Source organism: Atractosteus spatula, chromosome 3 (genome assembly GCF_055471065.1).
Source record: "Atractosteus spatula isolate fAtrSpa1 chromosome 3, fAtrSpa1.hap1, whole genome shotgun sequence".
Classification (NCBI taxonomy): Eukaryota; Metazoa; Chordata; class Actinopteri; order Semionotiformes; family Lepisosteidae; genus Atractosteus; species Atractosteus spatula.
Window position 1 is genome coordinate 66,333,829 of NC_142708.1, and position 72,089 is coordinate 66,405,917.

Consider the following 72,089-nt stretch of genomic DNA (forward strand, 5'->3'; position numbering starts at 1 on the left):
AAGGTCCTCTAAAGAGCACTGTACTGACTAATGGTGGAAATTACTGCATGGAAATCTGGAGACAAAAAAGGAGGCGATGCTACCTTGCAATCAATCCACCGCAGTGATTTTAATGATGAATGATTATAACATGGGAAAGTTCACAAATGAAAAGGGCTTTTGGCTTATCGTACTTGTTTGATTGCTAGTATCTTATCAGTCCGAGGATCTCATGCGACCGTTTCTTAAAGGACTATAAGGAATCATCTGGGACAATGTGTAGCTGGTTCTACACACCCACCACAATTTATGTGAAGAAGGTTCGGTTCTTTTATGCTATGACAATCTAGCATGATATCCTGTAGTTTCCTAGGATATTACTGCAGGTGCGGGAATGGCCAATAGAATTATCATAGTGAACTGGAACATGAGAGTGTCATCTCTGTGCTTCTATACCATGATTTCTTGGCTTCCCTATGTTATCTGCATTGTTCTCTTGATTGTGGCCCACAGGTGTTTTCCACTCTGTTGGATTGATCACAGTGTTGTCAGCTTGGCACTATACAGTAGATTTTGCTTCAGTATGTAGCTGTGAACTTGTGTCCTAACCCTTCCCCCAGAGCTACTTGTGTGACTGGTCCACAATGGCTTGAAAGCGTTATAGAATACACACACAGTTAGATATGGTCTAGTAATGCCAAGACCATTCTCATCTGTTCTCATTGGGACTTTCAAACAGCAGGTCATCCAGTCTGGTCAAATACAGTCTGGGTAACAGTGAAAGCTGCATCGCAGCCATCAAACTTCCTTCCAGACATGGGTTAGTCTCGATAAAAATGAAAAGCAAGCAAGCAAGGTGACTTGATCGAAAGCCTGCTAGAGGGTCTCCACCAGTAAAGGCGCTTGTTTGAAGAGCAGATCAAGCCCAATTAATCCATCAATCCATCCAATCCATTATTTGCTATAGTGCCCCTTGCCACACTTTCCAGTTCTCCGTACACTATAGCAGACAAAAATAAAAAAAGAATATTAATGCTGCCATGAAGGAGAGGAAGACAATAACTCCCAGTGGGAGAAGAGAAACCTTTAGTGGTCTCAGCCCAATACCTGTCCTTCCATTAGGTAATAGGTTTGTGGTGCACTAATTATGATGGATTGTGTGTGTCTTCTGCAAAGATCTGGACTGATATCTATGGTCCTAATCATTCCCATCCTGTTCAAAGGCCTAAATAATCTGACTAACAACTGGGAATTCCATATTGAGAAGTACTGTATAGAAAGAAATAATAAATGGTGATTCTGAACATTAAAGGGGTGATAAAAGATTAAAAGTGGGAGGTTGGACCTCCTTCAGCTCACAGCTTCTCATACTGTATATATAATGTATAAGAATGGTTTTCTGTGTCATGCCTGTATTCACTCTAGAAGAGACTGGACAATTAATATGCATGCTAAAGCTACAAAAGCTGAGATAATGGAAATAACATAAAAGTGTTGCCGTCACCCTAATTTCCTCTTTTCTCCAGCTAAAATTAAATAAATCAGACGTGCTTGTGTGCAGATTTGTTGCAGAAAGGCGATTGCTCCAGTTTCTAAATATGCACGTGGGGTGTGAAGTGCAGAGAGAGCTGAAAATTGAATGACGAAAGAGATCCTTATCCTGTACAACATGAACAGCTGCTAATTCCCCCAGCTTGTCACCTCTGAATGGCAGCGTGCTCTCCCCCAGGGCTGCAGACATGCTGTTCAAGTTGCTTTGTTGCTATATTTGTGTTGCTCGAAAGGCAGCATTCGTGTAATTGTAACCTCAGGAATCTCCTTTTGTGTGGTTCAGGGATTCCATTAGCTGTGAAAGCAGCTAATTCCCTCCCAGTCAAATGTTCCATTCTTCATGGCCAGCTGAACCTTGTTCACCTGCCACAGTCATAGACTGGTAAATCTTATTCAGATAAGTAAGGGAAAACGTCCCTTATTAGGGCGGCTAGCAAACTTCCATCCATCCATTTTCAAACCACTTCATCCAATACAGAGTTGTGGGAGAGCCAGAGCCTATCCCAGCAAGCAATGGGCACAAGGCAGGGTACACTCTGGAGGGGGTGCCAGTCCATCATAGGGTACACATTCATGCCAAGGCTAATTTTCCCAGAAGTCAATTAAACTACCAGCATGTCTAATGCACTTTTGAATCTGAGTCCAGAACCCTAACCAGTATACCATCACACAGATAAACTATAACAAGGTCAGTGGCTACAGTACAACAGAAAAGAGCAGTGAAGCACTCTTGTTCATTAAACTGTGGTGAAATAGAATGTGTGGCTATTTCCGGGCATTTAGTTATCACAGGACTCTCTTGATGATCATTTTTTTTCATGTAAGTCGTGAAATTCCTATGCGCTCAAGTCAGATTGAAGATCCTTATTCTTCCCTATGGCTTCCTTCATCACTCTGGTCTTTGTAATGTAGTGAGCGGTGGTTTTGTGAGGAAGCCACCATTTAGCCTCAAAGCACAGGAATCTGGTGTGGCATTGAGCCGATATGGCTGCCTATAATTGGGGAAAAACCTCCGGAACAGGGCACAGCTGGTCTGAATGAATCTTTGGCACGCAGAAGGAGTGAAAGGAAAGGAGCTTTCAGGATAGAATCTGTGTGGAGTTAGCCATTTCTCTGGGCTAATTAAGAGATTCATTAGGTCCTTTGGGATGAAATGGTTTCTAGTTTGTGTCCTGCGTGGAAGAAAAGAGAGAGTTAGAGCACCAGCGAGGGAGTTTTCATTAGTGATGGATTGAGCTAGTTTTCAGCGCTGCAGGATAGCTTTAGGAAGATACAGGTGAGGCTGTACTGAGGGGCATCACATGTTCTGGATGCAAGAGCAGCATGGTGGTTCATTTGCCAGGCCCGATGGAGATGAAGCCCATTGCTGAGCCCACTGGTGGCCCACTAAACCAGCTCTTACTGGAGGTGTTAGCACCTGGAGGACTGGGGCATCGTTGAGCAAGGTAGCAACTTACTGTGTGTTCTATTACTGAGAAGGAGAGGAGTCTAAATAAAGCACAGCAAATACTCAGGACTCAACCTGTGCTAGCAACAGCAGATTAACAGGCAAACTCAGAGCAGGAAAAAAATAAAGAGTGAGAAAATAAGGTAACAGCAAACCCGGCTGCTACTGTATTATGATCACAAGCGTTTGTTACAGGATAAGGAAGGGGAGTGTGCACACTGTCTGTCTCAGGAATATTGAGTTCATTTTGAAGGTATTGAGTATTAATGCTAATTATAATCATGAGAATTTCCCAGTGTTGAGATCAGGTGACCTTGTGTGACCTTGTGGGACAGTTTATCCAGTTTTCTATTTCCTTTTCAGGACGCCTGTAATAAGGAACTACAATCAGTAGTTGGTTTCTGCTTCTGCAGGTCCGCTATGCTGCCACAAGAGTTGTGGCGGTGAGCTGGCGTGGTTGAACAAAGTGGATTTGAAAATTGACGAGGCATAAAATAAAAAGAGGCGGTCACGCCACATTAAAAACAAGAGGCAAACCCAGTGAATGAAGAGCAAATAAAATGATTCTGCAGCAGACTGTACAGTACATCATTACACTCTCCAGTTGATGTTTTCAACCGCAGGAAAGAGTCTTGAAAAGTGCACTCGCTGATGTGTTGCTTGGCTCCGACCTGCCTGTATGATCTGCATGTATTCACCAGGAGAAGAATGGGAGACGCCTCCACTCTCTGCGTGACACAGGAAATACGAGGGGGGGGTGTGATCATTTCGCTTGTGTGGGGCTGTTGCTTTGTTACAGCCCAGGCCTCTGCACGGGTCCCAAAAAAATGGAAAACACTTGCCATAGATTCTCAGGATAGAAATTACAATGACTAATCACTGTGAGTGGCGACAGCATGAAACTAGAACTTACAGAGGGGTAAAAAAATAGATGTAAGAAAGCCACAAATATGAGTAAGACCTCACAATAAAATAAAGGGGTTGAAATGAAGAGAAAATAGATCAAATGTCTCATTCTCCTGCAATCAAACAAAGAAGAGGCAGTGATACCTCTCGCTCTGAATGAGCTGCCAAAAATGAGAATTGACTAGGCATTCTGTCATATTCTACTCTTCCATTTGAGTATATGCAAAATATTTGTAAGAAGTCACACTGAATTGTCAGTATGAAAACACTGTTTAAACCAATAGTATTTAACTGACATAAAACAATTAGACAAGGGAGTTGCATCAGTTTGTGAGCTACAAAAGAATGGGAAACATTGGACATAAACAGGAAGAGAAAAAACGTGTGTTGTGAAACATTGTTTTTGCTCTTATGTCTTTTTACTTTTCAGCTCGCAATTAATCTCTGCTTGTTCAGTATCAAACAATTACAGCTTCGCTCTAGATGCAAACCATCTGTTGACCCTAAAGATTAATTTCACTGAAGCTGTTCTTGCGTAAATTGTTTGAACAATTATCATTCATTTTTGCTTGGTTGGCAGTAAAGGCACCATGCTCGATACAGATTGCTCTTTTTCTGCACCTATTAAGGGGACGATTCTGTTGTTTATGAGATGGCAGCAGTGACGTCGCCCTCTGGATCATGAAAGTGCATACAGTACCTGGAGGGTCACCTGCCTGGTCATTTGGCTCAGCAGACTAGTTTGCTTGCCTGTGAGTAAGCAGTTTTTTTTAGAAGGCTGGTTGTCTGAATGCTGGCTGGGGAGTAACTGCACTCCTCCAACAAGCCCTCCATCTTAGCCATTTACCATTTGGCACATTGTGTAAAAGGGGCCAAGACTCAAAGACAGAAAAAGACATTCCTGGGCTCTGCTGAAAAACAACATTGGAACTGACACGATGGTGCCAGAAAAGAATATTGCAATAGAGGCAAAAACAATGCAGAGCGCTTTGTAGCACTCCGGCAGTAATCAAACTGTACAAAGAGGAAACAAAAAGGTTCACAGTACATGGATAGAAACTGGCTACAGACAGAAAACAAGGTGTCATCTTAAGAAGAACAACCTCTAGTTGGGCAGATGTAAGGACTTGTGTACTGTAGGGATCTGGGACCTCAAAATTGGTAAATTGGAGTAATTGATAGGTTTCTATCTTTAAATCAAGGGCTGTTTTATCGAGTATGTCGAATTCTCTCTTCCTTCTGATTTTACTCTTAATATCTCTATTAAGCCATCCATCCATTTTCTAACCACTTTATACAGGTTTGCAGAGGAGCTGGAGCCTATCCTGGTAAGCAATAGGCATTGCAGAAACAAACATACACAACAATGTTCCCATAGGAAACTCACACAAATGAGGGAAGAACATACAAACTCCGCACAGACAGCACCCCATGTCCAGAATTGAACCGAGGGTCCCAGCACTATGAAGCAGCAATTTTAACCACTATGCCACCCTGCTATTAAACCCTCTAGGCACCCTTTTCCCTAGACCTAGTCTTATTTTCAGGATGATTACTTTACATATTAATTATTTTCCTTCAGTATTGCCTTTAGTATTATGTTTTTCAATTACAAGCATCCTTCTTCTCATACCTCTGTATCAGCTCACTGCTTGTAAGTTCTGCTTCAGTGCTTCATAGTTTATTTTTCTGAAATGATCAACCCCGTGCTTAGACTAAGATACTTAAACTTTGCATCAAATGATACTGTTACTGTAACAAATCACACTGACAAGTTAGCAACTCGTCTGATGTCTGTTTCGGAAGTCCCAAGATGTGCTTCCCAGTCCCTTCTGATGAGAAGCAGAGCTGTAATACAACATCGCCCCCACCATGCTTGACAGTAGGGAAGGTGCTGACTGAGTGATGCTCTATTTTGAGGTTGTGTGAAAGATAACACTTTGCATTTAGACCGAATCATTAAAAATGTGTCTTGTGTGACCACAAGTCACTTGACTGACTTCGTAAGACCACACCTTTGCCATATGTTTTCCATATCACTTAAGTGCTTTGTTGCAAACCCCATACATGATTTGAGAAGTTTTTCTTTAATTCCCTGCAAGTTCCTTGCATTAGAAAGTGACCACAATTATTGACTTATGCACATTCTCTCCCATCTCAGGCACTGAACTCTGTAGCTCTTTTAAAGTAGTCACTTTCCCCCTTGTCAGCTGCTCAGCTGGAGTTTGACATTGTGATCTGGGCAGTGTCTGGATGTTTTTCACTTCTTAATGATAGACTTAAAAAGATAATAAGGGTCTCGAAATGCTTTTATACCCTTCTGCTGATCCTTTCCTTTATACAACTTTATCCCTGAGTCAATCTGAAAGCTCCTTGATTGAATGTTTGCTTTGAAATTCCCTACCTGACTGAAGGGCCTTGCAGGAATAGGTGTATTTATGCTGAAAACATGTGATCCACTATTATTGCACATGGAGACAGAGGCCACTCAGCTAATTGTGTGGCTCATTAAGGTAATTATGTACATCTAAATTGATTTAGATTTGTCACTGCAAAGGTTTTTAATACTTATGCAATCATGACCTTTTCATTTTCCTTCATATTAATTATCTTTTTGTTTTTTTTTCCTTTTTTCTTCGAAAAGGTGGAACAGGCTGTGTATATAACAAATATTAATTGCTATTTTATAGTGTCACGACTGCAAGATTTAAAGCAACAAAATGTGAAAAATGTCCAAGGGTCTGAAGAATGAGGTAAGTCACACTACCTTCCCAAATTTTACACAGGAAGTTACGGTACAGTACTTCCTGTGCCCTTACTTGTCAGCCTAAGCCGGTCTATAGCATACAGATAGCCTTAAAACATTAGAGTTTCTCATTTCCAGTTCGGCCCATAGATATGAAGAAGATTCTAAGAGACCTGTACCCTCTTTCTCTAACTTGTAGATTGTTTTTGATATATAGTCCCACACCACCATTTCTTCTATCCTCTCTGTCTTGCTGAAAAAAAAAATTGTAAGTGTAACTATTAATTTCATATTCATCCCCATCATCCTTCCTCAGCTGTGCTTCGGGTATGTCATAATTCCTTGTTAATGTAGTAGTCTGTTCTTGTTCTTGCACTTTATTCCTTCTGCTTCGAGCACTGGGTATAAGCTTTAACAAATGGATGTGTTTAATAGTTGTACATTTGTTCTTAGTGTTGCCCTGAGCTCTCCTGATCTCACCGGAATTGGCCTGCCTCCCAGCCCCTAGTTTAAATACTCCTCAATTTTTCTTTAAATGTGCTTCCTCAATACTTGGGCTCAGATTAAATCTATCCTGCCTGAAAGGTGCCATTGTAGATGAGTTTTTCTTTGGGTTGCCCAGGGCTGTTCCTGTTCCACCAGAACTGGCCTGTTGTGAATGTCCTGGGTTCATTCCTGACATTTTGGAAATAAATATTAGCCACTGCTCCCCCAACTTGTAGGACAATGTTTGCACTTTTTGTGTTTTTACTCTCCAATAGACTTTTTTCAGAACTCTTACAATCACTTCCACTTCCTTTGTTCTATTTAATTTCCTCTCTCCTCTTTATTTATTTTCCTTTCATAAGATGTCCAGTGTTAAAAGTATTCCAAAATTATTGGTTAAATTAACCTTAAAAAAATGTAAATACAGCGGTAAAATAGATCTTGTCAATGGCAGGATAGGAGATGAAGGAAAAATATGTGAGGAAGAAAAAAACATCTCCTACATTATAATTGACATCTGGTGCTATTCACATTTTCTTCTAATGGGCCTCATACATGCTTATATCTATTAATTTTTCCCTGAAGACTATATGATATCTTTTCAGATTTGATCTGTGATGCAGTCCTGTTAATCCATTCTTTGTGAGAGGGTCCTGTACTATAAAAAGACAAGAAAAAATAAATAGCCGTTATGCCATGTGTGGAAATATTTTGTATTGTTCTAATACATCCAATACATACAGTATGCAGTGGTGACACACCTGTTCATGGTCATAAAAGAGAGTGACCATAGCTGTACTCAGACTCTAAAACCTCCTGCAGAACTGCTTGGATTCAGAGCACTTCTGGGGAGACATGTTGTGTGTATCTTCTTGGGCGTTCTCTGTAAAATGAGCTTTTGCGTAACGAACGAAAACTCATTTCAACCCTTCACTGAACCGCACTGTGACTTTTGGCAGCCTCTACAATCTCGGCTGCTCTGCACATACTGAACGCTTTTCCTGAATACTGTTTTGGTCCAAGAGTAAGCCATCCTCCACCCCTGTCCTCCACAAAGCAAACCCTTCTCTCCCATCTTTAAGTCACGTGCCGGATTCCTTTCCTCTTGATTTCCTGGCCGTGCATATACTGTAGCACCAGCAGAGTTCCTGAAAGGACCACCAAAGAAGTTCTGATCCACAGTGGAAAAGCTAAAGCCTTAATTTCGTTTGCAAATTGCAAAGAGCAGGTCAGCCTGCATGTTTCCTTGTCATGTCCCATGATCCACCCCAACTTTGGCCAAGAGCCTTCACATTTACTTAGTAAGGTAATAATAATCAACTTGATTTTATATAGCGCCTTTAAAGGTGGCTTCTCAAAGCGCTTTACAGAATGACAAAAGAATGGATTAAAGGTGACCTGGGAACTAGTCGGCACACTGTACTAGACTGCCTATTGTTTTCCTAATAACTGAGTGCCCAACAATCTTTCCCTCCCTTAGAATGGTCTCGTTGGTGCTCTGTGGTCCTTTCGCCCTCCCAGTGTCCTCCGGGCTATCAGTGCCTGAATCTGTCTCCAGTAAGGTCTGTAAGTGGCTGGGCATGACCACATGGGGATTGTATTGTCACTGTATTATCACTGTGCACTCACTACCCTGAGGCTCTCTCTGGTCTGCCCATAGTGTGCACACAACCTCCCTCCAGGTAGTGTTGATTAAGTCTTGCAACCATGCTGTGTGGCAGTGGATGTCAGCAAGCCGGTTCTCAAGCCTACACATCTGGGATCCAAGGTGTTCAACCAGCTGACAGCACTGAAAGATGAACTCTCTCTGCACGTCTGCATTCAGACAGCCAATCATCTCACAGATCCCACACGGCAACTTCGCACTGCTCTTTCTTCTTGCCTGTTTGTGAAATCCGATCATTGAACACCTTTGCTAACCAACCCAAAGGCAAAAGTAGATGACATCATAGGTGACACTGAATTTTAAACCTGGAGATCATCAGAAAACTGTGTCTTTGAAGAACGCAGAAAGAACACCGGAAGAACCAAACGGGAGAGAAAGACAAATGAGGAAAAAATGCTCAAAATGAAAAAACATACTTTATTTAAATAATACTTTGAAAAGAATTCAGTAGCCTAAGTACTGTATAAGGTATGTTTTACTGTTCATATACAGTACATGTCAGGTGACTGGGAGAGATAAAGGGGATGCATTCACTTTTAAAACTGTGTCAAGGATTATTGAAAACATCTGTCCCACATGGATCATCTTTGACATGTAAGACTAAAATCAATAAACTTTTAAAAGTTAACTTTTTGTTTCTTCCTGAAGTTATTTCAGTGCAGGTAAAGTAATACTGGAGCAGCCGAAAGATCCCAGAGATCGTCTTCTCCCAATTTGAATCAAAACATTCATTTTTTTGGAGTACAGTAGTTGCCTAATATTTTTAAGTTAATTTTTTATCATAAGAAGAGAAAAAAAAAACTTTTGTTTATATAACACCCTACAAAAGCAGTGCATCACATAAAAATTGTTGCTCCTGAGGAGGCACACACAAAAACAGGAAGAAAAATATTCATTATGTTAAACACTCATAAAACGCGTCATTACGTTCATTTTTACTATTATGATGGTTATGATGGGGAAGCAAGGTGGCACACTGAAAGGCAGTGCTTCACATTGCTGGAGCCCAAGTTAAATCTCTGCTGTCTGTGTGAAGTTTTGCACATTCTATCTGTGTTCTTGCGTATTTATTCTGGGTATTCGACTTTCTGCCCATTGCTTGCTGGGATAGTCTCCAGCTCCCCCCCTGCGACCCTGAATGGGATAAAGTGGTTAGAATATGGCTGGATGGATGATTATGACAATGATGATGACTGGGTGTTTGACACGAGCCCATTCAGTTTCAGTGCCTCTTGGAATCCAGTCAGATAAAATCCAGGTGACATCTGGGCAACATATGCACTCTTAAGGCTTTTTTATTTCTTGTAATATTAATAGACTGAAACTGTATTTTCACTAGCTGAAGTGTCTTTAATTGGACTGGCTGCGAGCTGCAGGGATAGGGTCACCGTTAATGAAGATGCCCCTCCACACATCAACCTGTCCAAGAACCCAGACTGAAATCGGCAGTTAAGCAACCCGACAGGAACTGGAATTGCAAATACGTTCTTATTGCAATCGGTTAATGCAACAGCAGAGTGTGCGTACAGTAGTATACTGTATATACTGTAGTAGTGCTTATATTGGGGATGTTTTTTCCTACTTTAGGATGCATACTGGAGAAAAAAGGACTCCTCTGGCAGAGAGCTGAAGCAGATCTCAGAACTCAAAGCTTTGCTTTGGCAAAATCTGGCAAGAGACCCGCATGTGTCACGTCATTTTGCAGATGATCCCATGCAGAGTACGATAGCAAAGACGGTTTTTGATCCTTTGACGTTGACTCTTCCTCTCATCGCAAAACAGAGTCCACCAATCATTGACTGTTCACCCACTAATAGGAAGCATGAGCCGGCTTTAGACCATCACGAGGCAGGATAGCTTCGCCCTACGGATGATGTGCTGTTGCACTAGTGATCCTGCTTGGTACGAGAGGAACCGCAGGTGTCTGTGCTTGGCTGAGGAGCCAGTAGTGTGAAGCTGCCATCGGTGGGAATAACACCGAACACCTCTAAATCACAATCCCTCATAAAAGGTGGCCACTGCTCCATCTCTGTGGCCCAGGCTACCTTGATTGCACTTTCAACACCACTTCTGTAATGAACAGTTCTTTCTGGACCCTATGCGGACGACATAATCCGAAGAAGTGGGGAAACACTAGGAAAAAGTCATGCAAGAATACGGGGCTGAAAACAGGGGGGGCGTGTCCAAAGTGCGCTGGTGCATGGGGGAGGTGTGGCCGAGGCAAACAATCCAAAAGTAATCCATAGAGGGAATCTAAAAAAACGCAAGAAAGTCCATAGCCAGGTGATCCATCCAAACAAGGAATTAAAAACACGAACCGGGTTGGAACCGGCGGACAAGGAACAGGAACAGGAACAGGAACAGGAACAGGAACAGAGGTTAAAACCTTAACGGGACCAGGCGCTTCCAGGTCCTGGACTCGCACGGTGCGGAAACCGGATGCAGAGCCCGGATCAACGTCAGCGCCTGGCTTTTAAGGTGGGCTGGGAAAAGGGGTCAGGTGCACAGAATTAAGTCTGAAGTGAAAGGGGCGGAGCACCCTTAAGGAGGAGGGACTATACTCGTGACAACTTCACTTTTCCTAAGAAACTCAGAGCAGGAGGTCAGGAGCAGGTCTTTGACAATAAAGGCCTTTACACAGCCGCCGCCCACAGACAGCCCACATGCAATTGCAAGCTGGTCATTTTTGCCACCACGCCTACACTACTCAACTGAAAGGGCATCAGCTCGATCAAAATGGTGGGCTCTGTTTAAATTATCCAGAGAAATTATCCAGATCGTATGTTGTTATTGGATTAGGATCTTAATTATTGGATTATTGGATAGGTTCACATACTGTATGGCTGGATAGACCTTCAGCATCTTCAGAAAGTAAAATGCTGAGACCATCACCCAGAATAAATCAAACCTTTGATTGCCCTGTATTAAACATTACACACTCAGAGCTCAGTGCTAGAGTATTAGCACACATACAGTAGGTTTATTACTTGGTATCAGCTTACATGTGTAACCCTAGAAGAGGTCAGTAAATGAGCTGCCTAGGAGTTAGGGGTAACCTGATTTGTATTCTAAAGGATGCCTCCTTCTTCTTCTCAGTGTAGAATCTGGACAGTTTAGCAGCTCTGCAGTCATTGTCCTTTTCATTTGTTCATTTTACTTTCAGTTCTCCACCTTGTATTGTAGAAGGAAATCAACATGTTTGCAGTGAAGATACACAGAGAGGAGAACAGGAATGTATCAACCAAACACGACGAGGAAAGCTGGTTTAATAATTAATAATAATTATTCTTATTTCTTTTTATTGTACTTTTCATCACCAAAGCATTTTACATACAGGAGGAGACCCACTTCAGCCATATGCAGCACCAGCCAGATCACACACTACAACCAATCTATTCCAGCAGAGTCTACACAGCGGACCTGGTGCTGATGTGGGAATTTATTTTTATTAAAGGGATAACTTTATAATGTTATCCCTTTAATAAATGGAGCATACAGTACTTGTAGCCGATTGAAGCTCAGAGTGGAATTTAGCTAGGATACCAGGGTTAACACCCGTATTATTATGGTAAATGCCCAGTATTTTTTATTGCCAAGAAGCCAGGAACTCCATTTAATGTCTTACTTAAAGGATGGCCCAGCACAGTGTTCCCAACAACTCTGCTGGGATATACAGTAGATTTTGGAAATTCTAGCTCAGAGAGAACATGGCCACCTACTAGTCCACCAACACACTCTTACTTGTTGGTTCTCCATCTTAGTACTGACCAGACCCACCCTGGCTTGATTCTAAGATCTGTGAAGACCAGGCTGTAGGTGATAATACTGTTGCCTAGCTGAATGAGTCCAGCAGGAGCAGGCATGTTTGCATTGTGGAAATATAACAGGCCCTGTTTCTCTATAACATAACTCTTAGAAGCTGTGTCTGAAAGCTAGAAGAACTTAGTAGAATGTAGAATCCGTGTACTGTGGCGATGTCACCAAACTTTGACAGGGGATTCACTCAATCTGTCCATATTTGTACTATGAAATTTCTTTTATATAATTAATCACCTGCACATTAATCCTGTTCTAATTCTTTACACATTGCACTCTTTAGGCATTAATCATATAATGAATCCAAAAATTAAGAAAATATTAAAGGAAGAGGTCAAAATGAGACAATATCAGACCACTATTATTTAATTTCTCTGCAAATTTTAATTCCTTTTTCCTATTATCTCCTTTAATACTGTACATATTCAACAAATGCTGCAATTAATAAGGCAGTTGTACATGTGTTTATGAAGAACATAACAGAAGTTACATAAGAGTCAAAGCAATTCAGCCCTATCTCATTCATTTAGTTGCCAGTATCCAAAAACCACATTAAGCCTTTTCTTTAATGAACAACACTGTGCAGAGGAAGAACACTCTCTACGTTCTTCCTTATTCACAGGGCATGTACTGTAGCATATCATGGCTTAGATTAAAGACAAGCAACCACATTTTACAAACTTTTACATATTCATACGTTAACTGCATAAGAATGTACAATACTGACAGGTTAAAAGAATCTCTTCAGTCTTGGTCAGAATAGGCCATCAGGCACTTAATTATTTGGCAGTGCTGGTGGTAATTTGTAAGAAATGAATGGCCTTATTCATGAAAATTAATGAAACACAGACTGTTGACAAATTAAAAAGCAGTGAATTTAAAATGAAGAAAATGAGACATGTCTTTATGTAAAAAGCAATAGTGTCTGTATTACTCAAGATGTGCAGCTGTGTTCCTGAAGCTGATGACCGACTGTGACTGTTTAAAAAATGCCTGACATTAGATCAGTGGGTCAATCAACTACTACTGACCGAATAAGTATGGTGATCTGGTGGGTTGCCAAATAGCATAATTTCAGGTTAACTACTGTATATCCTGATGTGATGGCTAAACTACTGTAGTTGGCATAATTACATTATTTATTATATTTATAATTTATAACATTTTAGTTCCTTTTGAAAACAGTATTAAATAAAGCAAATACAAAAAATACATACAGATGTATACGAGCGTTAATCAGACACATTTGAAGACAAAAGAGATTATTCACCATGCTGTCGTCACGGGATGTGCACAATGGAATATAGAAGATCTTGTTAAATCCATCCATTTTTAACTGCGTCTTCTAATTCAGGATGGCACGGGACCTGGAGTCTATCCCATCAAGCAATGGGCGTAGGACGATGTTCACCTTGGACTGAACGCCAGTCCATCGCTGGGCACACACCAACACAGGCACACTTACTGTATACCAGGGCTAATTTTCCCATAAACCAATTGATGTACTATACCAGCGTGCGGGAGGTACTGTAACTATAGCACCTGGAGGAAACCCACATGAACACAGGGAGAAAATACAAACTCCACACAGACAGCACCCCAGGTCTGGAATTGAACTCAGGGCCCCAGCCTCATGAAACAGATTTTTTTCTACAGAAAGAACCACAAACAAAAGATATTGTTCTTTGAGGCTGATAGAAATATAGGAAGGAGTCATCACTGGGAGCTACTGAGGGCTCAGTGGAACCACACCAATAATATACTGTACAATATGGGTTAAAATCAAATGGGTTTAATATATAATGAACAACACCATTAAAGCAGTTTATAACAGATTGGGAGACAGGTTGGATCCTGATCTCACACACTTGCGCTGGCCTGTGTACAGTACAGTATATGTAGTAAATCTCTCACCCGGGACTTCCCTTTGTGTGTCAGAATAGAGAGGGGGGGTTGGGGAGCCTCGTCTTCACAGCGAGACTGTCATTCCCGCAGCTAGGCAAGTTACGCCAACTGCTCTCTACATATTCTGCCCCTCTGTCACATTCGTTAGAATCCTACTGAACTACTAAAACTCAACAAGTCATTAAAAAAAACAAAGTTATCTCTTAATGATGTGTTTATATTTCTCTAATCAATCCATCTACATTATTATTTGTACATGATACAAGATTTTGGAAGAACAGCATCTGTATGTGGTCCGACTGGCGTTCTGTCCGGGGTGTACCCTGCCTTGTGCCCGTTGCTTGCTTTGATGGGCGACCCTGAGACTCTGAATTGAACAGTTCTATCAGCTCCCATGGCTATCATTTCCACAGTATTTATTACCCATCTTTCACAAACTAATTCCGAAGCTTGTTTGGCTGCTAGCAGCTACAATAAGTGACGTCAACCAGCCAATTCAGGAGAGAAGCCAAGGTATCTTGTTCCATACATGGTAGCTTGTCATACACTCTCACAACCCTCCATGTCAACATTTTTTTCCTTACATATTTTCTCAGTTTAAAATGCATTTTCCAGAGTTTTCCATTCTGTCCACTTGTTCGTTTTTCACGGTTGATCCTGGCGCCCACTGGCCTGACAATGCCATTGTCTTTGAGCTTGTTCAATACTTGAGCCAGATCCCCTCATAATCTTCTCTGCTCAAGGCTAAAAATATTCAGTTCTGTTAGCCTGTCACAATAAGACAATCCTTTTAAGCCCTGGAATGGTTCCAGAGCAAAAATCAATACATTTTTTGTCATGTGGTGACCACAATTGTATACAATATTCCAAATGAAGTATAATTGGTGCATTGCACATTTCTAACAATGATGTCCCATTATTTAAATTCTACACTTTTAAATAGTAATGCTAAAATTCTGTTTTCCTTTTATTTCTTCCCCACATCCATCCATCGATTTTCTAACTGCTTCTTCCAATTCAGGGTCACGGGGGAGCCGGAGCCTATCCCAGCAAGCAACAGGCACAGGGCAGGATAAGCCCTGGCCAGGATACCAGTCCATTACAGAGCAGACAGACGCAAACACACACACACTCACTCACTCGTTAGGGCTAATGTATGCAGAAGCCAGCATGTTTTTGAACTGTAGGAGGAAACCAGAACATTCTGAAGAAACCCATGTGAACACAGGAAGAACATACAAACTCCACACAGACAGCACCCCAGGGCCAGAACTGAACCCAGACCACCAGGCCTTCCTACTGTATATGGATTGTACAGTTCAATACATAAACAAATCTAGGCAGCAATGCTCACTATTCTCATTTCAATTTCATACAGTAGGTTGTATTAAACTATAACGCTGTGTAAAAGCAAGAATTTTGTATTTAACTCTTGATAGGTGCATGCGTGCACAATACTGAAAACTCCCACCCCCTCTTTTTCCTGCTAATAGACTGTACAGTTGTTACTGTTGTAAACATTGTGTAACATTTGTGACGCTTTCCTTCTAGAGCTGTGCCCAAACGATTTATTTGACAATACTTTTTCTTCTCCTATTATACGGTTTGTACTGTAAGTTCTTAACTGGAGGTTCGGGAGGAATAACAAGTCAAAATCTCGCCCAGCTGTTCCCAATCACAATCACTACGGAAATGTGCTCTATATATCGAACACAACCCCTCCCATCGCATTAATCTCAAGATACTCTCTTGCGCCCCATCTCTACCTCGCACACTCCTCACTCCTCACTGGGTTCAAGCCTGCTGGTCCTGTGGATAGCTGCCCATTTACCAGGCGGGTTAAGCCAAAACCTACAACAGTGTCCCACCACCAAATAATTCAAAAATTCACAGAGCGTTTAATTCCCCGGGTGTTGCTGCTGCTGCTGCTGCTGCTGCTGCTGCTGCTGCTGTGGTTCCTGTTGTTGTCCCCAGTGAAACAGTATTTTAAAGGGAAGCCGAATTCAGCCACCCTCTGACAAAGCTCCTCTGTAACACGTTAGCAGGTGTAGCGTAAAAGGACTCGCACGTGCGCCGGCACCGTGAGAACGGGCTTGTGTACAGCTTTAAGATTCTCTGACGTCACCCCGCTGCAGGTTTCTGCGATGAAGTGCTCATGAAAAAGGACTGAATTCTTGTCTGTCTGAGCGGAGGAGATGGGTCTGGTCTGCGTGTGAGGAGAGAAAAAAAACAGGGGAGCAGTATCGGGCACCCAGGCGGAGGAGAATGTGACGGCAGATAATATAGGCAGGGGAGCGCGCTCGGGACCGAGGAACCACGGCAGCACAGACTGCGATGCGGAGATTCCTGAGAGATCGAGCGGACAGGCACGGCATCCAGTGAGCAGAGCAGAGCAGAGCAGACCGGCGAGCATCATGATTCATTTCGGTGCTGATGTGCACATCCAGGGAGCAAACAAGCCGGCGAACGGCCAGCGAAGCGAGCGGTCGAAGGATCTATAAAAGCAGAACAGCAGCCAGAGATCACAGCGCTACATCACGGTAGCAGACTCCTGTTGAGACTCGCACTCGGCGTCTTTTTTTTTTATTCCGATTTTTTTTTTAAAATATCAGGGAGGCGGACGATCGCAAGAGGAATATGTATGAGATCTGAAAACGAAAACAAAACAAGGGAGCTCTATATCCACGTAGCTCCCTTTTTCTGTGTGTTCACGTCGAATTTTCCCCGGTAGGTTTTAAGGCAATTGCTGATTAAAAAGGGAGACGAGGGGTGTCGTCGGGAAACGGCCAAGGAAGAAGAAGAAGGGTTGCTTTTTGGGGGGAAGAGAATGAATTGATGCGCTAATGGAGACGCGTTGGTGAAGAATATTCTAACAGGGGATGGTGGTATTCTGAAACCGAGGTGGAAGCGAATGCCTTTTTATCGAAAACACTGGATCCCTGCAGCCCCTAGCGGAGTCCCGGGATTTACAGGGTAAGCAGATTTTGTATGAATATTTCGGAAATTGAAAACATTTGGATGCTTATTTGACTTTTTTTTCCTTTTTTTTGCTCGAGTGTTAGTGCGATTGCTCCAGCCGTGAGCAGCATTCGGGCTTTCCGCTGAAAGGAAGCCGTGTGCTTTATCAGAAACTGTGATTTGTACGTCCGAACTATCCGTCCTAAAACCGGGTGCTTGATGGCTCTGTCGATTGGAAGCGTCACTGTACAGTGATACGGTGACAGGTGAACCCAATTTGGAAGATGTCGTAAGCTTTCGTGGACGCGTATCTTATCAGTTTAGTGGAACGTCGAGTTGGGCTCGGAGTGGGTTTCAAGATCGCTTCCAAACTGCGGAGACATGTTTGTCTTTCCTGTTTTCCAATTTTGATCCCGTTTTTGTTATTTTCAAACACCCCGTCTCGTCACCTCATCGGGCTGTTCTCTCGCGCAGTTTTAAAAATTTAATTTGTCCCCTTCCCATCCGGAGCGTTCTTGTTTTCAATATTTAATTGGATTTTAATTGCGGTGGGTGTGGGTGGAAGTGTGCGCTACGGATGGAACTCCCCCTGCCATCGCGGGTGCTGTAATCTCCTGTAATCCACCGGATACCTGGAGACGAGAGGAGAGAAGTACAGCGGCTCCGATTGTGCATGCATCTTCAAATATCAACACTTATGCGCAAGCAGTGTTGTACACGACCGTCCTCGGGTGGGTAGCTCAAATGAAAACAGTACGCACAATCGGTAGCCTGGAAAACACGAGCATTGTATCGCTCTAAACGCACTTTGCAGACTTTTAAAACAGACGTATAACTGAATGAAGAACGGTCAAAGATAAAAACCTAGGTTTGCAGTGTGATTCAGGAAGCACCGCGTCTAGATTGTCTTTGCCGGACTAAAATACAACTGTGAAGCCAGTAGACAGGGGTACCTATTAGAGTTCTTATGTTATGATGTTAGCGCTCTGACACGCCTCCCGCGACGTAATTGGTGTCTTCACTGTAGTGGACAGCTCCCGTCTCGAACTGTGCTGCGTGCATTTGATAGATCTTTGCGTAGGGTGAAGAGAAACGTTGGGCTGTTTTTTTTTTGTCTGAATTACAGGTGTTGGGTCGAGACATGGAATAATTTTCTTGGCATTGGGGATTTCCAAATTCGGGAATTATTTTATACTGTTCATAAAAAAGCACATTTCCGTGTGTGCATCGACGCTTCTTACATTTGATGATCTTTGTAATAAATAGAAGGACATACTATATATCTGCAAAAAATATACACAGCATGCCCAGCTAAGGAATATTTTATATCGCTCTATACAGTATATTTGTGTCTGGACTGCTCTGCCCGTCTCGCACCGCAATTCGGTTGTGGTGCCCCCAACTTTTACGCTTAACAAAACACATTTTACAGATCAAAGATGAAGCGTAATGGGAAAATACTATTCTATATTTTTAATTGACTTCTCTGTACTGTTTTTAAGACACAAAAGGGATCACTCAGTTCTATTCCCGGTAGTGCAATTTATTTAATAGGCTACATTTTTTTTACTGAATAGTTCTCTTCATGACAAACGAAAGACTTGCTCCGACAAATGCTTGCTCATTACTCATGAATGTCATTTAGTGCCTTGACGAACCCTAACAGCTGCGCCTAGTATAGATACCATGGGAATCAGGCGGCATTTTAGTTCTACTGTACGTGCTTTGTACGTACAAGACTTGGGGATTCCATTAAATCGTATTAGGAGACTATTTCTGGTACTCTTACGAAAACTTCCCGCGGTAAATTTGAACGCAGAACCAATTCTCTCTCCCCCCCCGACTTTAACGCGCTGTCAGTTTGCACTGCCAGGATTTCGATGGGCTGTACAATCTAACAAGCTCTCGCCGACCACAGTCACCTTTTATAGGGTGCTCAGACGACCCAGCATGTCAGTTGCCTGAGGAGATGTTAGCTCCGTATTTACTCCTGCTCGCTGAACTACCGGCTCTCATCATAGTAAATGAATCTCACCTGTTGGCCGTTAACCGTGAGGAGATGTTTACGGGCAAACAGGTGAACCGGTGTCGCGAGAATCATTTACGAAACCCGCATCAAGAGTGATCCCGAGAAGTATCCTAACCTGAAAGCCTACTCCTGTGTCTGGACGTCTATAACGGAGCTTCTCACAAACTGCGGCCTCTTCCCGCCTACTGTCTGGACTTCCTGACAATAGATTCTAGGAGATCAAGGAATTGTGTTCTCCCGAAGCTTGTCTTTTTAAAAAAAATCCAATTTTTCTGACTGCGCAAAAGAATAAAATGCCTTAAGTAGATGGTGTTGGTTCAACAGTCAAATGTCATTCTCTTCATGCATCTCATTGAAATCTGCCTATTTTCTACTGTATACTGTCTAATCTATCCGGGGGCAATCTGAAATACGTCCTTGTTTGAATATGAGACTAAAAGGATGACATGGTTAGAATCAATTGAATGTTTACCCCATGACAGCAAAAGGTGTGAAGGTTGGGTTTGATGCTTTTCCTCAAACCCCATTACATAATTTACTTGGTTAGCAGTTTCGGACTGATTGGACATCCACTCAGTTGACTCGCACTGTTAGAGCCCCCCCTGCTGGACGGAGTGAGCCAAGGCGCCGCTGCAATGGTGAAGATCTGGGGGAGGGAGGAATGTGAAATCGTGAATATTGCAATTGCCGTATAGGAATGTGTCTGGAGAGGCGTGGCTTTTCTTTTGGTTACATATCCTTCTCTTCTAAGCTTCCCCCTGCCCCAGAGGGTGTCATGGATCTGACAGGCTATTTGACAGGACATCGGGAATCAATTAAGCAGGATCGGCTGTGCCTCCTGCTCCAGACATTATAAGTAGAACGCCACTGGTGTGTCTGTGTCTGCCCTGCGGTGGACCGGTGCCCTGCCTTGCGCCTGTTGCTTGCTGGGATAGGCATCAGCTCCCACTTCACCCCTGCAACCCTAAATTGAATGAAGTGGCTTGAAAATGGTTGGTTTGATTGAATAACTTTAGCATTTTTAACAGCACTGCAAATCTCTCAATGTGTGTGTTTCCAATCAGAGGTGGGACACAACTGTTTACCCTTGAGTGGGGTACTTCGCTAATGTCCAGGGGTGGATAAAATTAGGTGGATAAAAGTGTCTGCCAAATACAGTACATTCATAATAACAACAATAAAAGATACTTCACATGGAATGTTTGCATTAATTATACAGGAGGCTATTCATCCCATCTTTTTTAGTTTGATGGATAGTGGCTAATTGATCCCAAAATCCAATTGCCCTTACTTTGAAGGTTCCCAGAATACTCCAGATGAGTATTCCCAACAGGAAGAAATGATACCAGGCGATCTCCATTCAGGAGCCTGCGGGGACGCTGCATGTTGGAGGCATTGATTTTAGTGGTGTTTATTTCAAGTGGAAGGCGATCTAGTTAAGCATCCATACCCCAGTGAGCTGGTATTTAAATTATCCGTGTCAAAATTAAAACAAACACAGAGCTCCAATTGAGTGAAATAACTGCCTCACACCCTCAGCACAAAGAACAGAGGTCAGGATGTTGTGTTACACTTGAAGTATTGAAAACAACATTAGACTCAGCAGAGGAGCCTATGAATTAAAAAAAAACCCGGAAACCTCACCATATCTGAACAGTGACTTCCCAGGAGAATGAGGGAAGAAAGAACCCTATGCACTAATCAGCACTGAACATCTGAGTTTAAGGACCCATGTATCTTATAATGATAATCGATGAAGAGATGGGCCAATCTGTTATATTTAAAAGATGTAGTATTAAGGTGCTTTTCTTTTTTTAACTACTTCTTCCAATTCAGGGTCATGGGGGTGATGGAGCTGGAGATCTCAAAAAGCAACAGGTGCAAGGTGTAACCACTGTGCCACCAGCCACCACTGGCACCATCACCCTTGTAACTGATGACTTAAAGATTTTGGGGGGGAATTATTTTGTTGATTTTAAAGAAGTAGTCCCTATCACAAGTAATCTGTAACTAGAATGGATTACATTTCAAAGTAACTCCCTAGCAGCAGTTAATAGAGAAAGTATTTTGTATTTTTTTAGGTATAGGTAATAAATGTATTTTGTATAGTGGTAGGAGAGTTATAAAGCGATTATCTTTAAATGATGTGTCCAAACATTCGGACCTTGATGGTTGGAATAAGCTGTAGGGGTATTGTGCCATACTTGCATACATTAAGGTTTTGAATTTATCTACAGTATAATAAATAAGGGCAGCATGGCCACTTTGGGATCTAAGAAGATCAGAATACAGACAATAAGCAAGGTCATGCTTGGACAGTCCTGGAATAGAAGATCTCCAAGGAAACCCAGTAAACAGGATTCTGCTGTAAATGGAATGACCAGTAGGTGGCACTCTTCCATCTGGACCATAATTTCCAAACTAAAGCCACAGCATGGTGACAGAGGACACTGATGTTCTAAAATAAATTTCAGCAGCATATCCACCCTGTAACCCGATCTTAATGGACCTTAGCAATTAAGCAAGGCTCCACCTGGTCACTATTGGGACAGAATGGAAGACCACTAAGAAAAGGTAGCTTGTGACAGGGGGCATTGTGCTGTAAGTAGGTGCCACCCTTTGGATGAGACTTTAAACAGAGCTACTAGCATCTTAGAGTAGGTGTTAATCCCATGTCCTGGCAAAAATCCACACTGGACTTTTCATACTGTAGTTTACATAAATTTCCTCCTTAATTGAATTGGTAAAATCATTTCTCACTTCTCTATGCAGTCTGCTAGTCTGCTGTATAGCTGGGCTGCTGGTGCATAATAAGTGCCACACATCACCCAGGGGGCTGCACTTCAGGGCTGGATGAAGTGGTTTCTCTCTTATATGTGCAGCACTATGGGATACTTCAGGAGGAAACGTGCTTTATAAACGCAAGCTTTAGTTACTTAGTGTTATTGTTTAATTCCTCTTGTTGTATTGTGCCGAAAGGCCAGAATAGAACGGCATAAAATACAGTACTGTGGAGCTGACGAAGTCATGAAATGCGACGAAAAACATCTCCCTGTTCTCGGAGATGGAGGCTGAGATGGAGAACTGCTGTAGATTGTCGGCCTCTAAATAGGCCTTTCAAAAGCCTGTACATACCGTACCAGTTCACAATGCCAGTTTGAAAAAAATCTGATGCCTGTTCATTTTGCTTCCTGGTGTCGAAGTGGCCGTTTCAAGTGGTCATTTCATTTAATAGTCGAGCCAGTTTTCAAGGTGAAAGGCTAAATCTTTGCTACTTATCACAAAATCTTAACTGTTTCTAACCCCAAGTAAAGTTTATCATGGTAAATAAGCCTTGTATTTGCACTGTTCTGCCAGTTCTACAAAGCGCTTTATTCAGTTTTTTATTGTTGATATCCAGCTTGCTTTCTGGGATGGGCTCCGGCTCCCCTGCGACCCTGAAATGGAAGCTGTGCTTATAATCTGGATGGATGCATATTAGGCTTTGCCATTCTGTGCCTTTCTGTGCTTTGCAGTCCTTTTGGGATGACGCCATTGGTTTGTTTTCTATTGTAAGGTTCTTTACAGTAAAGGCCGTGTTCAGCAAGAAAGAGGTGATTCCTCTGCCATCTCTTAATGTGATTCAAGACACCAGTATGATTTGAAAAACTTTACCCTTCAGAATTTCATGTTGTACAGCCCCGTTCTAGCTTGGTCATTAATTAATCATCCAGCTGTTAAAGAACCACAGCTTTTTTGTTTGTTGTGTTTTAAAAGCAGGGAGTCAGATTCTCAGAGGGGTAAACAAGCTCTTGATCCAGGCCAGGGATGTGGAGAGACTTGATTGAAATGATCAATAGTGTTTGTTTTGACATGTTGAAAGATATTCTCATATAATCAAAAGTGTTGTCGGTTACCCTCTGTCTTTGAGACGCACATTCTATACCCATACTGAATATAGCTGCCGTTAAGATAAAGGTAAATCAATAAGTTCAAACCGAAAGTTTGAATAACTTGGAGAGTACACACAGTCTCACAAAATGTTTTTCTCTATACAGTACATTTTCTTCTACTCTAGAGAATCTTAATTTTCCATTTCATGCTGCCCCTGTAAAATAGTTTTAAATTACTGATTTCTTTTAGTAATGTTTTCCAGGTCAGGATCAGAACTGTAGTCTACTTGACACTGTAACAACCTGATTTTGTGCTAAATTTATCTAACACAGAGGGATAAAATGCAAAAACACTAATCAAGCAGATTTGCTGCAGTTACATTTGCAGGGTATATATTGGTATAAAAATGTCTTACTTTTTTCATGAATAAAGAAATGCCAGATATCCCAAAATAACCTGTATTTATAGCCAAGGAGATACATTATGGAAACCGTACTGAAATTCTGGCAAGGAAGAATAAATACTATACTGTACATGGTCATTGAATGGGAGCCGTGGCTAAATTAGAAAGGAAGCAGATTATTCAATATAAAATACAATGATTCTGCCCTTTTAATCACACTTCTTAACGACTGACATTGCATAAAGAAAATCCTCATGCACAGTTGATGTCCAGTGTTAAGCAGCAGATTGCAAAGTATGGGAAAGAGATAAAAGGGTAACGGCACACTTTGCTATCCTCAATTCTAGCCAAACTATACATACTGTACAGTAAGCTCCTCAGTCCCAGTAACAGACTGTCAATCTATGAAGTCAAGCTTGATTCAGGCAGTTTTTTCATTTTCACATCAGAGTTCGTTATGAGACTTCAGAGGGAGTGAGAGGACTTTAACCAGTATAAATGACGAGATGGGTCATGACTGTTAAATGGAATCCGAACCTTGACCCTCACCTTAACCTTAACTGCTCAGACATAGATGTGCTGGTAAAGTCGAATGACCCCAAAGAGGAGGAGTATGTTCAGCTGGTTGAAATGTGTTAGATAATTTCAGGAGAAATGTTTGCAGCAAAACACCAATAACATGTTCTCTGTCACCCTTTTCAGAAAATTATCTTACCAATTGCTTTTATTTTAGAGGTGATACAAGGGTACACTTGTGCATGATGTTACTAGTGATAGTCTGCTTTACTATGAGGAGATAACGTGCTGTATATACCACTTCCTCTATTTATTACAGTTTCTGATGCCACAGTTTTCTGTAAACAAAATAAATGATATATGCTATTAAATGCCAAATACCATAAATATCATTAAATGCAACTTTGCTAACATCAAGTACATGTCAGACCTCTAAGCTATCAGTGAAAATCTAAGGAAAAAATGAACTCCTAAAGAATAACAGCATTTCTGTATTTTGCCGTTATATGTGCTGTGTGTTTGTTTTTTTCCCACTATTAGTATGAGAGATGTGCCTTTGATATTACAGTTTCACCCATTGTAGCTATGACTCAGGGGCATTTACCTTGCTTCATGAACTCAAGTCATGATCAGCAACTGCAATTACAGTGTCTACATCCCATTAGTGTGTCTGTCCTGAGGGGCTGTTTTCTTCTCAGATTTGAGGGTCATTGTTGAAACTGAAAAGTGCATTGATTCAGCACTTATTCAGGTTGTATGCGACTGGTATTTTTCTCAATGTAATGAGTAACATTCCTTTGGGTAAATACATGCGCTCAGTATATTTTCAGTATCTGACATGCATGCGTTCCCTTCACTGCTGGCGAACCCTGTACCCTTGAAATTGTGGGGGATGTGTCTTTGGATACTGATTTTCAGCACATTTCAGAGATGGCTTTTGGTCAACATCAAGCTTATTGCAGGAAAAGGAAACAATCTTTGACCCATTTTTCAAAAACTTTCCTTGTCTTACTTTTAGTCTGTGTGACTTTTCTTTTGCCGATATGTGTTGAGAACATGTACGGGGTTCTGAGAAGACGCTAATCAAAACTTTAACGTCATCTGTGTATTACAAATGAATTAGTTAGTTTTCAGTTAGTTTTCCTGGTCTAAATGAGAATTAAAGAAAGTTTGAAAAGCTGAAGAGGTCTTTCAGAGCATTTACAGTAACTCATTTTAATGACAGTAGGTTGGTTTTTAACTAGACAGCCATTAAATGATCTTAGGGAGTCTGCTTTAACAATATGGTCAGTTTGCTTTATAAAACAACTCTTGAACGGTGACCTGTGACCTACAGTACTCTGGAGGAGAGATATACACAAGATTGTTGATAGGCATGTCTAGGTAAAACAGACATACTGTACCAAACAGCCACAAAGTCAAGAGAAAATGATTTAATATAGAGTTTGAGAAGAAGTTAACCAGAACCATAACATAAAAGCCTAGGCTGTTCTGCAAGCTACTAACTAGACTTTGTCAAAAGTCTTTCACTATCAGTAGCTGGGCAGCTTCCTTCTTAGACTTTTTCTAACAGTTGAAGGCTTTAAGTCTCAATAGCCTCATTTACCTCAGTATTTTCCATTTCGTACTCATTTAATACATAAATAGACATAAATATATAGTTTATGATTTTTAAAACTGCATGTTAAAACTTTAGAAATGTTATTTTCTGCTTCTACCGTGTTTGCTAATCTTTCTTATTTGGTATCTTCTGCAAACGGCACTAATTTACTAACTATACTTACAGTATACAATTTAAGTAGAAGTGGTCCTAGTACAGATCCCTGTGGTACTCCATTAATTATATCACCCTCATACAGGATTGAATACTCAAATTGGGATGTAGTACAGCGCACTAGTAAGACCGCATTTAGAATATTGCATACAATTTGGTCACCATCATATAGAAAGTATTTAGTGCAAACTATTCTTATGTTCTTATCTTTTAGGTGTTTAGTCCAGTTCAAACTAGTTTTGTCAGTCAGTATTCAGCTACAGTACCTTTGAAATGATGTGGTTTACAATTTTAAACTTTTAAGAGCTGAGAAATAAAACAATTTAATTAAGTCAATACCAGAATGATTAAAGGTGAATTATTTGGAGACACTGAGGTCTCCAGGACAGGGGATTGTGAAGCCCTGGTTTGATCAAATTAAGAAATAGTTCAGATTTGAGAAGAGGCCAGAATTTCTACATTACGTTCTGACGTTTTGACCAACGAAGAGAAACAGTGAGCATGGCTCCCGTTGGCATGGGCATGAGGGTTGAAGACTGTTTTGCAAGATAATATACAGAGTTCTACTGCTTCTTCCTGCTTCCTTTTTGGCACACTGCAGTAAGCTGAATGACTAGTCTCCTCCGTCTCCTAGCAACAGCAGCAAATGGTTCTGCAAGAGGTCAGAATGTGCTGACAGAATGTCATAAACTACACTAGAATATTAAACTTGAAGTCATCAGGAAAAAAAGCCATTTCTTAAAATAATTTTGTCATTAACAACCTCCAGCTTAATCTTCTTAAATCCCTCTGTATTGCTGTATTTTAACCATGAATTAGAATTAGAAATGCCAGTTTATTCAAAGCATGCAGTGCTACACAGCAAGGAATATTTTAATGTGATTGGCACACCTGGGAATGAGAGGTGTGTATCTCTTCTTATTTCATGAGACATCTTTCCTCCATGTGCACCTTCCATAATTCTGCATTTGTCACACAGCTCCTGAAGTGAAAAATGCCTCGATTTCCTCTCCCTCTCAGGTTATTAGAGGAAAAATGCCTGGGGAGGAAATTGTGCTGCTGCAAGGACATCTCACCTGAGGGTTTGGACACAAAATCACAGGCCAGCTGCAAGCACGATACCAGAAACGACACTGTCCCAGCCAGTGTTTAATTTGTAAATTACGAGGTGCCAGAGCTCAGTGTGACACTTCTGTTGCATTTTTTCAAAATTAATTCAGTATCTGAAGAAGCAGACACCAGGACTGCTGAATCATGACAGCCACAAGCACAGCCTGCACTGCATGTGTTTAACAGGAGCAGGACATTTTTTAATGGGGAATTATGGTTCTTTTCCACTATTCAGTGCCAGTCAGTACATCCCTTTGGTGTGGGAAATTTAAGATTCAAATGCAATTCCTCCTAGTTTTGCCCTTTGGCAGCATGGGCGTGCAGTGGAGAGCACTGTAGCCTCTCATGTCTGGGGCCCTGGGTTCAATTCTGGACCTGGAGTACTTTCTCCGTGGAGATTGCATGTTCTCGTCACTTTCCTCCGGGTGCTCCAGCTTCCTCCCACAGTCCAAAGGCATGCTGGTAGGTTAATTGGCTTCTGGGAAAATTGGCCCTGGTGTGAGGGTTTGTGTCTGTGGGTGCCTTGCAATGGTCTGGCATTCTGTCCAGGGTGTACCCCGCCTTATGCCCGTTGCTTGCTGGGATAGACTCTGGCTCCCCCACAACCCTGAATTGGAAGAAACAGTTAGGAAATGGATGGATGGGATTTACCACTCAAGCTAAAGTTTTTTTTTTTCCACTTTAATAAGGTCTCCAACATTCCTGCAGTCCTGATGGGGCTATCCAGGTTGTTAATTTGGCAAGCCTTCATCCTTCACTTATAGGATCTACTGTAGGTTCACTGATATGACAAAGAACTTCTTTAGAGTCACCCATTCATTGAAGTACCCCTTACAGTTTAAGTGTGTTGTTCTTTTGTTGGATATTATGAGATTTATGTCCAGGAAGAGTTTCCGAATGCACATGTTGTGATGCTTTATTAGCAAAAAAAAAAAACTTATTGCGACACCGTTATTTAGCTCAACAATGACTCAAACACAACACACGCATAGTTTCCCTATCTTGACTGTTAATCACAGTCTTGTGTGCAGTGTTTTATTTGTAAGTCATGACGTACTAGAGCTCAATGTGAATGAGAGGGAAACAAAGGAATTTTAAAGTTGAACATTTACCGTTTAAGCCACCACTGTCGATAGCATGCTAACAGGGTAGCTTAACCATTTTTTCAACAGTAATTTTAAATACCATGATAATAAGCTACTAGGCCTTCTCTATTTTTAGAACATTTCCACTATGATGGTCCTGTTTTTTTTAAACGGTAGGTTAAGAATCTTTTTGGGTCCTATCTTTTAAATATAAACCTGGTTCAAAAGGTGGTTCTTAGCCATGGAGCTGCAATCTGAAAATGCAAGGTGTGGTGCTGTAAATTGTATAAACTGGGAATTAGACACTTTGGAAGAATTGCCTCTGTTGGTTTGTCACACTGATAAAGAACGCTGTTGATGGGTGAGACTCTACAAATTATAGAAATAACAGTTAAATGTGTGCTTAATAGTCGTATCTTTGAATTTTTTCCAATACGTGTATCTAGTGTAGAAAGGAAGAGAAGCTTTCATAAAATCTGCTCACCATCACATTAGCAGCCATATAAGATCTTTGACCTGTCCTTCTGATCAATGAACAATTAACTTATACTGTAGCTCCACAATGGCTGCAGTTATGGTCATAATTACTATTTGTTATTGTATATCTGACCTAAAGGTTTCATCAGAATCACATTTTAGCTGTTTATTGAGGGCAGAGGGTCATGATTATAATGGAGCTTATGTGGAAACCCATTTGTGTTCTCAAAAATGTCCTAATTTGTGACCTTTTACCTCTCTTTTAAGGTCCTGCAGAAACCTGTTTCTTTTTGTAACTAATTCTTAACCAATCGTCATCGCTGTAGTTTAGTCCTCCAGCAAACAGAGGTCTAAAGTCAATTTTTAACCTTTTATCCTTTTGCAGTGTCATAACTAATAGCAATTAAATCTTAATTTTAATCTCTTAACTACATTAACATGCATGCAACTATAATAATAAGAAAAGTTAATAATATAGACTGAGAGAAGTGAGAAAGTACAAGGCAAGCCACTTAGGAAATGCAGGTTCATTTTGTTAACACAACATACATTTACAGTATAAAGATCACCGCTGATCATAACTTAACCATGTGTGGATAAAAGTACATACTGTACAGCTACTGTATTAACACTTAATTACATGTCCATTTTATTCAGTGAGTATCAGAGCAGCAATAAATAAACTGTACTGGATGCTGGTGTTTGCAATATTTTGGTGTGTAATTGATAACTTAATACTAATGAGCTGACCAAGAAAGGTGGTTTCAAAATCTGATTTCTTATTGATTTGATTGATTGAATTGTGTCATGTTGTTTACCAAACCGCTTCATACCATACGGATTGATTTCATTATTTATTCATTTTATGCTCCCATTGAATTCCTCTCACCCGCTCCCCTGTTTCAGCTGCTGTATATTCGCATCCAAGCTGCACTCTTCTCTGGGGCTGAAAATCCTGCCGTGAGAAAGGCTTTCTTTGTAATTGATCTGTGTTGAAGGTGGCAGCCAGACTCCCCAGGAAGGCCCAGCTTTTTTTTTTTACGAGTGAAAGTGTTTTTGATGGACAGAGAGAAGTACAATGAAATGATTTTATTTGTCCTCATAAGCCCATAAATGCATCACTGGTTTCATTTTTTTCTATAAAAACGACAACGCGGTGTCACCTAGCCCAGCAGGAAGAACAGAGGAATTAAAAGGGTAGTGGCGAGAAAAGCTAAAGGAAGCGAAGCACACTGTGCCTCTGCTGCGACGGTGCTGCACTGCACATTTACTGTTGAGTTTTATTGTGGGAGTCATGGGCTCTGAATCGACTGCAGTAAATCAGCCAGAATCTTGCCCTGTATTGGAATCAAAGAGAGATGGATTTCCAAACCCTGATCATTCCATTCGGCAACGAGTTCAGCTCCTTTAAACTGCTGTGTTTGGTGGGATGTCCGTGTCTATTTTCGTAAAGCTTGGGTGAAAACGAATGGAATTGAAACTCTGTTCTACAGCCAAATACCAGTGGCACCCATCATGCTATACAGTCAATGACTCAGGAGGCATAGAGTACAGCCTTTCTGTTCTCTCTCGCTTCCCTCAGCTGTTCTTTAAATGGTACTTTCCAAATATTTGTATACATTTTCAGGCCATGTTTTTTCAACTTTTGCAACAAACGTGACTGGTTTTGGTTCATTGTAATCCATCTGTTTTTTAACCACTTCATCCAATTTAGAGCTGTGGGGGAGCTGGAACCTATCCCAGCAAGCAATGGGTGCAAGGCAGGGTACACCCTGGACAGGACGCCAGTGTCCATCGCAGGACACGCATGGACAGAATCTCTGACACCAGGGCCAGTTTTCCTAGAAGCCGTTTAACCTACCAGTATGTGTTTGGACTGTTGGACTCCATACAGGCAACACCCAAGGTCCAGAATTGAACCCAGGTACCCAGTGCTGTGAAGCAGCAATGCTCACCACTGCACCAACATGCCACTCAAGTTAATTTTTAAATTATATTAATGTAACCATATTATTAACTAACTTGTCACTTTACAAAGTGACTTACTGTACTGTACTCTTGTATTCATGTGAATATCCAGCTTTGTGTCTAAATAAAATCATATGGTTCATCTGTTTGGTTACTGCTTGTACAGTTAGTACAGATCTGTTCTGTATAAGCTATAAATAATTGTATATGGCATTTTATGAAAAAATGTAACACTTTGGAGTCTACTGGCAAGATGAAGAAACCTCAATTAAGTTCTGGCACACTTAGACACAGGAGCTTGTTATAGAGAATGGAACAATGTTTATATCTAAGCAGTAGGTGCTAGTTATATTGCATATGTTTAACTGCTTAGGTAATACTATAATTTGCAGTTCCATAATATTTGTAAACTTTGAAGGCTCCTGGATGCCGTAAGACAATGCAGAAAAAATCACAGGGAAAATGGTCATTTACCTCCTTTTAGTGAACAGGTTTTTTAGGTTGTTGAACTTGCTTACACAGTACATTAAGAATAATGTTGAATTACCCTGGCCCCTTTGATGAATGGTTTTGCCAGTTTCCTTTTCTGACATGTTGGCAAGTTGCTGACAGCACATAATAAGCGCTGAGTACTAGTGGCAAACAGGCCAGAGTTATAGAAGCACTGATTGAAAAAAAAATCTCAGTGACTGATGCCATTTGTTTGGAACAGTAATGAGAATGAGTTGCAGTGTGAAGTGACACTGTTTTAGCACCTGCTTTCTGTCAGTGATTAAGTTGAAAAGGTACATTCCTTGATGTACAGAAGTTGATGTATAGCCTGCTGCTCAGACATGTAACATTACAACACTCAAGCCGTGTGGAATCTAATTTACTGTGAAGAAGTATGGTGCAATGTGCACAACACACAGCTGATGGACTCCATATCGACTTCTGTGTAGTTCATACCACTTAAAAAGCATCTTCCTATGACTGCAAGCAAACGTCCGCAGGGCTGGAATAGTGTTGCAAGTAAAACAGAGTGGTACAGTGATGTAGCCGTCATGCATGTTGCTGCGAAAATGAATGTCTTGACTCTCTGTTACACAAGGCATCGGCAGGGAGGAACTACGGTAGAACAGGGAGTGTGGCACCAGGAATGTACAGTTTCTGTTGAAAGTGTAGGAAGCATCGCTTTGCTCCTGATGTGGAGTTGAAAAGAGCAACAGCTCGGTGGAGATACATTCACACAGGAATGGCACGCTCTTCCGTTTTTACTCTTTAGATCTTGCAGGCACATACAGTACAGCAGAAGTGTGAAACTAAAATAATCAAACCGTGTTGGAAGGATGTCACAACAAGTTTCCAGCACAGTCGAAGCTTTTCAGTCTGTCTCTTCTTCTGCCACAACCTCTTAGTCCTTTATATCTTCTATGTTGCTTTTTTTTTCCTGCTCAGCTTTCCAGATCTCTCTTCCTGCTCTGCTTGTGGCCTGTGACATCATTCCAGCTCATACCAGCCTGTCCCAGACATGTCAGGGAGCTGGTGACAAGCAGAGGGGGCATTATTAAAGGTGGCAGTAGAAACTGAGGAAGAGGGGGCATTATTAAAGGGGGCAGTAGAAACTGAGGAAGAGGGGGCTTTTATAAAGGGGCTGTAGAAAGTAGGGCAGAAGGGGTATTATTAAAGGGGAAGTAGAAACTGGACAAGCTCTACAGTAGGAAGCACTGTCAAAATGGGTTGTTATGAAGAGCATGACATGAAGTAGTGGGTCAGTAAAATTTAAAGTGATGATACCCTGACTGACTTAAGTCCGTCAAGCCTTGATGGCACTTTACTTGTGTATGTCATTTCTTAGGGAATCCCAAACGTCATCTGTCAGGATTCAGCGTCATCAAAACTGGAAACTAGAACAAAACATTAAAAGATGGTGACAAAAGAATGGAGTATTTTAACTCAAAACTGACTGTTTGCAGGCACAACATTTTGAGAAAGCCTTACTCAGTTGCTGCTTAAAAAAAAAAAGATTAGTTTATAGCAAATATCATTATCCATGCCTGTCCCCGAGAGAAATAATCTCCTGCTGTTTTGACAGAAGGCTACGAACTGAATACCTGCATGGGCGTGGAGCTGCTATAGGCGTCATCTGTCTAGCTGGTTTTGTCTAATTTATTGGCAAAGACCGCATTATCTGACAGTGCTTCAATAACCTTGAGAAAAAGACCAATAGCAAGGATTTTTTTTAATTTAACCCTACTGCTCATCACTAGTGTGTTGAATTACCTTTTGGTATTTTTAGTGGCCTGTTTCCCCTAACCTCTGTGGGCTGGATCTCCTCTGGGATCATAGCTTTCTCATTGCTCCCCTTCCAGGAAAGACTGAATGCACTCTTTCCTTCTCTATATCTTGCCTTCTCTATATAGCCCTTGCTCTGTCTTCTTGAAGTGGAGTCTCACAGGCTTGTTAGCTACTCTAGATCAATCCGTCACTAGCCTGAATCCCCACTCTGTCTCCTTCCTGGCTGGAGTCCAAACACAGACTGAATCTCTGCCTTCCTGGTTGGGCTTATATGTCGCCTAATAACACTAAAAAAAATGCTGGCAGAGACCAGAATACACAAAGAGCCTCTGCTGTCAGCAATTTTCCCTCCTGTTGAATTATAGTTACCCCAGGTGCTCAAACTCACTCAGACCCCATAAGTCTAATTGTGCTGCTCTTTTCAATTACCAAGTAGCCATCTTGGCTCAAGGCCACCCCACTGGGTCTGGAGTTTGAGCCGAGATGGTGACTTCCCGAAGTCACCTCTCACTACATCACTAATGGCCATGGCAGTAGCTGTGTTGGAGCTCTTCTGATTGTTACAGGAACTCAGGATTTCCCTCTGCTCAGTATGCAAATTTTGTAGAAGACAATTTGCCCTAGAGGCCAAACACAGAATCAGTAGCCGCAGAGCTATTGGATGGCCAGGATGCCTTAATATGAGAATCGAGGCAGAAATAACGAGTTTCAGTCTGACATTGCCTGATTTTATTCTTGTATTGCAGAGCAAATGCTTGCCGGGAAAGGAGACATTCTTGGAGATGAATTAATCCATGAAGTCAATTAGAGAGGAGTTGTTCACTGTTAATTTTCTAGGCAGTGCGAGGTCACATTTCCTGGGGCAGTGGACAACTACTGTATATAGTCTATTTTTAGCGATCTGCATCTCCAGACTCAAGTAAGTACTTAAAATCTGTTCTTGTGAAAAGCCTATACAAAGAATGAGTCTGTGCAAACAACAAACGATTGCAGTGTGTTCTGTTTTAGAAGTACAGATTTTATTTTTCTAATAATTAGATCTGCTTTTTTTAAGTAACAGTGATTGGCCCTTGTTGACTTTATAATGCATGACAGAGAGTGTCAGACAGTTCATGGCCTGTAATGATGAGGGAAATTTTCAAATTTAGCATTTTCGGTATTGAATGTCCTGGTGAAATTACTGTACTTTGCAGACAGAAGATGGAAATTGAAATTGCTTTGCTTTCCTTTGCAGTCATTTGACATGATGGGGCTATATTTTCTGGGAAACGTCTGTCTTACAGAACGGGATTGTCTCACATCTGAGTGAGCAACTTGCCCTATCTAATTTTCTGGAAGAGTTACTCTAAGAGGGTGAAAAAGGGTAGACATTACCACCATGGTGTCACAAGAGAGACAACAAAAATAACTTATTCATGGCTGTTTTCCACTGCTTCACCTAAGATCATAAGAGGTTACAAATGACAGGAGGCCTTTCAGCCCATATAGCCTGGTGGTTAGACGCTCATGTAAATGACTCCAGTTGCAACAAGACAGCACAGTAACAAGGGAATTAACCATCCATAAACAATTATTACATTAATCTGTGTTAACAGCTTATTGACTGCTGATTAATAAGTACACGGCGTTAGATATGTACAACCATTTAACCCTGAAATCCCTGTCGCTATATACTGAGCATCAGAAGAAATTTATCACTTTACAGTATTTATGCACGTACGGTATGGTTTTAGAACAATAATGCACGCCGATAGATGGCACAGTGGTGCAGTGGTTAGCATTGCTCCCTCACAGGGCTGGGGCCCTGGGTTCAATTCCTGGGGTGCTGTCTGTGTGGAGTTTGTATGTTCTCCCCAGGTGCCCTGGTTTCCTGCCACAGTCCAAAAACACTCAAGTCCACATATGTTAGTGTGTGTATCTGGAGTGGCATCCCATCCAGCAAACACTGTACCCCTGATTGCTTGACTTGAGGCCCTGGCTCCCCCACAACTCTGTATTGGAAGGAGAGGTTAGGAAATGGGTGTATAGATGTACACTGCTTCTGGATAGTGAGTAAATGTGTTTGGTGTCACTTTGATTAACATTCATGACAGACCGTAAGGCATTCAAGAGACTTGGGTGTTGGATAAGCACTAAATCTCGTCATTGGTGGGACAGTTGAGTAGGAACAAGTGTGAGTCAGGAAAGAAAAAAAGAAAGGTGCCAGTGTACTTCACTTCTAAAGAGAACGGTGTCCTTGTGAAAACAGTGTGTTGAAGCAATGCTTCAGCCGTGGAGACAAGCCCTCTCAAGCAATGACTCAACCTCTTCCTGTTGACCACCGTGATAAAGTGGAACAAATGTGGTGCAGAAATGCCGTATAATACGTATATTGTTATCAGCTATTGTACAGATACGGACAGAACTATGTAACCAGACAACACATTTAAGAGCGGTGCAACATATTAAACCTCTTAAGGAAATTCTATTTGGATTCCATTACTGTAATGGAGTGTAATTTATTAAACATTAATACACTGTGCACTGACAGCACTTTCTACATTTCATTGAAGACTGTTATTTTTTTTTGTGATATCATTGTATAAAGGGCTGTCGGGTTCAGAAAGCTTTTGTGCTGTACCTGGGACAGGCGTGGGTGCCATGCTAACCTTCCTCCCACCACTCACTGCCCCAGACTCCAACATCATCCAGGCCTTCATCTCAAAGCCGCTCTCCAGACGCAAAAAGTGAACTGACAAAGACCACTCATGGCAAGAGCTGCTCTGTTATGGGGCGACTCCATTATACTTTTACAGAGCCCAGCATGAGTTTCCACCTCATTGTTTCCTTGCAGGAAGCACGGTGGCGCAGTGGTTATCATTGCAGCCTTGCAGCACAGGGGTCCGGGGTTCAATTCCGGACCGGGCAGCTACTGTATCTGCTGGGAGTTAGTATGTTCTCCCTGTTTTCTTCACACTGGTTTACTCCCACAGTCCAAAGATATACTGGTAGGTTAACTGGCTCTGGTGTGAGTGTGAGTGTGTGTTTGTGTCTGTCCTGCAGTGTACCAGCCTCTCATCCAGGGTGTACCCTGCCTTGTGCCCGTTGCTTGCTGGGATAGGCTCCAGCTTCCCTGTGCCCCTGAATTGGATACAGTGGTTAGATGATGGATGGAGGTTCCTGTGAGTCATGTGATGGTTAATTGAGTGAAATCTGTCCACATTATTAAACAATATTGACAAAGTGAGACAAGCAGAGGTGAGGAAATCATCATGAAAACATGATCATAGTGTGAATTGCTTTGAAGAGTATTTTGAAATTGTACAGGCTGATTGCAAAGCAAAAGTTTATTATTCATGAAAAGCAGACTATAAAGGAATAAGACACAGTAAAGAGCAGTGAAATAGGAGAGGGTAGATATGAAATCAGTGAAAATGGATGACTATAGTTTAGCTTGAAGCACAGGACAAATTTGTCCCCATGTGAGTAAACCAAAAGCAAAAAAAAAACAGGATTCACAAATTATCCACAAAACATTAGGAAAATATAAAGCACTACAGTATGTTTTCCTTTATAAAATAATTAAAAAAACAGAATCATCCAGTTATAGAAATGGAGTGCATTGAATTGCTAACAGAGGAGAAAAGGAAGATGGGCCAAGAGAGAAATAGGATAAAAAGAATGTGGCAATTGAGTCTAAAATAAATAACAGAAAGTACTTTCAGTACCACTACAGGAAAAGAACCATCAAGGATAAAGTAAAAAATGTATCCAGGACAAAAAAGGGAAGCAGCATACAGTACTATACCCCTAGCAACAGAAGACCAGTGCATTGTATTTCTGTGTTTTGGGTACTAAAAGTACTCAAGATCAATAAATCCCCAGGGCATGGTGGTATCTTACCAATTGTACTTACAGTAACAAATGTTATTATTTAGAAGCTCTTGACACAGTCACTCAAGATGGTTAGTACTCTGGAAAATTGTTAATGTAATTCCAATCCATGAAAAGAGTGAGAACACTGAATCAAATAATTATAGACCGGTACAACAATAATACACTCAAAAACAATAATATAATATTAGAACTAAACTAGAAGATCACCTATATGGAAATAATATAGGAAATAGTTAACATGGATTTGAAAAAGGAAGGTCTTAAGAGTGCCTTGAACAAGCAACATCAGTAAAGGATATACATTTACACAGGGCATAAGTTATTTAGGTTTTCAGAAGGTTTTTTTGATAAAATTCCTTATGAAAAGAATTCTCAGAATTGCACGTGATAGACATTCACGGGAAAGTGTTTGGATTCAGAATTAGTTATTAAATAGAAAACTGATTGTACAAATAAGGTGTGAAGACTCATTTTGGAGTGGTTTATTTAGTGGAGTACCACAGGGATCTGTACTAGAACCACTGCTCTTAATTTATAGCAATCATCTAGATTCTACCATAGCTGGTAATCTAGTTAAATGTGCAGATGATACCAAATGAAGAGGATTACCAATTATTGCAGAAGTGAAATTCAAAATAATTTCAATGAAAGTCAAGACTAGATAAACATCTGGCAGATGACATTTCATGTGGACAAGTAGAGGATTTTGCATGCAGGTTGAAAAAGCATAAACCATTAATACAAAATGGGAAACCGAGTTTGAAGACATAACTTTTGAAAAAGACTTAAGTATGAACCAAAGACAGGAAACTCTTCCTTAAAGAGTAGTGGGACAGTGGAGTAAAATGCCCAGCTTAATGAAGCCAGTACCCTGCAGGATTAGATCCTTGAATTGCTAACTACCAAACAAGACAGCTGGTCAGAATGGCATCCTCTCATTAATAACTTTAATATGGTTACATGTTTTTATCTCAGAAGCTGAGAAATTCTGGTCCTGGGTTGAGAGATCATGGAAATCTAAGATGCTGCTGTAAGTGATGTTGGTTGACCAGTAAGTGGTGATATTCCCTCTGGGCCAGAAAGAGGTCATCTGCTGTTAGAACACCTGAAGAAGGCTCCACGGCCAAAACGTTGTGTTTTCTTTCTTCTCTTTTCAGCATGGAATAAACCTATAACTTGTTACTATACATATGGGTCTCCTATAGAGAATGTAAAGTACTTGTGATTTAAGTATAACTGAAGAAATCGTATAGCAGTAACTGTACCCTGAGGGATCAGGTCCTGTTTTCAAACAGGTGTTGGGACTAGGAATGCATTCAGTCCTAACTTATATAGATTGTCCATCCATCCATTTTCTAACTGCTTTATCCAATACAGGGCAGTGGGGAAGCCTATCCCAGCAAGCAGTGGGCACGAGGCAGTGTACACCCTGGATGGGATGCCAGTCCATAACAGGGTGCACACAGACACAGACACACTCTCACCAATTTTCCCCCAAAAGCCAGTTAACCTACCAGCTTATGTTTGGTCTGTAGGATGAATCGTGAGCACTCGGAAGAAACCCCAGTGAACACAGGAAGAACATACAAACTCCACACAGATAGCACCCCAGATCCAGAATTGAACCCGCACCACCAGGCCTTCCTATATGGATCATACAGTTCAATATATAAATAAATCTAACATATTAAATGTGAGTATTTTATTCTGCTTTATTTTCTGTTTCTTAATGAAAGTTTACAGTATATCACACTGGTGAAACTGTTTTCTGATATGAAATATTGACCTTTTAACTTTGGGTTCATCAGCTGTATACTGTAAATGGCCATTAAGTGTCTTATTAGCTGTAGCAGATGTGTTCGTTGCTTAATTCATCTTTATAATTGTTTCACTGGAGTAAATAGACTTGAATTACAAAATAATAAACATACTGTACATGCATTTTTAAGAAATGTGTTTACTGTATACAAATCTGTCCAGGTTAAATTGTGTATTTTGATAGTTAAAATAAATGGACTTGTTTATTTTATTGGTGAAGGATATAATCTTCAACTGATACAGTGTCCATGCTGTCTGTGGGCTGGGTGTTTCTTCAGTGAAAGATTCAGACAGACCCGGGTGAACTCGATGATAGAACTTAGTTTTTAAGAGCCAGGAATTCAAGAGAGTGACAATTACTTAGGTATGCTTATGTCCTACATTAATGCTGAATAAACTATAGCATGGTTAAAATTTTGGCACAGCTGGAATTTGGAGACTTGTGACTCTCTAGATGAAGCAATATTTGTGTTCTTTCTGTGCTAGAACACCACCAGAGCTACGTCAGGTTTAATTGTCAAAGGATTTACAGGTGAGTGGTACAGAGGTGCAGTGGTTACCATTGCTGACTCGCAGCGCTGGGGCCCCGGGTTCAATTCCAGACCGGGGTGCTGTCTGTGTGGAGTTTGTATGTTCTCCCCGTGTTCACATGGGTTTCCTCTGGGTTCTCTGGTTTCTTCCCAAAGTTCAGAGACACACTGGTAGCTTAACTGGCTTCTGGAAAACTGGCCCTGGTGTGAGTGTGCCTTGCTGCTTGCTGGGATAGGCTCTGGCTCCCATGAACGATTAGAAAATGGCTGGATGGACTTACAGCCATACTGTACCTAGCCAAGGTTCCTCAGGCTCCTCATCCTAAATGAGAGCTCTCATCCTTCTGCTGAAATCGAGCGTTGCCAGGAAAACCTCATACACAGTGGCAACTAAGTGACACTCGAAGTGCAGTGCAGCTCATACAGTATGTGATTATCTTAGGGTTCACAGTTTAATAGTAACTACATTGAGATCTGTTGGTTTGCAAGGATGTACTGCAAGACTAACCCTTGTCTGCATTTGGATGGTGCCTAATGGCGAGAGAATTCTGCATTTGTTCAGCAGCTCTTGTGCAGAGATTGCAGGAGTGACAGCGCTTCGCTCTTGGCAACACAAAGTCCCTGGAGCATACCCTCATACCTGTAACTGACTTATTACTGTTAGTCTTACAATACTCCCGGACTTGAGATAAACGATCTTGTCTGTTAATCAGCGGGGTGTAGCTTTTAGGGTGGTGTGTGCTGTTTATGTTCTGTTTGAATGTGCTCCCCCTCTGCGGGCACCGTCAGGTGGGAGAGGAAAAAAACGGGAGAGGAAAAAAAAAGTTGTCTGTAGCAGTTCTTCCAAATTTTACTAATGCGCAGGGGCATTAATAGGAATACTACTGCAACAGATTCAGAGATAGTCTAAGAGGTAAAACTTATGAAAGGTCTGCAAGTCACATATTTAAATCAGAATATCCATGAAGATAATGGAAGGAGTCTGTGGAATAATGAGACTGTGCTTAATATTTTCGTCTATGTTCTTGTCAGCACAAGCCATTGCTGTTTAACCAATGTTACACAAAATTAGTTTCCAATCTCCTGTTGTTGTTTTTTTTTTACTATTATGTCCCCCTATGTTTTAAAAGTAATTGATCATTATGTTTGTTTTTATACTTCCCAGTTTAGATTGAATCTTTACTAAGCACGAATCGGGCGTCGCCATGGTGACTCTACCAGTGTGGGGTCAATGAAGAACAGCATGAGCGCTCCCACCACTATCTGGCTGGGATCTCTTTCGGTAACACGGTGCTGCAATGGGACTACACGCAATCGTAATACTTCACCGGCGCGCCGCGATATAATATAATAACACACATAATCCTTTACAGCCATTTACTGTACAACCAAATGGCATTAAAGGCCCGCGATTATTTGTTACGGTTCATAACGCGACGTGCTTTCAGCTCAGAGGATAATAGCTTTCGACAGAATATACTCCTTTCAAACGTTACGCATCCTTCTCTGGGACCGCGTGACTAGAAGGCCCCGTTTACTTTAAAACCCGTAATTTTTCTGGACTACCCTAACTCTATAATATATACAGTAACTACAGGTGCCACTGATTTCTCTGCCCTCCCCGTGCGAAAGGTTCGTTCATTCATTAAAACTCCTGCGGTCTCTGGAGTGGCGACGCACCGCCTCCGGTGGTCTGACCCGATCTCATCACTCTAGCCACCTCTGCTCCGTCACGCAAGTGAAGCGTAACCTCTTTTTATCCGATCTGAAAAAAAAAACCAACAAAGATAACTCGGCCAAGGTCTGTGTGCTTTAAGTGGATAAATTAAAGGCAAGGTCAAATCTTCCCAATAGCCTAAGCAAAAGCAAGAAATTGAATGAGACATGGAATATAGTTTTACAAGCATTGCACACAATAGAAATCCTATGGGCTGCAATGACAAATCGCCTCCTACTTCTTAGAGGGGGCAAAGAGCAGAACTTAGAATGCTTTTCATAATGTATGGGTTTGAAGCTATGAGTCTTTAGTTTCCTAATTTGTGAAGTTTCATTACAGTTGAGGGTTTTTTAAATACCCTTTAAACTGAAATGAATGTGTCGTGGACTGTAAGTGCTACAGTACCATGTAGCCAAATTGAATATTATTAATTACTAATGCAATAAAAATAATAGTGAGCCAAACTGAGTATGAATTTTCCATTGTAAGTGTAATACGTTTTGGCTTCGCCCATTCAGTAAAGGGACAGTCGTCTGTTATAATAATAATAATAATAATGAATGATTGCTTACCCTTATATAGTGTTTTGTTCTGGACACTCCACTCCAAGCACTTTACAGGTAATGGGGACTCCCCTCCACCACCACCAGTGTGCAGCCCCACCTGGATGATGCAACAGCAGCCATAGTGCACCAGTATACTAAACACACATCAGCTCTCAGTGGGGAGGAGAACAGAGTGATGAAGCCAGTTCATAGATGGGGATTATTAGGAGGCCATGATTGGTAAGGGCCAATGGGAGATTAGGCCAAGATGCCGGGGTTACACCACTACTCTTTTCAGGAAATGCCCTGGGATTTTTGAAGGCCACAGAGAGTCAGGACCTTGGTTTTATGTCTCATCTGAACAACGGCGCCCTTTTACAGTATAGTGTCCCCATCACTATAGTGGGGCATTAGGACTCACACAGACCGCAGGGTGAGCGCCCCCTGCTGGCCCCACTTACACATCTTCCAGCAGCAACCTTAAGTTTTTCCCAGGAGGTCTCCCATCCAGGTACTGACCAGGCTCATACCTGCTGAGCTTCAGTGGGGCTGCTAGCTGTGAGTTCTAGGGTAATAATAGCTACCAGCTGGCTGCTATATAGTCTGTTCCAATTCAGAGAGAGGAGTGACCGAGGGGCAGCTGCACAGGTAGAGATGGGGACATGAGATAAGACTTTGCATGAGATCTATATAAATATTGTGAAAGTCAGTGCAAAATGAAATTCAGCTGCTTACATTCCTCTGAAGAAAATGACGACACACCCTGCATTTTGTAGTCTTTTCTCGGACCAGAGCATGTGACATGCAAGTCTTTTATTTTTTGGTTAGTTTTATCCGTCCATCCTGTTACCGAACCACTTCATCCAGGCTTGCAGGCGGGGAGGGGGAGCCGGAGCTTATCCCAGCAAGCGGTGGGCATCAGGCGGGATTCACACTGGACAGGTTGGCAGACACACAGAAATGCCAAAGATGGAAAGTCTGGCGAAAGGAGGAGGAGGGTCCTGCATGTAGGAGTAGTCCAAGTCCAAGTGCTCACTGCAGGTAGATCAGCAAGCTGTAGCAGGAAATGTTTGGCTAAATTAGTGAAGAAGAATATCTAGGGCCAGAAAATGAAATGGCTTTTATGCCTGACCAGGGTCAGATGGTAATTTTAAGGAAGATTTAGATCCTTTAACCGAGATGAGAAATGCTTGTGCCAACAGCGATACTTTAGAAGATTTAGATATATCCACTGGTTTAGAGGCAACAGCGCTGCAGGAACAAAAAACATTGGAGAGAGAAAATTAATTCTAGTATTTTAGAAGACAAAAGCAAAGGAGAGTCTTAAACACCACATTTTCTATACTGATCAGGGAAGATTTTACAACATTGAATACTTACAATGTGTCCACATTTTTTACTGTAAGATGGATTAAATTCAGTTTTGTTTTCTTTGTTTTGCTGTATTCCTCCTTCTATGGCTCTCTGTGTCATTGTAATCCAATTCACAGCTTTCAAGGTGTCGGGGGCTGATCCAACCACAAATTAACCTCAGCAACGCTTTTTCAACCGACCAAATTCTGCCTTCATTGTGCTAACAAGCTCCTGGCCCTTTTATTAAAATAATTCATTCAGAAAAGATGACAATCAATTATGATCGGAGTGGGGATGTGAAAGTGGTTCTGTCCTGCTGCGTCTTGTCCTCTGGCTCTCCATGGGTTTGCTTTACCTGCTGTGAACACTGGGACATGCCATCCCTCTTCTCGGTGCAGGAAAAATACATATGTATCAGTTCTGTTCTGTTCTGTACAGTACGTGTAGCTGCGACTTCGTTTTCATTTGCAAAGCTTGCAAAATAGCTGTCGACTCTCTTTGAGTCTTAATGGCACAGTTTCTAATGATGGTAACATAAACAAAATGGGTAGAAAAAGAGACATGGGATTACAGGGAAAAAAAAAAAGATCCAACCACATCCAGACTTTCACTTCATAATTATTCACAGCAGCCTGTGGGTTTTACATGTGTTAGAAGATGACAGCTGGAGGCCTTTGACTGAGAATCTCGGTTTTTAAATTTCAGTCTGCTGGAGGTGCCTGTGTTTTGTTGGATCTGGAGAAAAAAGTAACAGTAAGGGGCCGACAGAAAATTTGTTGGTAAGATATTCAGAGTAAACCCCTTAGGATTTTGCATATAAGCCCCTCAGTCTTTTTTAGTACAGCAACATCATGCAGATGCAAATGCCCATTATACAGGAAATATTAATTAATACGGTTTTTGGGGGGTGACCCAGTTGCGTAACGGTTAGCATCGCTGGCTCACAGCACTGGGGCCCCGGGTTCAATTCCAGTCCTGGGGTGCTACCTGTGTGGAGTTTGTATGTTCGCATGGGTTTGCTCTGGGTGCTCTGCTTTTCTCCCACAGTCCAGAGGCATCCTGAAGATTGGCCCAGGTGGGAGTGTGTGTCTGTGACTGTTTTGGCCACAATGGACGTATCTCACTATGAAAAGGCCTACATCTTGGCCTCAATGTGTTTTAATTAGAATGAATTACACTACACTATTATATAGCACTTTTCTGGACACTCCACTCGAAGAGCTTTACAGGTAATGGGGACTCCCCTCCACCACCACCAATGTGTAGCCCCCACTGGAATGAGGCGCCAGTACACTCACCACACATGAGCTATCAGTGAGGAGTATAACAGAGTGATGGAGCCAGTTCATAAGTGGGGATTTTCCATGACTATAATCTGTTAAACCACTGTCTTCAGTACTTTTAGATTTCACCTGGGTTTTCCTGGGAAGACTTTACTCCAAAAGACCGGCATCTGGTTTGTCTCCCAGATTCTCTTTTTTTACTGGAAATGTTGCAGATTGCATAAACATGTCCAATAAGCTTATGTTATTTAACTCGAAGATCCTGTTGCTAAATTTATCACAATGCCTGAGTTCAACAGCCTTAATCCTTTGATGCATCCCTATGGTTTATTATTATTATTATTATTATTATTATTATTATTATTATTTGAACACTGGTCTGCATTCCAGCTCTAACATGTGTCCGTGGACACACTCAAACAGCAGATTTGGTTTCTGAACAAAGCTGGTCTCATACATCTCTCTGTGGCAATAATGATGCTTCAATTTGCTTTTTTTCTGTGGTCCTCCATCCTTAATTATTTACTATATAGCTACTTAAATATTTGACTTAGTATGTATCATAATGACTAAATACATCATTGGTAGCTAATTTAGACAGAACATTGTACGGTATTGTTTTGCTGCAGAAATACACCAGATGTCTTCTTCTCACATGACAGAGCACAAACAGCATTTGTAACTATTTTCCGAATATTTGGTTTTATTTTTACAAAGCACACCACAAGCAGCAAAGTGGGCAGTTTAGTTACTGAATCAAACATTTTAAAGACAATTTTGGTAAATGCAGACCCTGAGAGATCGGCACAAAATAATGAAAAGCTATTAAAAAGAGAGAGAGAGCTGCTCAGTTGTACAATGGATAGCATCGCTGCCTCAAAGCGCTGGGGCCCTGGGTTCAGTTCCTGACCTGGGGTACTGTCTGTATAGAATTTATATGTTCTCCTTATGTATGTGTGGGTTTCCTCTGGGTGCTCCGAATTCCTCCCACAGTCCAAAGGAATACTGGTAGGTTTATTGGCCCCGGTGTGAGTGTGTGTGTGTCAGTGTGTTCTGTGATGGAGTGTCGTTCTGTCCAAGGTGTATCCTGCCTTGAGCCCACAGTTAGAAAATGGATGGATATGTATAAACGTATCTCAGGGAGTATGTAAGTAACAGCGCATTTCTGCAGGCTGCGTGTCTTCACCCTGCCAGAGGGCAATGAATGAAATACACAATGCTGTATGATCTTAAAAAACAGCGTTAGGTTCCATACATGGTCCTTAATGAAAAATAATTTTCCAGTTTCCTGTGTGGATACGAGTAAGTTATCCACTGGAAGAAGTTTTAGTGCAAAAAAGGTTCTTAAAATAAAACTGGATAGATCATCATTATTCTTGAGGGAAGGAACTTTGACAGAAATACTGTGATTTTGGACATTCTGAAGGATAGTGATGGGGCCAGGCTTTCAGTAGTCTCCTGGCAGTGATGGAGTGCAGTCACTCTCGCATTCTGTATGATGTATAACCTGTCTTTCATACTTGGACTGCAGTGTGATAGCAGCGCTTTGTGTTTTTGATGCATTTCAAAACACGTGTGTAATGTACTGTACCAGAGAAGGTCACTTCATCTACTTTTTTACAAAAATGTTTTTTTTTTATTTTATGTTTACATCCTTTAAAGGGGGCAAGGCAGCATGGTGGCGAAGTGGTTAGTAATTCTGCCTTGTGCCCCTGGGGTTCTGTGTGCAAGGTTTCTATCTGTGTGGAGTTTGCATGTTCTCCCCCTTGTTCATGTAGGTTTCCTCTGGGTGCTCTGCTTTCCTCTCACAGTCCAAAGACATGCTGGTTGGTTAGTTAGGTTTTGGGAAAATTAGTCCTGGTGTGAGTGTGTGTTTGTGCTGTGTGTGCCCTGCAATGGACTGGCGTCCTGTCCAGGGCGTATCCTGCTTTGTGCTCTTTGCTTGTCAGGATAGACTCCACTCCTCCGCGACCCTGAATGGGATGAAGCAGTTAGAAAATGGATGGATGGATTAATGGGGACAGTTGGACAGTGTACCATAGTGAGTAGATCTCTGCTTTCACAACCGGTGGGTTGTGGTTTTAGTCCCCACTGTTTTTCCTTGAGTGAGGTACTTTACCGCAGTTGGTCCAGTCGACCCAGTTGTTTAAATGGGAACCAGAATTACTGAGGGTAGGCCCTATAGTGGACTGGGGCCGAGTCACATGCTTTCTAGCCCAGTTAGTACCATGGAAACCAGAATGAGGCACTGTGTGGCTTAGATGTGGAAATAACCTAGAGGATTCATCAGCAGAGGGCTGTGGGTGTGAGTTCAACTGCAGGCACTGACATTTTATGCTTGAGCAGGGTGCTTTTCCACCCACCTGTTTGAAAATAAATATCAGCGTTACTTTGCCTCTTGCCCTCTTGTCTGCAGTGGTATCTTGTACTCTAGTCCAATTAGAGCCACGGTAACTGTAATAAGCTCTGGCTCAACCACTTCAGCTTCGGGAAGAGCTTTGACTAATATTTTTGGGGGACGGCAAATGTCGAGAAATGAGTAAAACACAGCTTATAACCTGTTTTATATCATAGCGTGGCAATACAACAAGGGAGCATTGTATCGTGGTTCGTTGTTACTTAAGTACATCAAGGCATTAGTGCAGTTTCCTTCTATCTGTCACGTATGTCTGCTCTTCTCTTGTGAGCAGTAAAAAATGCTTGAGTTTGCTCTACACAGCTCCAACAGGAAAGGCATATGCTGTGGCCTCTATCTGGAAAGACAAAACCTGCTTTGTTTAGAGCAGAGAAGTAGCTTCTTTGAAAGAGGAGCTTTTGGAGATTAATTTATTAATGGACCTTTTGTTTGTTGTTTTTTTTTTTTTACAGCAGCTAAATGTTGCGGTGCAAATTTAGCTGATGATTACAGAGTGATTCAAAAGGACAGAAAATAATACCATCCCATCTCGCCACAAACACTAATGGGTGAGAACCAAGTACATGTTTTTGCAGGGTGATTGCTTAATTAAACAGCACATTTCTGCAGGCTGCGTGTCTTCACCCTGCCAGAGGGCAATGAATGAAATACACATGCTGTATGATCTTAAAAAACAGCGTTGGGTTCCATACATGGTCCTTAATGAAAAATAATTTTCCAGTTTCCTGTGTGGATATGAGTAAGTTCAAAAGGACAAAAAAAATACCATCCCATCTTGCCACAAATACTAATGGGTGAGAACCAAGTACATGTTTTTGCAGGGTGATTGCTTAATTAATGCTAATAACAGATTGCACTTGTACAGTGACTTTCATCCCAGAGGCTCCCAAAGTGCTTTGTACATAAGAAGAGATCCTCTTCATCCACTGAAGTACAGCAGCCTAGATCACCAGCTTCACTGCACAGCAGGTCAGGTAGAGAAATGAGACATTAGCGATCCAATTAAAGTGAGGGTTTACCAATATGATCAATTTAAGTGAGATGGACACGTTGGCAAAGTTGTTAGCATTGTTACCTCGCAGTACTGGGGCCCTGGGTTCAATTCCAGACCTGGGGTGCTGTCTGTCTGGAATTTTTATGTTCTATCTGTGTTCAAGCTGATTTACTCTGGGTGCTCTGGTTTCCTAAATACATGCTGGTAGGTTAATTGGCTTCTGGGAGAACTGGCTCTGCTGTACGCGTGTGTGTCTGTGTGTGCTCTACGGTGCATCGGGCGTCTCACCCAGGGTGTACCCTGCCTCTCCCCTTTGCTTGCTGGGATAGGCTCCAGCTCCCACCACTACCCTGAATTGGAAGAAGCGGTTCGAAAATGGATGGACGTTATGAGAACACACATGGTATGTTTCCCTGAACATGGAAAAGTTTAATTTTATTGACACTCAATTTTAAATGTATTTGTTTGTTTGAAATAAAATCTCAGAAACTTAAAATTCCAGCAAATTTCCTTTGTTTTTTCCTGAGAAAAGCATCGGTGTATATTCGCTGAAACAAAAATGATGCTTCAGGGTTCCGGGTTTTAAGTTTGTAAGGGCTCTTATTCTGGCTGAGCCTTGTACTCCAGCCTGTGTCAGCCTGTTTGAGCCAGAGCTGAATTTCACACTCCGAGCAGCTAAGCACAGCTGGCAGAGCACTAGCAGGGCAGGGTGTGCCAGAGTCAACCTGGGTACAGCCATGGCTTGTAATTCGGGGAAATTGTGAGGGCACCTGTGAATCTGCTGTGTTATCAGTGAGAGGACAGTCACTCTTCCAGCCGATTTTTACCTCCATTGAAGGATAATTTGGAAGCTGCAGGGTGTAAGCTGGTGAATGGCTCTGATTAGTGCATAATGTAATGGAAAGTAAGTAAAACCATTATCCCCCCTTCTTTGTATGGGGGTCTAAGCAGTGAGCTGACACAATCAACAACTGGCCACTCCAAATATGTAAAATAGACTGTGATTCTGATTCTTCTTGAATAAAATATACATCAAGTACATCTGATTATCATTGCTGGATTTTTGCATGAAAACATGTTTTTGTGACCTGATGCATGATCTTGTCAATAATCTTTAATCATTAATATTAGAAATCATTGTCCCTTTAACCATCTGCTAATTGGTTATCAATCAATTCACATTCTCTGCAGTGACTAACTTTTTCACAAGTTGCCAAGGAGCAAAGCTATTATTTTACTTGAGTCTGGTCTGGCTACATCTCAATTTCGATAATTACTACGGTGGTTGTGAAATATGGCTTGGTCTTAATATCCTTTAGCTTTTCCTAGTGATGTAGATTCATTTCAATTCTTCCTTACACCTCATGATCATTCCTTGCCTCTTTTTCGGTTCACGAGATTATAAAATCAAAAATATTTGCTATGGTTTGCTTAATTCTTTGTATACACTTTGATTGATAATGACTTACGGTTTAGTCAGAATGCCGAACCAACACCAAAGTGACAGCAGCAACAGGGAGCTGACACCAAGATTAAAGTGCTCAGCTAAAGAACTCAAATCTTTTCTGACCCAAGAATGCCCAGAGCTTTCAGGTCAGCAGGGAAATGCAGAAGCTTCATTTAGCTCATTTCATCCCAGCTCCCCTGGGCTTCTTTCTACTTTCTTAATGAATTCATTGATCAGTCTTCCAATAAATGAGATCTCTCGAGAGGAAGCAGCTGACGTTGCCTGTGGTTGTTTTCCAAGACTCTTTCTTAGGGATCCTCTAAGATCTAAGATAAGGGATCTAAGGAAACATCTGAAGGCCTAGTGTGTTTTGAGGGCAGATTTGGATTAAGGCCTAGGCTTTCGATACTGTTTCAAAACGAAGAGGAATGTAGGATTCTCTCCCAGCATGTAGGGTTTTTGTAATTTAGGGATACGCAGAAGATGAACACCATCATGACTTCACATGATCTCCCTCTTGCCATACTTTGGGAAGGATGATCAAATGGGGAATTTGTAGTGTCATTGAGACACCAGTCAGCAGAAACCTGGGCTCTGAAGTAAAGTCTTGGCCATGTTGCATGTTGACCTCCACAGTGGCTGGCCATGCTGTCCTAGTAGCTGCCTGTGATCAGGGATCTCAAGCTTGTAGCACTGTCATTGAGAGCTGCCTTGTCCTGCTGTTAATGGTATCCTGCTCTCTGTACCGAGGAGCTCAGGGCTGTGGGGGGAGAGGGTGGAGCCTAACCCTGCACGTAATGGGTATCATACACCCTGCACAGGACACCAGTCCATCACAGGGCAAACAAACACACTCACACCAGAGCCAGTTTTCCCAGAAGCCAGTTAACCTACCAGTATGTTTTTGGACTATAGGAGGAAACTGGAGCCCCTGGATGAAACCTTGCGACCGAGGGGGAACATACAAACTCCACGCAGATAGCACCCCAGGTCCAGAATTGCATAATTGAACCCTGGGCCCCAGAGCTTTCAGGCAGCACTGATAACCACTGCACCACCATGCCATCTGCAATGTGGAATATCTACTGTATATAATGTCTATCATGCTATCACACTCCACTGCACACTTCTATAATTCACACTTACGATTCTCTGATTCTCTGCTAGCCGCAACATGCTAAATTCCATTTCCAGCTGCTATCATAAGTTACGAAGCCACTACCTGCAGTGAGTGACATTCCACCAATTGCCTTTATTTAGGGCTGAAAGCCCAGAGAATTGAAGAGAACAAAAAGAGAAAAAAAAACACTGTGGTGTGAACTGTCAAAAGTACTGAAAATTGCCTTTGGAAAAAAAAAGAAAAAAATACTGTATGAACTGTATGATTTCGAGCAACCAAGTTCAGAAAATTTAAATTGAAACCTAAGCTGATTTCGTGCCAGTCCAAGAACTTGCCAAACAGATCAGGACCAACTCGATTTCAGCACCGCAGGTTTTAATGTCTCTGGTGGCAGAGGGTTTAAAATCAGCAATGATGACAGGAAAGATGGTGAAGCCGAGCAGCACCAGCTGTGCATTACTGCCCTGGAGTGGAATCTCAAGCTCCTTCCTCCGTACTGGTAGCGGTTTGCTGTGCAAGGTCTAGTTTTGGTGTGCAGCTTCATCTGCTTGATGTGGAGTCAAAGAGGAACCAGCAAGGCGATGAAAATGGACTTGAGTATAAATCTAAAACTGTGAATTTTACTAAGCGTGTTTTTTTTTTTTAGGAAAAAAACAACATTATTGTCTTATTGTTCAGTCTAATTGGATTACAGTATTCTTGTCAGTTTATTAAAATAAAGAAAGCATACAAGTACCTCGGCTCACATCTAGAATTTATATATTTTATGGTTGAAATTACCTGAGTCTTGAAAAATGTATCTTGTGATCCCAAGGTTGTAGAATATAATTTTCTTAATTGCTTACGTGCCCTTTTAAGAAAGTCAATGCTGTTTTTAAGACAATCAGAAATGGAATCAATATTGAAATCTTACTATTAGGTGGATTTAATTTAAGCATCACGGCCCAGAAAAGGATTTTTGCCAGATGCTACTGACTGGACACTCCACAAAGGGGGAAAGCAGAAGAACTCATGCTCTCGAGACTCATGAAGCAGAGAAGTGGACTGGTACGGTAATGTGACATTTCCAGTACAGGATAACATAATGTACCTGTACTGTGAACAGTCACAGGTCCACAGCCATCAATATCTGAGCTTTGTGGTTATACAATTCAAATGGCAGAGAGAATCCATCTGTATATACAGTACAGTATGTGTGTATTTCTGCTTGGCCTGTTACTCTTTCCACTGACCAAACCAAGAACTGCCGTAGTTCTCATTTCAGTTCCTGCGGATGTCTCCCGCATGCTGTGTAAGTTAATGGGCCACCAGATTGATACAGGGAATGGGAAGGAGAAGACCCCTGCTGGGGACTATTAGAGAGGGGGGAAGTGTCAGAACCCAACCCCTCCTCCATTAGATGGAACAAGTCGTGTTGCTACGGTGATGGTGGTGATGGAGAGGAGGGAGGGATGCGATGTGATGTGATGAGCAGGAGATGTGGAGATGTGTGTGTTACTTGTTTTTCAGCTGTGGCGTCAGGTCAAGTAAGGTTGAAGGGTTTGTCCTGTCTGTTGAACTTTCCTTTACAGAGCTTCTTTGAGGCTTAAGTAAAAGCAATACCACAGGATCAGGTACAAATCAGTTATCTTAATACCAGCTACTAGAGCTTTTGAACTGCAGCCATCCAGACACTAAAGCCGGCATCTGAATTGTCTGAAAAACCCACAGTGTTTGCAACCTTAGAATATCAAAACCAAGGATAGACGTTATACCAGATTTAGAATGCACTCATCAAACTTAGGCACCTCTTCATAAAACCGATATGTGATCTGTGGGACATGAGGGCAGTCAGGAGATTGAAAGAGCTTTTAATGTTAATTTAAACCCTTCAATAACTTGGTGGAGTTGCAGCATTTATTTCACATGGACTTAATTGCAAACTCTCTAAGAGATGATTCAGTAATCCCATTTGCTGTCTTTAATCTATATTGATGGCCTGGGTTATGGTATGCTTAGTGAGCTTGTTACATGGACAGGTAATAAAAAAGGAGCAGAGTGAGAGGATGCCACAGGAGAAGCAAAGGGATTTCAACATGATGTAGGCTGCTGTAGGGCTGGGCAGATCCTTTGCAGAAAATAAACATGCTGTATGAGTAATAGGATCTGTTTGAGTAACAAGCATGTCTATTTGTGTGTTCCTGGTACTGCCCTTGAAGAGACAGCTTCTGAAAATGATGTAGCTGTGTATGTTGGCTTGTCAATGTCATGTTCCGAGTGGGGCAGCAAAGTGATAAGGGAAAGCACAGAGCTCTTTGCTGCAGAGTGTGAAATTCTGAATTAAAAAAAGGAAATAATGTGGAATTTATATACCGTGTCTCATGTGTCTGCCTGCATTTGACTCCAGTCATTTATTTTCATTGTACTCCAGGAAGGATAACCCAAAGGTTGCACGTTCACGTGTTCAATGTCTCAAAAGTTGACCCAGTTGACTTCTTTATATCAGGGTCTCAGGGCAAAAGCCATTCATTCAGAACATGGCAGTTACTAAAGACAGAGGCAGGGAATTGGACATGAGAAACATGTACATCATGATGCTGTACTCTGTTATGGGGAAGCGGTTTGAGGCTGGAGACTGGATTCAAGCGCAGATGTAGCAGGCGCGCAGGCAGGCAGAAACGCCGTCCGGTGTCATAGCCGGGAATGGGCTGAGGTCAAATCATGGACGACTTGGAGAAAAGTTCTACAGGGAAATTCCGAATCAAGTCGAAACAGCAAGACAGGGTCAGAGTCAGAAAGCAACACTGCAAGGAGCAGTAAAACGCGGTTGAGTCACGGAAGGTAAGAAACTAGAGAACGTCAAGACAAGTAACCAGGGACTAAGATTATGTGCTGGAGAATGTGAGTCTTAAATAATTGAGGAAGTTACAATCGATCAGGTGGTACTATTTGTCTTCCATAGTGCGTTGTCACGATAACGAATTGATTGACTGAATTAACTGTGTTGATGGTGATCCTGGCGTAATTGCTGATTCTCTGATGAGCAACGGATATGAGAAGATGATTTGGGAATATGACCAAGTGAAATATTTCGCTTGGGTATTGATCTGATACTGTATATTCTATCTTATATGCTGCTGATCTTGAAAAGCAAATCTTTGCTATTTAATGTCTGATTTTGGACCTGCTTGTGGATAGCGGTGCAAACACCAGCAAGCACGAAATCTGAGAAAACGATTGGCTTTTTAGTGACGTGCTCAGAAACTGCTGCTCCCAGCGTGGCTACAGTTACTCCAGAAATCATTTGTTCCCTTCATCCCTCCTGGCAATGATTGAGTTGTTGACATTGCATCTGATTATAGCTGTGCTATGATTCACATTATTGAATACATCAGGGCACTCTACCGTAATGAACAGTTCTCCCTCATTGAGAAAAATGACTGTCCTAAAGAGAACGCAAACCACACAGTTATTTCTCTCATTCTGACAGAAGAGTCCTGTCCTGCACTCAATCACTCGTGTGTCATTTTCCTCTCAAATTTGAAAGCTTTCAGATCTGCCACACGAGTCAGCCACACAACCTATATCAAATCACCTGTGTACCAGAACCAGACTCAAGGCTTTGGGCCTGCTGATGATTTGCATGTTAACTTTCAGATTGGAGATCTCCGGTAGAGAGTCAGTCCTTTCTGGCCTTTTTGACCCGAGCACATCTTCTATCCCCAAACTAAAACCAGTGCCCTCTCCCACCTTCAAGTCATTTTTCTCAAAACTTCCAAATGCTCTAACTCTAAATGAGACAATTATTTCCAAAATGTGGTTTAAACCCCACCTGTTTCCCTATGGAAGCTGGGCTCCCCATCTCATTAATCTGCTCTGACACAGACCAGCCCCAGACAGATAGAGCAGCCCCCAGACAAAGAGCAGAGGCAACTGAATGTTTATATTTGAATGTTTACCGCGGTGAATTGTAGTAGCATTTTCATACTTTTACCATGGTTTATGGTATATGTGTATTGTGTTATGTCTTATACAGTACCTGCCTGCAAAACAAATTTCCCATCTACTGTAGAACAGTAGGGTAAGTAAGTACGATGTTGTTAGCGTGGCTTCACTGTTCTTTCCCTCTTTACCTTTACCTGACTATAAAGAGGTGGGAAATTCCATAAATTTCGTGCCCGGTGAGGCATGTATCTCCACCCCTTACATGCTAGATGCATAAGTACAGTAAATAATAAACAGAGGGGAAAATACACATTTTTTTTGTTCTAATCTGCTGGAAAACAGTATACACTATGGATGTAAAGTAATGACCTGTTCTAGCAATGGAAATTCAGATGGAAAAGTCATTAGCATGCAAAATTACATGCAAGAAGTTAACAATATCATGTACTTTTAAGATGGGATTGCAAACAGACTGAAAGATAATTCCAGTGTCCTACTCCATGTCCCTTGCAGTGTTTTGCATACTGTATGTTTTGAGCTCTTTATTCTTTACGTGGCTATTTTAGGGCTATGTTTACCTTCACACACACATGCACAGATAAACAATCAGCAAAGGGAGAATTAATTTTCTGCTTGTCACATTTTAACAATGGCCGATTTCCATGAGTGACTTTGCTGAAATGTAAACTGAGCACAGAACTTGCAGTCACTGTAACAATACACAAGTAATCTGTTGTTTGTGCATTTTCTCTGGCTTTTTCTTGAAATGACACTCCGCGTTAGGGACCTTACAAATCGGAACAAACTAGTGCTGATGAAGGCAGGAGAGGTTGGAAACAACTTAGACTTATTTTCCTGCTGATGGATAATAAATCTCTAACACACCTCCAAATGCCCAAAATGCTGTTCATCGCAGCAGTTTCAGTAATTTGATTACAATAAGTCTGTTTTTTGTCTAGGGACTCAAAGATCTGGAGAATGTTTGGAGAATGTTTAGATGAATTACTTCGTTATGCAAACACAGTTCTCGGAAAGGTTTACATGTCCTGGGCCTGTCAGGCAATTTCAAATTGCAAGATGCAATGGGAACATACTTAACCATAACATCAAGGTAAGGCTCCAAATCCCCTGTATTGGATAAAGCAGTTATTCAATTATTACATATATTATTAGAAAAAGGATCAATGTCAAGCTTCTACATACTTTATCGAGATTGGAATGATGTAGTCCGTTCTTTTGTGTCAAGTAGCAAAATGTACAGTAGCCACAACAGAATAAAGCCATTTAACATGTACTGTCGACCCACAAAAACAACTGTGTACTGTCCTTTCTTGGGTTTCTCTAACCCAGTGCTTTGAGTAAGGAATATGGTAATGCTTATTGGGTTTAACCGGGAAGCTACAGTATAGGAAGAAATGAGACAAAAACCTCCGTTGTCTGCACTGCACCTCCGAAAAGAGAGCTGGCTCTACATGGCAGTGATGGAAGGCTGAACAAGCCCTTAGCCTTTCAGCACCCCTCCCTCCGGACAGTTCCATTTGGTTGCGTCTTGTTAGAGACGCTGTTTCTGTATGAGGAATTGCACCCTGCGCTCTGACTATCTGATCGATCAGCACCAAAGCATGTAAGGAAATGGAAAGCCCTTCCATCTCACTCACTCATATCGCTGGCTTCGCCCTGCAGCCAGTCTGGTTGATCCACTTCACACTAATACAAGAATGCTAGAAAAGGTTACAAACAAGGGGAGGCTGTGTGGCCTCTCTAGCTTCTTTGATTGCTGGTAGCATATTGATCCAAGGATTTCATCTAGACTTTAGGATTATTTATTCTAAGAATTTCATCTTGAAGACCTTTCTTGAAAGATCTCAAGGGATCTGTCTGAGCAGTTTGGCTGTGTTGCTTGTTCCAGACTCCTGTCATCTGCAGTGTACAGCATGTACTCTGTTATGTCATACTGTTTAGTTTGTGACATTTTGACTGTGCCAGTGCCCTGAAACAAAGGATTCAATTGATTGGTGGGGGGAACATTTCTAAACTGCCCATCTTTAAAAGTCTGGGCTAGGGCTGTGAACGTAAATTTAAGATAGGTGATTTTTTGAAGGGTTTGAATATTGAACATGCAAGACAAGACAAATATGAATAGTTTGGGGAATTCATCAGTGGAGGGAAACCGATAAATTCAGGTTCCTCTGTGATTGGCTGGATTATTCCTGCAGCACAGCCACTGTTTCCCATGTGAGTCTTTCCAAAATTGCTTTATTACTGCAGCTGCTGAAGCCTTTTCTATCACCGTCTCAGATGTGTTTGAGAGTATCAGTTTGCGAATGTGGGTACATTTACCGCAACAGTGAAAAGAAAGAGATGAAAAGTTCACAACGTTTCATTTCTAGATAAAATTATTGTGCATTTCTGGTCTGATAAAACAGTGCAAAGATCTCAGAACATGAAAGGTCTTGTTAGGCCTAGGGATAGGTTGAACTACAGTATGTTCTAAAGAACATGCACAAGTTAATCCTGTAGTCTTGCCTGTGTTGCATGCAGACAGTTCAGGTAATCTTTTCAGATACCAGTTACAATCCAGGCATTCTGAGAGTCGCAAATTAGTTGTTTTCAAAGCAAAGACCACATTCATGAAGTAGTCGAGCAGCAGAGAATCGGAAGTAGGTTAACAACGGTTAAAACGGCCAGAACTTCAATTCATTGAAGTTTCCTTAATAACAAGTATGAATCCTCTGTCCTGCATAAAACTCAGTGGCCGTGAGCTCAATGGTTACCTTCGTAATGTAATATGACAGCAGTACAAAACGCATACTTTTGTTTTTCAATTCTGTTGTTGACCAGAGAAGTTTGTGCTGAATTCAGTGTTATAGTCACCTGACCTAAATCTTATACAATTTTTGTGGGTCGATGTGCTGAAAGCCACAGCTGTAAATTTGAATTTGAAGAGCTCTGTTCTATATTCCCGACATGTTCCATATTTCTTCTATATTCTCTGCTGGAGCTGATTATTCCAACACTTCAACCATTTGTTTGCCACCACAAGCTATACACATACAGTCAGAATCCCTGCGGGTGGACTTTGTTACCATGGAAACTCAGGGCTTGTAGCCAGTTGCATAAAGCCACTTAGGCTGAATTTCCCCTTAAGTGTTCCTTGAGTTCAATGGCCGTTTCATAAAGCAGCTGAACACACTGAAGTCAGTATCGTAGTTTAGTACACAGGATCCACTTTTAATACCTGAGGTATTTAAGACACCTTTGGGTAGGCAGGAGTGGTCTTGTCAAAATAAGAGAAAGGTGCTCAAAGGTACTGGCTCAATCTCCATATATTTCTTAAAGGAATTAATGGACTGTCAGTTGATTCACATTACGGAAGAGGATGTGGGGGTATCTCAGAGAAGATAGAGTCCACCTCTTCCTTTCCACCGGCATCACCACTGTGCAGTAATATTGAATTCAGTCATCACACCTCACATGAACAGCTGCTGCTTTTTGTCCGCTTTCAATGATTGAATGCAGAAAGAAAATACTTGCCTAACTCATAAGCTGTATTTTTATGTTCCCTTTACACTTTTTAAGAATGTACATCCCTGGTAGTAAGTTTTAGATGTGTTACAAATGCCCCTTTGATATCATATTAATAACTTCCTCTTCATGTACAGTTGGCAGGTTTTAGCCTCCATAACTAAAGCAAAGATATCCTTGAATTTAAGCGGTGCACATGCTATCTGTGCAGAATTAGCATTTCCTGTAGGTTTAATGAGAACTCATTGATTCCAGCGCATGGTGGCTAAATGTGAAATACAGCTGCATTCAGATGAAGGCGTCTGCAGCACTATAGACTCTACCAGAGTCTAGGGATGTCAAAGGTTGGTACTTGATAGCCACAAATCCATCCTGAAGAGCCCAGGTAACATGTTCATTGCTTCTTAATGTGTCTCCGTTGACTGAGGTGTTAACAATTGATGGGGTTCTAGAAATTGGCCATGAATACAAAACGCAGTGCAAACTTCTGCTTTATAGGACGCTGCTCTTAAGATGGAGGCAGGCTGCGACTTTGCTTTGATTTGATCCGAATTCCTTCTTGAGTGATTTGGAATAAGTAAGCATTCGGGAAGCTCTGTTTTGGAAAGTGGCGTGATTGAAGTTCGTGGGAAGACTTTATAGTCCACAGGGATTCCGTCTTCCCCCTTTGACCCCTTTTCCTCCGCTGAAGGGAGCGGGGGTTGCAGGAGGCTTTCTTCATCCGAGCAATTACTGCTGTACCGCTGGAGATGAGAGCCGGGTTATGCCCTGCTTAATCTCCAGTGCAGCTCTGGAGGTCACTTCCCTGGGCTCACCTGTGCATACAGATCAGCTTCTTAAAACTCCTGTAGCGCTCGCGAACAAGCAGGAGGGGAGCCTTGTCAAAGAAAAGCTAAACCACCAATTCAGGGCTTTTCCTCCTGTGAGAGCCCGATTGTCAAGTCCCGGACAAGAAAAAGTCCTTTCAGCGCGGCTCAGTCATTCAACTGGATATAACTCAGATCTGCGAGTATAGTCGTATTCTGAAAAAGTGGTAATTGAGATAAGTAAGAGATAATGACTCTTTAAAACACATGCACAAAATAAGTATCTAATAAAATTGTGACAGGTGGGATAACAGAGTTTAGTATGTTCCCAGAGAGATACAAGACAGAGATATTGTAATATTGTAAATGACCTGCCAGTTTGGGAAGCTTGTTTGTTTTTCAAGACAGAATCATTCTGGGCATACAGCCAGACATTCACAAGCTAGATACTGTACATTTTGCCAAACTCTCCTGTGAATACTCTAGACTGGGTTAAAAGGTATCATTCTGTGCAGATAACACAGCATGGAGCAGTCGCTGGGCAGTTTTGATCTTTAACTCAGCTAACTGGCAGAGAGCACTTTCTAGAAGAAAATTAAACAAATGTCAGTCTCATGCAGGGATGAAACGGGTCAAAGACGAAGACTGCAGGTTCTTCTAGGGAACCCGCAGAGCCACGCTCACGAAGGTCTGCAAATCTAATAGTTACTGTAATTGCCCATTTGTTCAGAAATAATTGAAATAGATCAGATGGATCGATCCACCCCCTGTTTTAAAATTGGAATTGCCAATTTTTTTTTTACACCAACTTGCACTTTAGGAATCCATGAATCGTAGATTTCAAACATATCAAAATCTGTAGGGATACAGCACACGGATTTTCCGAATTTCCATAGGTTAACAATACAGTACCTATACTATCCTGTGTGATCTGCTAGCATTTGGACTTTAGTAACTTATTCCACTGAACAGTGAGACTTGTGAGCCGGTGCCCCACAGCACTGTTACTGTAGATTGACCACTGCGTACAGTAGGATAGAATCCTGTGTCCGTCTGTAAACCACCCATCTGACTTGCGTGTATCCAGTATCCAGTGTTCAAACACTGGTGGGGTGTTCAGCTCCTGAAGTAGAAGCCAGGGTTGTCCCAGCTGTATCTCAAGATGTGTCCCCATTTCGGTGTGCCCAGAAAACTGCTGCTGTGGCTCTGGAGAGTGCTCCCCTTCACGATATACGGCCTGTACTTGCTCATGTGCAAGGGCTTTGTGAAAACAACGACAGCAGTGAGGCAGTGAGAGGCTGAGCAGGTGTCAGGGGCCGCGGCATCATTTAAAGTTTGGACTAGCTGATCCAGCTTCTCTTGTTTGGTTCAGTGCAATTGGCCCTGTATTAGTGTGGGGGAGGGCTACACCTTTTGAAAATGGTGGATGGTTCTTGAAGGCTAAGGAAGTCTTAGATTTTAGTCATAAATGATCTCTAAGTACCTTAATTTATCAAACAACCTGTTCAACTGATCTCATGCTTCACACCTTTAGAAAACAGGGATTTAATAGTCACCTACAAAACCTGCTGAATCGGGGCTCTGATTTGAGATCCATGGTGCAGACACTACGCAGAGATGAGTCTGAAACAAGCCCTTCTCATTGCCTGTCCTACAGATGAGACTATTATAAAAAACGAAGAGTAGGTGTAGAAATGATTAAGCACTGGATGGAGTTGAAACATTTGGAACACCTTGAGATACCCTTAGCAAAAAAAGCCTACAGTATAAAAAATAGTTACCGTGTTAAAGAGGAATGGTTTAGTGGAATATTTTTTGTCTGCCTTTTAAAGCACAGAACTTGAGGAGATACTACAGTACATCTATGTTATTGTCCTGAAAATAAGCAATACTTCAGTTCACGTTTTTCATCCGTGTTTTTAGCTATTGGCCTATACTGTATGTTATTTTATTATGAAAGTATTTACCCTGAAACCTGATAAGACTGTTTTCTTTCAAATAAATATGTCCTGGTGTTGTATAGTTCTGTAGTGATGTCAGTTTTCGTTTAACAACCGTCCCTCCCTTTCTTTGAAACCTGTGCTGTTTAATCTCTATTGAAGTCAGCGTACGTCCAAGACAACCATCCGGAGACCTTATTTGTGATTGGATACGATTTATACACCTCTCATTTCTGGACCGTGCCAACTCTTTCCAGATTAAAAGTGTCTGTTCTAATTATTTCTCAAGACATACTGTATAGCACGTGTGCCCTTATGTCCTAGGTTTTTAAATCATCCTTATCCGCGAACCGAGGGAAGACAATGCATACAGATTGGAGGTCATCCTCTCGCATGAATACCCAGCCTGTACTGTATAATAGTCATTTTTATTCTCCATCCTTTCTTGCCTCTGTTGCCTCCTTTAGGCCCCCCTCTCCCCTGGCAATCCCGTTCAGTATCCCTCTGGCCGTTTCTTCGCTGCCTTCCTCGCTGGTTCTCTCTCTTTCCTATCCTCCTTTCCCACTTTTCCACCTGCCTTGCTTTTGTCTCTTTCCCCTCACTTGTGCTTCCCTCTCTTTTCACTTGAACCCCCTCCTTTCCCACCCCCTCACTGCCTGTCATTCTGTTTGCCAGGGCAGCTGTATGTGGAAGAGGCCAGGGAGAGCAGGGCAGGATTCTGCCAAGGGAAAGGACAGAACCCAGAGAAAGAGCTTGCTGTGCTGCAAAGGGCCTCTGTTCTCACAGGATCTCCGCTTAACTCTTTCACAGCCCGGCCTCAGGGGGCTGTGTGTTGGCAGGCCATGGCAGTCAGGTGGAGGCAGAGTTACCCTTTAATAAAGGGATGTTTTGGCTTGAATAAAAAGCATTACCTGCAGGCCACATACAAGCCTAGTTTTAAATGCTATTAAAGAAGAAAAAACTGCTGGATTTAGCAGTGGAAAATAATCATACGAGGACAAGTTTATTGCCATCTTCTATATAAATTTGTTTAAATAGGCTTACACATTTGTATGTTTGTATCCTGCACATGCAGTACAACTATGCATAAAATGACTTTAAAATCTAAAGGATTTCTGTTAATTTGCTTATTTAGATGTGTTAACTAGCCAACCCGTCTCGGAGCTCTGCAGTTTTATAGTCAGTTTTTTTTTTCATTTTCACCTGCGAAAAACTAATTGAACAGCTTCAACGTGTTAAGACTCCTGCAAATTAAGTCTATTCAGAAACTGTGAATCTTCGATTCAGTCATTATGTTCCCTTGATATCCCTTGGTAACAAAGCTTTTCAAATGTAAAAGGAAAGATATGTCTCCCTGCAGATTGGGCTAAAGCGATTTCAAGAGTTAGGGTTAAGATGAGTTCATCTAGGGAAAAAAAAGGGAAATGATAGATATTATGATAGATAATGAATGATGTGATTTGCTTTTAATGTGTAAACACCTCATCTCGTTGCCTGACCAAAAATGTACTTCTTAGACGTCAAGTCAACATGAACAAAGCAAAATTTTCATAAAGTGAGGGTGTTAAAATGTTAAATGGGCCATGATATAAATGCTACTGTATGTTGTGGAAATTGTGTTGCCTGTTTTCATCAAGGAAAGTGTTGATGGATATCTTGGTGAGCTAACAGCCTCTTAAGCAGGAGAATAGCTTCCTGTCATATGTGTTCCTGTGTTCTTTAAAATCACAGGTCAGTTTTGTAGTTCAAGGCAGGCAGTTATGAAGAGGAATAGAACTGCTTCTAAGGGAGTCACAGGTTGAAAAGGGAGACAGAACAGATGTTTACATTTGAACAAGGAGAAAAAAAGGTCCTTCTTCTGAACCAAGCAGAGTTACTGAGTTATGTCACATCTGCACTTCGCATCTCTCAGCTGTTGAACTATTTCAGCTTCTTCCTTCGGGATGTTGAAGACGAGCAGACCAGGTCAGTGTAGTGAAGGGAGAAGGAGCTCAGTAGGTTAAAAGAAGTGTTGCAGAAATGTCCTAGTAGCAAGAGCACACAAGGCAGACATGTGCTTGTGCCATGTGCTACTAGTTAGAATTACAGCTACTGCATTGTATTCCAGTGATTCTTTGGGTGCTGTATTAATGATGTGTAACAAACAATGAGAGTACTATAGTAATCCTACAGAAGAGAAACATATACAGTATGCATGTACTGTATCTGCACTGTCTAGGAGGCAGTAAAAGAGAGATTTCCCTACATGTTTGCTGCCTGCGAACTCTCGTACTTCTCCCAGTGCAAGCACATCGCAGCTGAGAGCTTCGGAAGAAAGGAGTAAAGGGAATGGGTTCATGAAGCTGTGTTTTGAAATCCCCTTCTGAGAGGTCAATCTAAATGTCATTCATTTGAATAAAGGCCCTGGACCACCAAGCCATTGTATCATCTGAGCCTGCAGTGCCAACACCTGAATCAACCTTTGCGTCAGGCAGGCATGGAAGTAGGAGTGTAACACCAGGCTGTCCCTTATCTCATTTCCGTGGAGAAGCATGATGTAAATAGAAATTACCTTTGATTTTTATTACAATGTTAATGTGCAATGATACCTTGAGTTTTTGTCTTTTCCTTTTGCATTCACATTGCTTTGTTAGAAAGGGGACTTGTTAAATCACTTGGTAACTGGCAATATATCCTGGGATGTTAGACAAGATGGCTGCCAGGGAAAATTGCATTGTCTGTGCCTGTTCAGGTTTCTGTGTTTATTGCAGGTTTTTTGATGAAAAACATCACAGAAAAGTGATTGAAGCTCTACAAACACTTTGCCATAGAGTGTGTGTTTTATGTTTATGTGCTTTGATTCACAAACACATAAATACTGTATATACTGAATACAATATGTATCCATCCACTTTCTAACTGCTTCTTCCAATTCAGGGTGACAGGGGAGCTGGAGCCTGTATAGTTTACGGTTGTAAGCATTGCTGTCTCAAAGCACTGGGGCCCTGGGTTCAGTTACAGACCTGGGGTGCTGTCTGTGTGGAGTCTGTATGTTCTCCCCATGTTTGCATGATTTCTCCAGGATCTCCATTTTCCTCCAACAGTCCAAAGACATACTGGTATGTTAATTGACTTCTGGGAAAATTGGCCCTGGTGTGAGTGTCTGTGTGCTCTGTGTTGGGCTGGCATCCAGTCCGAGGTGTATCCTGCCTTGTGCACGTTGGTTGCCTCTGGATCCCTCACGATCCTGAATGGGAAGAAATGGATGAATGGACAGATAATGCACACATTCAAAATTCCGAAGTGTCAAAATGTAATCTAGGACTATTCAGGATCTATAATGAAAACAGAGATGTGAAGACACCTCTGGGTGTTAAGAACAATTCAGAATGGAAAGGTCTTCTTTACATACTGAAGATAATTTCACTGGATTTTTTAGAAATGGGTGGAAGATGGGCTCCTGTCAATTATAGTAGCTAATAGGCTGCAAATGGACAAGAACCCCTCTCTCTTGTACCTGTTCCTATTTTTCTTATGTTCAAAACTCATCCAAGGTGTTAGTCCTTGCAGTCAGTTGAGCCGCGGGGGGTGGGTTGGACACAGTATGTGGCGACTGTGCTCGTGAAGGGGAGGGCTCATCACGTAGTTGTCTTGTCTGTGGCAAGGAGGTTCAGGGGGAAGTCAGATGTTATGTGTGCTTGTGAAGAACGAGAAGAGCAAGAGAGAGCAGTTACAGTACATGCCTCTCCGGTCTAAATATAGAACCAGAGCAAAGCCTTATGGGACAAGCTACTCCAGGTCACATGTGCCCCGAGATGACTTGTCCTGAAAAAAAAAAAGTCAGATAACATTCCTATACATTATAGTCAAAGATGTTTGAGTTTCATTTCTTCCCAAGACAGTTCGTCCCCTCCTGTGAACTAGGAAAGGTAGCAGACTACAGGGAATTGATCAGAATAAGATATTAAGTGACTTGTACAGTAATGTCCTATGAATGTTTTTTTTTTGCTTGGTAGAGGAAAAGTTATTGGAGCAGCACCTGGTTATGGTCCAGATTATTTTTGTTTCTGAGTTTGTCACATTAGTGGAAACTGGAATTGTCAACTGAGACTTGGATATCCAAATTTGTTTGATGTGTTTGCTCGTCTTCAGAGGGTCAGTATACCCACTGTCCCACCTGCGCTTGCCAGATCACGAGATGGCGCTCCCAGGTAACCATGGTAACCAGTGAAACCTCAACCACATCCATTGCTGTGGCAACAGGATCTGGCAGGAAATCAGTCCGTTGCTTGCTGGGATGGGCTCCAGCTCCCCCGCAACCCTGAATTGGAAGAAGCAGTTTGAAAATGGATGGATGGGCATTGACCACTCTTTGTGTCTGCAACTAATCACACACACCATTGAAGGGTATATTATTTTTTCAGGTTTAGAACATCTTTTGCGACCTGTCTGACATTTCACTCTCTGGATCCACAGCTATGTATAGCTTTACGGGCTGATTAATAAGCTATAATAAGAATGATAGGGATAATGTAGGCATTGGCCAGGAAGAGTGTATTCCCATGTCCTGTAATCGCACTGGGTCTGACTTTTCCTAGTACTCTTTAAAACGGTAAAAACAGTAAATAAAGTGTACTGGCCCTGTCGTCCTTCCGAACATTTCTAACTGCAAATGTCCTGGAATCATGCTGCTGAAACTAGGGACAGTAATCCCCATCCACACGAGCAACCACTATTCAGGTTTTTTGCTGATACAAGATGTACAGTAGTAATTCCTATTTGTTTTTCCATTTAATGAGCAGATTTTCACTCTTACCAACGAGCTGGGCTTTGAAGCAGTGGGATTCTTCTTTTCTCTTTTCTTGTGTGTGTTAAGTGCATATAGTACAGAAGAGTACCCAATGTTTATGCATAGGCTAACGACTGAACGATGTAACTACAGTACTGTACTTTTAATGAGCAGGAGTGTTACAGTTTTCCTACCTATTGTTTATGCATAGGCTAAAAACTTTCAGCGTGTTATTCAGATAATTAACCCTAAATGTTAATGCTTTCATACAGCACAGAATGGTACTTGAGTATTAAGGTGAAGTTTGGGTGTTTAACGGGACATTTTTAAGTTCTGTTAAAAAATCAGATTATAACATGGGAAGTAATAGGAAATTAATTTCTTTTATATGTGTTTTCAAGGAACAAATTAAGCTCTTATAACGAGGGATTACTGTATTTTCACAGTTGACAGCCTTACTATTACTTACGATTAGGGCACACACTAATTATTTTTTACTCATTTTTGTTGACAGAGCTATGTTCTGCAGGCACTGCTCATAAGTGAAATGAAGTGTTTTCCATTATTAAAAACGGTTTTCTTTTTCTGCTAACGGGGTACAACCTAGAGCTTGCCATTTGTTTTAAGTTAACAGTGAATGATAAGGAAATCAGATGTCCAATGACACAAGGCAATGCTTCTCCATATACAGTACCTAGGAATTAGGACTCTAGAGTGGAATTAAACACTTCAATCACTTTAGGATTCTTTTTAGAAAAATCTAACTAAATATGTCTGCCTTACAGAGCTAAGAATAAGGTATAACCAGTAAATCTGGGCAGTTAGATGAAAATATATAAGATTCAGCCCATCTTTCTCATTGTGTTGTTTAGAAGCAAAGTGAATCTGAATTTTGGTCTAACTATTTTTTAGCCCAGAATGTGGGCTTCAACCAATTGGCTGGGAATCTTATTCCAGACACCCACGACTCACTGCTTAAAGAGGCATTTTGCAGTCTCCAAACTTAATTAGATCCTGTTTGGTTTCCAGTTGTGACTATAGAACTGGAATAGTTGTTTCCCGTCTGAGAGTGAAACAGTCCCCTGGGTTGCATCTTACAGTGTAACTTTCGAACCTGTATCTCTGTACTTCTGTTGCTTACTACCAGCGAGCAGGCTAATTCCTTCCACTGATTTATCACAACAAAGCTTTAATTTTATCAAAGGTTTATTTCTCTTTTGCTCTTAGGACAGCTCTCTTCAAAATTCTTTCAGCAATTTTCCTTTTCCCCACTCTTACTGCCACCGCCTAAGTTCTGTTGGTTTCCAACAAAAGACCTGGAGCTGTGTTTTGTCCTCCCTTTCCTACACAAGCCCTCAGGGACAGTGGAATATAGTGTAGCTGCTCTAAATCAGCCCAGTGAAACCACTGTATCAATTGGCCTTCACTTACCCCATAGCTTCCTGGTACCTGTAGTTCCAGCTTTCAGCCTTTAGCTTAGAACTACAAATGTTGTCATGGCAAATGTTTCCATTTCCTGAGCCCCAATTCCTTCGCCTTATACCATATTATTATATTGTATATTTGAATCAAATTCTCCCTTAAGCTGCTGATCTATAGAAATCCCCTGATACCCAGAATCATTCTTGGTGCTCTTATGTGAATCCAAAGGCTTTAATAATATTTTTGGTATGGGTGACCAAAATGACACAATGTTTTAAAGAAGGTCTCACCAGTGCATTGTGAAATTTGAGGGAGCATAACTTCCCTCAAATCGACCTTGACACCTTGTCGTAATACTCGAGACTTCGGTTTGCTTTTTTTATTCCTTTTCCACATTGTCTTGACGAAGACGTACAGTACAGGAATCTACATCAACACGGCTCCCTTTCATGTGTAGTTTCCTGCTGCTTAAGATCACCTATGCAATAGTATGTGTAGTGTGTTCCTATGCCCAGTGTTGAAAACTTCATTTGCTAAGAGTCAGCCCAGTGTTGAAAGAATTCTCCTAGGTTAGACAACAAGACTTCTTTCTAAATCCATACTATACAGTATGTCTCTCACGCTGTCGTTTGTCTACAGCTCCCTGGCTCATTTTGGTTCTCCTTTTTTATGATTTGTTATTATATTTGCGATTCTGCAGTCTGTGGGTGTTGCTCCCATTCTAAATGAGAGTTGAAATATCCTGGCTAAGGGTCTATGAATAACATCCCTCATTTCTTTTAGTATGACTGGAAAAATGCCACGAGGCACTTGTGATTTAATAGTTTTTAGCCACCCTATCCCCTGTTCAGCCCCAGTGTCAATTGTGCTCAAATTATCAAATACTGCTGGAGCCTCCTGCATAAAATTGGACGTTTTTGTATCTAGTTTTGTAAAAACCAATATGAATTATTCATTTAACCTGTTTTTTTTTTATTTTCCCCCCGAGTTCTCCATTAAACCTTTTACTGTAGATCTCTTTTGCGAGATCAGGACTCGTTTTGTTAGGGATGAATTCGTTTTGATCCTTTAACATTGTTTTTGATGTGTGGTCATCCTTCTTCTATCCGCTGTGAATCCAACGGTTCCCATTTCACCTCTTGTGAACTTGGCCTCATTGCTTCACAGCCTGCTTTTCTAAAATAATAAAACCTACTTTTATACTGTATTCATGATGTCTACAGAACATTGAAAATAACCATAACATGGTCTACAGGAAAAGCATATTTTTACGCTGAGAGTTCTTAAATATTTCTAATAACCTTTCTGTTGCCATGACCAGACGATGGCCTTAGCAGCTTAAGCGTCCATGTAAAGCTCTAGGAAAGCAGGGGCCTCCCTGATAAGCAGCACACCCCAGTGTAGCAGCATGATTTACACAAACCAGGACATCATAAAGGAAATTCAACATTGGCGGCTCTCGATCTGGACCACGCCAGGAGAGACCGTCTCGACTGAAATCCTGGGTCAGTACTCACCCGAATGATGGCCCTCCAATGTGGAACAGGGTGGAAAAAGACACCTAATCTCCTAATGACGTGGCCACCAATCCCCACCCATGATTCCAAGGTGTAAACGGTATTGCACAGCTCGCTCATCTGCGATTGACACCAACCGTGTGACTCCCGCCGGTATCCGAGTCAGAAAATCAAACTTTGAATTGTTTGAGATTCCAAGCTAAGAGAGAGAGTGCCTACCTGACCAGAATACCAGAATAAGACTTTGTCTGCAACGTACGGTGATGAATACAGTTGTACCTTTTTGTCGACAGCCTTAATATCAGAGTGTGTTTGGTAATATCGCTTCAGCCTTCCAATTGGATAGCCGCTAAGAGCACAGCCCATTCCAGCTCTGGCTTTGCTGAAACGTTAACTTTAATGAATTAGATTCAGTTTTCAGATTTATTTTCTGACCACACAATGGCATATTTTTGATTTTGAGTACGAACTGTTTTTTGCCTAACTCTGCAGTCGTGCAGTCTTTTTGAGTCCATTTCGTGGCAATGTGTTTTTTTTTCTGCTTCCTTGCTGTCTGTCCTAAACTTAACTTCCTTGAGCATTATTCCACAAAGACACGTTTGTCTGATACTGAGGGGTGCCAACTGCACAGTGATAACAATGACACAGTTCATGAGTGTATGTGAAACATTGAGTGTTCTCTGTGTGGAAAAAGGCAGTGAAGTCCCTGACAGTCATAGCATGCATGCAATACCCTTTGCCTTTTGTGTTGAAGAAAGGAATGCAAGACACTTTTCATGAAAAGAGTTTTCAGAACGGAGCTGGTTCTGTAAAAGTCTCAATGTCTGAAGTACTCTGTGGATAGTTGCTTTCAGAATTGAGATGTGTTGCAATACTGAGAATAACTACTTTTATTTTCAGATTGTTTCCTTGGCAGTGCTGAAACCTACAATTTGTCATTGACTTTGCACTGCGTGACATTTACTATAGAAGAATTTCTCTATAATTACAGATCATTAGCATGAATTCCTGGCCATGATTATGATCTTTTTCCTTTAATCACGTTATCTTACTGTTCATCACTGCTCATCCTGTATTCAGTACTGTGTACTTAATCTTTATTTATACCTCTATGGTTAAATAAATCTTTTCAAACTGTAAAGAGAACAATACATACAGCCAATGGCACAGAAGTGAAATGCTCTGTTAGAAGACCGAGGCTTTTCTGTGGAAGCATGTTGCTCCACAACTACACTTTTCCAAATACCACGCTTTTCTGACATTTCCTGCCAGAAGCTGTAAGAACCACACCCATCTTAGACTTCCCATCACGAACGATAAGAGCCACGCCCATCTTAGGCTTCCTTCCCACCACGAACCATAAGAGCCACGCCCATCAGACTTCTTTCCCATCGCGAACTATAAAAGCCACGCCCATCTTAGGCTTCCTTCCCACCACGAACCATAAGAGCCACGCCCATCAGACTTCTTTCCCATCGTGAACTATAAGAGCCACGCCCATCAGACTTCTTTCCCATCGTGAACTATAAGAGCCACGCCCATCTTAGACTTCCTTCCCATCACGAACTATAAGAGCCACGCCCACCAGACTTCTTTCCCATCGCGAACTATAAGAGCCACGCCCATCTTAGACTTCCTTCCTATCACGAACTATAAGAGCCACGCCCATCAGACTGCTTTCCCATCGCGAACTATGAGAGCCACGCCCATCTTAGACTTCTTTCCCACCACGAACTATAAGAGCCACGCCCACCATACACTTTTCAGGCCATTATTACCTTATACAGTAGTTGTGATTTGCAAGGGAGAAATGCGTATTGTGTGATCATTGGTGTGGCATTGTGTGTGGTAAAAACATAATTGACTTTCCCTGAAAAACATTTTTTCAACAAAAAAAACATGCTCTTATCCATGCAGTTAATCACTGCCATTGAGGGGAAAAAACATTTTTACAGTAATTGTTGCTTTAGATTGGAGAGCTGGTGAATGGATTTGTACAGCACGGAATCTGTTTAATATCTAGTGATCCATGGGAAAATTAGACATGCTATTTACTGCTCCTGAGAATTAAATGCACCCTTATTAATAAGGATGCGATGGGGCCTAAACTGATTGATATGAACCAATGCAAAATTGCCTTCTTTGCTTTGCTGCCTATATTTCATCAATAGTGTCTGTGTTTCAGCTGATGAGTTCCAGAGAAATTGGCCATATATTTCTTTACTTCAGCGCATTTGCTAATGCAGTGTCGGTAATAAACATGTTCATCCTGTCTGATTTTCTTTGGAGGCAAAACTACAGTAGGTTTTATAAGCTTCAGATCATAAGTTCTGTTGACCAAAAACAGTGACAGTTTCAAAATATTGCTTTAAATGCTCTTTACACTGATGGGCATTGTTAACATGTGTGAAGTGTGGTGAGGTAGTATACTGTAGATACCCCTTCTGACCATTGTTCATCAGGGAATTAAACCCTGCAGGATTCATTTTTTTAGCTCTGATGGCTATTTGAACAGGAAACTAGAGAGATGTGAAGCGCAGGCCGCAGGACACAAGTGAAAACTTAGTGGGAACAGATTTAGAATATATAGGGTTGTGGAAATATGGAACGGGAGACTCTTCTTTACACAAATGGTAGTGGGAGTGGGAAACAAGCTGCCCAGCCATGGTGTTGAAGCTGACACCCTGACTTCATCCAAGAGCTATTAAAGAGCAACAAGGCGCTAACTATAAAACAGACTAGATGGGCCAAATAGCCTCCTCTTAACTGTTACTCTTCTTATGCAAGAGGTTTTCAGACTAAAGTGATTTTTGAAAAATAATAAACTTCTGTAAAGATGAGATTTAAAATGAGCAAGTCCTGCCTCACCGGTGGGCTGAAGGTGGCTTGAGATATTTGACTTTCTTTATACCCCTAGTGACTCAGGCACGTCTGCATGAATCTCCCCTTTCTGACCCCAGTGTCATGGCCTTTATGACTGACAGCATAATCCAACATGAATGCAGATCCTGTTTCTCCACTGCAGCTCGGAGCAGATGACACTCAACATACAGTAGAAAGGTACACTGACACCATTGTGAAAGGTGAAGAAATTGTGATAAAGTACAGTGATGTTTTATTATACTTGATCACAAGAAAACAGACTAAAGTGTTAATAGTGCACTGTACTATTAACGAAATGTAAACTGAAACCATGATGAAAAGAAAGTAAATTAGAGAGATATTGGAATGAATAAAATGGTGAAATTGGGGTGAAAACAGAGTAAAAGATTGAGAAGTTTGAAGAAACAGTGAAATCAGGGTGAAAGCAGAGCACATTATAGAAAGTCTTAATAGATGCTTCTGCAACTTATTCTTTATCTCTCAAAGCTATGGCATTATTTCAATCCAAAACCATTTACTAGTTCTTCGAATCACTGCGTTTTTGCGTAATTCAGATTTATTAAGAATGCTTTGGCAATAACCACACCATATTAGTTTAGCAAACAAGCCCCTGTCCTCCATTTGAAAGATTTCTCACAGTAATCTATAGTAATCTAAAGGAATGAGAGGTGATTAGGTACTAACCAACATTCTGAACTTTTTTGTGTGAAAAGGTAACTTTATTATTAATGTTATTTCATCCACCCGTTTCCTAACCGTTTTATCCCATACAGTGTTGTGGAGGAGCAAGAGCCTATCCTGGCAAGCAGCGGGCACAGGGCAGCAATTGTTATTTCATACCCTGAATAACCTTTATGCCACTGTCAGTTTAGGCTAATGGAATTAATAGTAACGTGAAATAAATCTAGTTGGGAAGGTTATGAAAAGGCATAGTCAACAATATATTTTGCCTGTTGTTTAGTGTATTTGACTTAAACCTTCAATGAAATAAACCTGTGGTACTGTATATGACATTTATTTTACAATTGATCAATGTTTAAGAAAGTATTTCCCCCCCCATTCTCTATTATGTATACTGAGAGGAATTAAAAACACTCTTAATAATATTGGTTACAATACTTTTTTTTCCAATTTTAATGCTTTCGGGTGTCTCAGTTCTTTTCCACTGTATATCTGAATCTGAAATTCAGGGAGACTGGTGGAATTTCTTTTTTAATTATCACTCTTCATTAA